We start from the raw sequence: 72089 nt of genomic DNA, 5'->3' as shown, positions 1-72089 counted from the left end.
CCACACAGACAAACCTGAAATCTCACAACCATTCCTTAATACATTGCATCCTATCCCCAAGTCTAGACTAAACAGAATCCAATTCTCTGGTATCCTACCTGACATTTTCAGTGACCCTGCAATAGTGTACTGTGTAAGGAAAATCAGACCACCCCAATCAAGCCCTAAAGTTCTACTCATTAGAACATTTAGAAACTTTAACCCACAACAGTTTCTGGCTGATCTTAACAACTGTCCTGGGTACAGAATCGACTTAATATCTGACCCTGATTCTGCACTCGATTATTTCCAATCAGAGTTCTAAAAACTCTGTGATACCCATGCTCCACTACTCAGAATAAGAGTACGGGGGGCCCACCTTCCGTGGGTTACAAACAAACTTATAGTGCTCTACCATTTCAGGGATGCCTTGTGGAAAAGCTACAAAGTAACTGGCACTACCAAGGATTTTAATAACTACAGATGTCTGCAGAATATGTGCACAAGGCAAACAAGACACAGAAAAGCCCAATATTACTCTGACAATCTTCACCAGCATACATAAAATCCAGCACATTTCTGGAAAGTTATCAACAATATATTCCAGCCTTCTAACCATCAACAACCAAGTAATATCACAAAGGAGGATATTACTCTGACAAATCCCACTGACATTGCAAATGCATTCAATGAATACTTTGTGGGGTGTGCTACTAACTTGCAAAATGCAACCCGAACTACAAACATGAAGCTCAATCTGGGGGTACCCCTGTAGCCCCATCCTCTCCCAACACTGCCCACAATTTTCAATTTGTCCCAGTATCTGAAGAGGAGATTACACAAGCACTCCTCAAATTAAAACTAAGCAGCCAATGTGGACCTGACCTACTGCAATCTAAGTTCCTACGCCTTGGTGCCCCAGCCATTGGCAAACCGCTTGCCTCCCTAATCAAGTCTATTCTGTCTGCAGGCCATATCCCTAAGACCTGGAAAACTGGCAGAGTTGTCCCAATCTTCAAAAGTGGGGACAAAAACACTGTCTCAAACCACTGGCCAATCTCTCTTCTCCCAATACTATCCAAAGTCATGGAGAAATGTGTTCACTCCCAATTAAGCGATTACTATACCAAGACAAATTTCCCTAGCCAATTCCAATCTGGCTTTCGCACTAAACATGCCACAGTAACTACCCTCCTAAAAGTTTGCAATGAGATCCAGGATGGAATGGAATTAGGACAACTCACTGGTGCAGTATTCCTAGATTTTGCAAAGGCTTTTGATACTGTTGATCATGTTATCTTGTTAAATAAGCTCCAGTGCTCTGGAATAGGGAAACATGCTTTATACTTGTTTCATTCCTACCTATCAGGTAGATCCCAACATGTGTCTATCTCGGGCACTAACTCCAACCCCTTGGATATCACCTGCAGTCTCTAGCAAGGATCTGTTCTGGGGCCCCTACTCAGTCTTCAACAATAATCTTCCTACAGCTTGTAAGGGAACTTCAATACACATGTATGTGGATGACACAATCTTATATGCACAAGCCCCAGCCTCTCTGACCTTGAACACGTACTTCAATCTGATTTTTTGAGACTTGAAAATTAGATTTCCCTAAACAAAATGTTTTTAAACACTGACAAGACTGTAACAATTGTATTTGGGACAACGTTAAATTTTTAAAGCTACCAATAACGGAGCTTCAGATCAGAACCAGCTCTAATACCATCCTAGCCCCTGTTACTAGTTTTAAGTATTTGGGCATATGGTTTGATTCCCATTTAATATTCGGGATGCACATTGATACCCTGACATCCAAAACCTATGCCAAACTAGCTGTACTTTATAGGAACAAATCCTCCCTAAGCCCGCTGGTCAGAAAGCGTGTCGCACAGCAGATGCTAATGCCAATTATAGACTATGAGGACATAGTATATGGCACAGCACCCCAAACTCACCTTAGCAAACTATACACTCTATAGCCAATGTAATAGACAGCACTCACACAAAGTGAGTTTTGTTTTCTTTGTTCCCCTTCCACCATTCACCTCACTTTCCCTTTGTTGCCCCATCCTACTTTTCCTTTATCCCTTATCCTCCTGTACATCCTATATATGGCCCTACTTATATGTTGTCTGTTTGCCTAGTGTGGCGTTGTCAGTTGTTTGACTTATTTGTGCACTGATTAAATTTTCAAATTGGTTATATACCAGTGACTTTGTATCTATTATTAGGGTGTGCTGGATTTTCTTCAAAACTATACACTCTGTACAATTCAAAATGCTCAAAGAACTAGATTGGTCATCACTTGAGTCTAGGCGCAAAGTTCATCTTTCCTGTCTTGCCTTCAAATACTTTTTGGGCAAGCTACCCGCCTATCTGAACAATCTCCTCACCCCTACCACATGCAGCACTTATCATCTGAGATGACTGACTCCAAAAGACTGTTCATGGTCCCAAGGTTCAACAAAGTATCCGTCCGCTCCTCCTTCTCTTACCGTGCACCCCAAAACTGGAACAATCTACCGGAGACTCTCACAGCCACCACCAGTCTAAGTTCTTTCAAAGCTAAAGCTGTCTCACATTTTTTTTAATCTGGTCTGTAACTGTTACATACGCCTATAACGTATATTATCTTTAACTGTGCATGCAATGTCTTGTATGTATTTTATTTATTTATAAAATGTTTTACAAAGAAGTAATTCATTGAGAGTTACCTCTCGTTTTCAAGTATGTCCTGGGAATAGAGTTAAGATGATAAATAATACATGGATACAAATACAGTTACACAAGTGAGCAGGGTGTACATTATATACAGGACTGGTCCTATAATTAGGGTGACCAGACATCCTGGTTTTGCCGGGACAGTCCCGGTTCTCCGTGGGCTGTCACGGGAATGTCCCGGTTTTTCCTCGTGTCGGCGGCGGTGCTCAGGGGCGGCGGGGAGGAGGAGGATGCAGCAGCCCGGCCGGTAAATATTTTTTATTAATGCCAGGGTGATTGGATGGAGAATGCCGGGGCGGGACTTTAGAATGCCTGGCTGCAGGGGATTGGTGAAGGCAGGAGGTTGCCGGGGGGCGGGGCTTTGGCTGTCCCAGGCTTTCCCTCCCCCTTCACTCTGGCTCCTGGCTCTCTCCCTCCCTCGGCACCCTGGCGCTCCCCGGTACCCCGGCTCCCTCGGCACTAGTCTCTGGCCCTCCCTCTGGCTCACCGGCTCTCTCCCTCCCCCGGCACTCTGGCCCTCCCTCTGGCTCTCTCCCTCCCTCGGCACCCTGACTCTCTCTCCCGGCACTCTGGCCTCCCTCTGACTCCTCGGCTATCTCCCTCCCCCGGCACCACGACTCTCTCTCTCCCTCCCCCGACACTCTGGCACTCCCTCTGGCTCCCCGGCACCGTGGCTCTCTCCCTCCCCCGACACCTCGACTCGCTCTCTCCCTCCCCCGGCACTCTGGCCCTCCCTCTAGCTCCCCGGCCCCCTCCCCCGGCTCGCACTCCCCCCACCCCCTGAGAGCCGGCTCACAGCCTGCTGCCTCCGCCGAACCCGCAGGTAGGCATATAGGGGGAGAGAGTTGGGAGATGGGAGGGGGGGAGAGATGGGAGGGTGGGAGAGATGGAAGATGGGGGGGGGAGATGGAAGATGCAGTGGGGGGTAGGATGGGAGATGCAGGGGAGAGAGATGAGAGATGCAGGGGGAGAGAGATGGGAGATGCAGGGGGGGTCTTTTAAAAATGTTTTGGGGTGGCGGGGGTCTTTTTAATATGTATTGGCAGAGGTAGGCATTTTGTTATGTATTTCGGGGTGGTTTTTTTGGTATGTATTTTGTGGGGGGATTGACGGAAGGTAGGGGCGAGTGAGAGGAAAGAGGGGAGTGAGGAGTAAGAGAAGGAAGAAAGTAGGGAGAGGAAGCGAGAGGGAGAGGTGAAAGAAGGGCGGAGGGAGGGAGGGAGAGAGAAGGAGGGAGGGGGAGAGGAGGAGGGGGAGAGATTGGGGGAGGGAGAAAGAAGGAGGGAGAGAGGGACAGGAGAAATAAGGGGAGAGAGGAGAGAGGGAGAGGAGAAAGAAGGGCGAAGAGAGGGAGAGGAGGGGGAAAAGGGAGGAGAGAGGGAGAGGAGAGAAGGGGGGAGAGAGGGAGAGGAGAAAGAAGGGGGGAGAGGAGAAAGGAGGAGGGAGAGAGGAGGGGGATGGAGAGAGAGGGTGACTGGAGAGGGAGAGGGAGAGAGAGAGGGGGGGAGGTGATGTGAGATGCAGGGGGGGGTGATGTGAGATGTAGGGGGGGGTGTTTAAACCCAAATCATTACAAAATATATACACAGTTTATTCAAAATTATGAATTAATTATTATTTATTACCCCTACTGCTTTACGCATCTATTTTGTGATTTACCCCTGTCGAACATGTCATCCAGATAGGGGTTCCCCAAAATTGTACGAAACACTTAAAGGGTTCCTCCAAACAAAAAAGTTTGGGAATCACTGCTCTACACACACAAACACACACTGCAGCCCCCACCTCTATACACACAAACACACACTGCAGCCCCCACCTCTGTATACAGAAACACACACTTCAGGACCCACCTTTATACACAAAAACACACATTTTTTTTTTAGATCTTTATATTATATATTTATTTATCTTGCCTTTGGCTGTATCCTCCCCTCCAAATTCCGTCAACATGGCTGCGTGACGTCACGTAATGCACATTGCCATAACAACGATCGCTCTGTGACGTCACGCGGCATCAAGTTGACATGACAACGGGATGCATTATGGTGACGAGGCATCATGTGCATTGTCATGGCAACATGTCACCGCCTGACAGTGTCTCGTTGTCGTGGAAACGGGGGGCGTGACGTTAAGTGTCCCGGTTTTTCATTTTGAAAATCTGGTAACCCTACCTACAATCAATAACTTTGGGAAAACCGCACCTTAGCTGCCAGTCTCAACCACTGAAATAGTACAAAGTATACTAATGGCAGTGACATGTTTCAGAGGTTATACCTGAGAAATTTGTACCCAAATAAATTTTGGGTAAATGTTTTTAAAATTAGTTTGTAGACAGTAAGCTAAAACTTATGAGGTTTTTGATTTTTCTCTCCTCCATTTTGTCTGATGTCACTGTGTCCAACACGATTTTGCACAGGCCTCGGATAAGGGCATGGTGGGACAAGAACAAAATAGCACAAAGAAAAGAACTCCATTGCATTCAATTACTTTTTTCTTTGATAAATTTGGGTTTATCTGTTTGCCTCAATGTTGCAGCCAGGAGCCTTTGATACATACATGTATGTATGTCTTTCTTTATATATATAGGCTGACCATACTTCCTTGAGACAAAAACGGGACGGGGTTATGTAATATTCCGTATTCATGAAAAAGTAAGACGATAACAAAAGTTTTATTACAGGAACATATTGAGCTAACAATTCTCCCTCCCTCCTTCTCTCTCCTCATCTCCCTGTCTCTGTCCCCCTCCCTCTCTCTCCCTGTCCCCCTCCCTCTCTCTCCGTCTCCCTCCCTCTCTCCCCATCTCCCTGTCTCTGTGTTCCTCCCTCTCTCCCTGTCTCTGTCCCCCTCCCTCTCTCCCTCCGTCTCCCTCCCTCTTTCTCTCTCTCCCCATCTCCCTGTCTCTGTGTTCCTCCCTCTCTCTCCCCATCTCCCTGTCTCTGTGTTCCTCCCTCTCTGTCCGTCTTCCTCACTCTCTCTCTCCCCATCTCTCTCTCCCCATCTCCCTGTGTCTGTGTTCCTCCCTCTCTCCCTCCGTCTCCCTCACTCTCTCTCCCCATCTCCCTGTCTCTGTGTTCCTCCCTCTCTCTCTCCCCCCCATCCTGTCTCTGTGTTCCTCCCTCTCTCCCCCCATCTCCCTGTCCGTGTTCCTCCCTCTCTCCGCATAGCCCTCCCTCTCTCCGCCTCCCTCCCTCTCCGTTTCTCTCTCTCCCTCCCTCTCCCCCTCCCTGTCCCCCTCCCTCTCTCTCTGTCTCCCTCCCTCTCTCTCTGTCTCCCTCCCTCCCTCCCTCTCTTTCTCTCTCTCCCCATCTCCCTGTCTATATTCCTCCCTCTCTCTCCCCATCTCTGTATCTGTGTTCCTCCCTGTCTCCCTCACCCTCTCTCCCCCATCTCCCTCTCTCAGTCTCCCTCCCTCTCTCTCCCCATCTCCCTGTCTCTGTGTTCCTCCCTCCCTCCCTCTCTCTCTCCCCGTCTCCCTCTCTCTCTCTCTCTCTCTCTCTCTCTCTCTCTCTCTCTCTCTCTCCGCCTCCCTCCCTCTCTCTCCGTCTCTCCCTCCCTCTCTCCCCCTCCCTGGCTCCCAGGGGCCGCAGATTCACACAGGGACCTGTCACCCTGAGCTGGTGCCTGGTGAAGGGGAGGACACAGAATGACAAGTTTCCCCCCGTGTCCTCCCAGGACACTGCACATTGCAGCCAGCGGATACACACAGTCCGGGTGACATGGCTTCACAATTGATATAAAAAACATACACCAATATATATAAAAGAAGCTGTGTGTGCTGTGTGTGCTGTGTGTGCTGTGTGTGCTGTGTGTGCTGTGTGTGCTGTGTGTGCTGTGCACGCGCATAGTAAGTGAAACTTCTTTGACTTTTGTCACAGAAATTGTATTTGTGATGGTGATGTTTTTAATTAAAAATCAAAACACAATTTCAGTTCCAAAACACAAAGAAGTTTGACCGCGTGTTTTAGCTATTTGCACGTCTATATTTATAGTAACTGAATTCCGTGTGTGTGTATGTCTCTCTCCGTGTGTGTGTGTGTGTCTCTCTCGCTGTGTGTGGTGTGTATGTCTCTCTCTGTGTCCTTCCCCCCTCTCCTGACTCTCTCCACCCCGGCGGAGCTGCGGACACGGGGGGCTCTGTCTGAGTCTCTGCCCCCCCCGGCAGAGCTGCAGCTGTGTGTTCTGCGGCAGCCAGCCCCCCTGCGGAGGTATGTGTGTCAGTCAGTGTATATGTGTGTCAGTCACTGTGTGTGTGTGTGTGTGTGTATATGTGTGTCAGTCAGTGTATATGTGTGCCAGCCAGTGTGTGTATGTGTGTGTGTCAGTCACTGTGTGTGTGTGTGTGTGTCAGTCAGTGTGGTATGTCTTTCTCTGTCTGTGTCCTCCCCCCACCCCCGGCGGAGCTGCGGACACGGGGGGCTCTGTTTGAGTCTCCTGAGCAGCTCTTTCTCCCCCCCCCCCCCGAGGTACATGACCGGAGCAGCCCCCACCCTCCTCCCCCTGGCGGAGATGCGCACACGGCTGCATGTCCTGCTGCCGCCAGCGCACACGGCAGAGGTACAGGGCCATGGGGGTATGGGGTCACTGACGCTTTATAAGGAGCCTGAGCTGGGTGTATGGGGTCATTGGTTCTTGTAAGGTCTCTTTGCTCTTCCCCTGTATGTAGGGGGTCTCCATTGTACCCCCTCCCTAGTCTCCCCCCTCCCCCCTCAGCAGGCCCCCACACTATGTTGTATTATCTGTGAGGACCCCTGTCCCAGGGTGTGTGGGTTTCACGGCCTACCCCTCCCAGGCTTCATAGCAACCACAGCATCCGCAGCCATCTTAAATTTTCCAGGCTCTTCCCTTCTCCCTTTCTGCCTCAGCAGCCCCTCTGCGGCTGCGCAGCTCTCCACCTCGCCAGGCCCACTATTTATAAACTTTACCTTGGAGACCGAAGAGACGCGTCTCCGCCTTGTGCTCTCAACAGATCTGCGGCGCGTGCGCAATCCACAGCAATCGCGCAGGGCAGCCATCTTTAATTTGGGCAAACCTTCGGGCGTGTGGGGGGAATGGTGTCGCTGCCAGCCGTTTCTGCGCATGTGTGGCGTCCGTCAGCGGCGCCATCACAACTGCACATGCGCGGCATGGCAGCGGGGCAGTGGGGAACGGCGGCCGTTAGGAGTGGCGGCGGCGATGATCGGCCGTGTGGGGGGAGCGGCGCCCGTTAGGAGCGGCGCCGCATATCACAGCAGGCGTGTGGGGGGGGGAGGGAAGGGGCGGCGCTGGAGAGATGGAGACGTCACTTCCGTTTCACATGTCGTCTCCATCTCTCCAGTTTTGCCCCATCAGAATAGGTGCCACTAAAGAAGTTTCACTTCAAAATACACCCACATACATATAAAAATACACTAACCCCATTACATATAAAAATACACTAACCCCATTACAGGCAGTCCTCGGTTATCCGACACAATGCGTTACTCAAAATGGCGTTGGATAGCGAAACGTTGTAAAGCGAAACACGTTTTCCCATAGGAAAACTGTTTAAATGAAAGGTTCCGTTCCTGAAGGCATTTTTAACACTAAAATACACCAAATATTTTATGCAGGCAATAAGATTTGCAGCACACACATAAATTATATAGTGTATATACTGTATTATATATATAATATAACATAATAAATAATATATTATATAGTATAATATAATATTATATAGTATAATATTATATATATACGCTCTTACGATGCTTTGCAACGTTGTTTATGTGAATGTGTATATATATACACACATACACAACGTTGCAAAGCGTTGTAAGAGCGTTGGATAAGCCATTTTGGCGTTGTAAAAATGAATATAGGTATGCATTGCATAGCGTTGGATAAGCCATTCGTTGTAAAGCGAAACGTTGTAAAACGAGGACTGCCTGTACACAAATACACTAACCCCATTACATATAAAAATACACTAACCCAACTTCTCGGCCACTCAAATGAACAACTTTTTGCACACACACTTCTTCAAATAGGTGAAGGCACTTTACCTACTGACTTAACATCAGGTGAAATTGCTTTTCCCACACATTTTTGTCACATGATGACATCACTTGAAGATCTCATACATCACGTCTATCCAAATCTCTTACACAATTACACAAACCACCAGTGGCTCTGTGAAAGAGCCATCCTTGCTGCCAAAAATACTTCTGTCAATGACATCAATCATCAAATTCAAGACATTATTCCAAACACAATTACTCAATACAACTCAATCGATACAGTTGTGGATTGCGATGAAGCCGTTAACTATCCACCTGAATTCCTACACTCCCTCGAACCATCAGGGATGCCACCACATCATCTTCGCCTCAAAGTTGGAGCACCCATCATGCTACTTCGCAACCTACACACACCTAACCTTTGTAATGGAACCAGACTGTGCATAAAAACATTGATGCCCAACCTAATTGAAGCTACTATCTTAACTGGCAACGCCAAAGGCCAAGATGTCTTCATCCCCCGCATTCCACTCATTCCTACAGACATGCCTTTTACTTTCAAACGGCTACAGTTCCCCATCAAACTAGCTTTTGCTATCACCATTAACAAAGCACAAGGACAATCTATAAAGTGCACTGGTATCAACTTAGAATCACCATGTTTCTCCCACGGCCAGTTATATGTTGCGTGCTCTAGAGTTGGATCCCCCCAACAATTGTACATCTTTGCTCCAACTGGAACTACCAAAAATGTCGTTTACAAACAAGCATTACAATGAACATTGACTTTCCTCAATTTCCATGAACTCTACATATTGCCATAAGAAATTACAAAAAAATGAAAGACACTCAATACACTACTGTCATCTTTTATTACTACATTATTTTACAACACACACTTTAACATTACATCAAATACACTCCTCTCAACAATGGACATTCACATCTTTCAAGAAGCATTTCCAACAATAACATTTTCAAAAATAACTACCATAACAACTAACATACACTTCAAACATTTGCCCTCATATACATGTGCTTTCTACTACTGTTGATTTACAAACACAATTCTAACTAATATTACATAACATTGGCATCACATTACAACTTTCACATACAACATTTACACATACTTATTCACACTTCACATCCCGGGCAACGCCGGGTTTCTCAGCTAGTTACATATAAAAATACACTAACCCCATTACATATAAAAATACACCCCTATATAAAAATACACCCCCATTACATATAAAAATACACTAACCCCATTACATATAAAAATACACCCCTATATAAAAATACACCCCCATTACATATAAAAATACACCCACATTTCTTTATAAACACAGGATTGAAGTGGGGGGGTCTCTGGAGCTGAACCCCGTTCATTTCAGCTCCAAAGATAGAGCCGCGTCAGGGGGCGCCGGTAGCAGCACGGCTAGCAGGGATTACGTCATGGCGGCGTTTCAAAGCCCCCGCCCAGCGAGCCAATAGAACGTCAGAACATCACCAGGTTCCGTTTCCTATTGGTCCACGTGACGTGGGGGCTTTAAACTTTGCAGAGATACCAGCGCCCCCTTCAGAGGTCTGAGCAGGGGGTCCCCAAAGCTGAAATTATTGGGGTTCAGCTCCTGAGACTCTGCTTCAAATCTGTTAAATAATAATAATCAGTTAAAAGCATGAATTGCTCCTTTAAGGATCCCATGTAATTCTAATTGCACCTGGTAATTATTGTTCTTCCCCTTTATCTATGTGGCTAAAGATAGCAGCACAATTAGGATAAATAAGAAAGCATGTTTTAAAAAAGTGTAGATAGACCATGTTCTTGCTTATAGAAGAGACTTCACACTCTTAGCACAACAGACTTTAGGGAAAGCGCTTAACCTCCCAGAGTATTTATTTTCAAACGTTAGCCAGTTTTAAAAAATCACAAAATGTTTAATCCAACATTTCCTTGAACATTTGCAGAGGAAAAGAACAATGCTGCCAGAAGCCCTCTCTTTCATATTTATGTTGCCAGATGCCCTCTCTTTCATATTTATGTTGCCAGACGCCCTCTCTTTCAATATTTAGCATGTTTACTCATTAGTGTAAATGCTACTTCATATAAAGCAGGTTATGGGACACAGTGTTAATGACCATCATGCTTCTTATCACGTCCCAGTATATGGATATCTCCTATTATCACACGCTGGTCACACCTGACAGCGCGCACAGGCTGAGCTCAGAATGTGACATACATTCATTCTAAATTAAAAAAACCACCATGTTTATTTTCAACCTGACGTCCGTGGTTACAGCCCAACCGCCTGCGTTCTATGGGAGTGATGTCACCACTCTGCCACTAACCAGCTGTCCGTGGACCTGAGAAGAGCATCTTCTGAGACGTGGAGGAGACTGCAGAGACTTCAACGCCCATTTGGACTATATTTATTTTTTGTTTCAATCTGTTTTTATTTTTGGATCATATTTATAGCCATTATTAGTATATTAGATTAGATTTATTAGTATATTAGATTAGATTTATTAGCTTTATAGATTACTATCTGATATACCTGGGATTGCAGGGGCGGGGGGGGGGGGGGGGGTGAAAGGCAGGGGGGGGGGGGTGAAAGGCGGGGGGTGATTAGATTTATTGGTGTAATAGATTCATTTATTAGCTTTATAGATTATATATTAGTTTAATAGATTTTATATATATATATCTATATATATTAGTATAATCGATTAGATTTATTAGTGTAATAGGTTAGATTTATTAGCTTTATAGATTATATATTAGTTTAATAGATTATATATATATATATATATATATTAGTATAATAGATTAGATTTATTAGTGTAATAGATTAGATTTAAGAGTATTTAGGTTCCCCCTCCCTGTATAACTTCTCTCCCCCCTCCCTGTATAACTTCTCTCCCCCCTCCCTGTATAACTTCTCTCCCCCTCCCTGTATAACTTCTCTCCCCCCTCCCTGTATAACTTCTCTCCCTTGCATACAGTTAACATCTTTTCGAAGTCTCTTATTTTTTAGATCCTTTGAGACCTCTGAACTGAGCGACTTCTAGAAGGGGTCAGCGGAGAAATCCCGATCGCGGCGCCTTCCAGCGCGCGGGCAAAGCACTTCCCAGGGAGATGGAGCCGCGCCGGGTAAGATCTGATTAAAGGACAACCTCAGAATGCATCAAAACACCGTGTGATGTGGCACGTAACAGAAGGATATAGGGGGGAGATCTGACTGCCCGGGGGGGTCCGTGTGTGAGAAGCTGGGACACTTCCAAATACCAGTGCACCATAGGAAATTAAACATCCAAATACAGGCAGTCCTCGGTTATCCGACACAATGCGTTACTCAAAATGGCGTTGGATAGCGAAACGTTGTAAAGCAAAACACGTTTTCCCATAGGAACACTGTTTAAATGAATGGTTCCGTTCCTGAAGGCATTTTTAACACTAAAATACACCAAATATTTTACACAGGCAATAAGATATGCAGTATTTTTTGAGTAACGCATTGTGTCGGATAGCCGAGGACTGCCTGTACAGACACACAGGACACACTGTCACCTCTCTCTGCTCCATGCTTTTGCTCCGCTCTTTGGCCCCACCCCAGGCTCCTGCCACCTCCGCTGCTGCTGTGTAATGCAGCCAATCGGGATGGAGGAAGCTGCCCAGCTCTCTAGCAGCAGCAGCCCTGCTCTCCCTTCTCAGGGAAAATACCCCGATTCCAGCCGCCTCACCGGCAGGTCACTATGTCCGGAGGTAACACCGGGCACGTACATGTACCCCCTGCCCACATACATGTACCCCCCGCACACGTACATGTCCCCCCCACAAACATACATGTACCCCCCGCACACGTCCCCCCCGCACACGTACATGTCCCCCCCGCAAACATACATGTACCCCCGCCCACATACATGTACCCCCCGCAAACATACATGTCTCCCCCGCACTCATACATGTCCCCCCGCAAACATGCATGTCTCCCCCGCACACATACATGCCCCCCGCAAACATACATGTCCCCCCCCGCAAACATACATGTCCCCCCGCACACATACATGTCCCCCCCGCACACATACATGTCCCCCCGCAAACATACATGTCCCCCCCGCACATGTACATGTCCCCCTCGCACACATACATGTCCTCCTCGCACACGTATATGTCCGGTATTATCTCTCATTTTTTACCGGACAGAGTAACCAAATACAGGGCTGTCCGGTGCAATACCGGACACCTGGCAACGCTGCTTACAGAACACCCTCCTCCTGTCTGAACGTTCTTCCCACTTAGAGTGTAAGCTCTTTGGGGAAGATTATTTTTCTAATGTTACTTGTATGTCTGAAGCGCATATTCCCATTATGGGGTATAGGATTATGTCACGTATATTACTGCTGTGACGCGCTATGTACATAGATGGGGCTATATAAATAAAAATATACATACGTATATAATATTTATGTCAGCGTTCATGTTCTTTTGAGTGTATCTTGTGTCTCTTTTCATGTCTCTGTATCTATCTCGCTGTATCTCTCATATCACCTCTCTCATTTATCTGTGTGTCTGCTCCGTCTCTCACTGCTGCAGTGCTAGAGTCCTAAGGAAAAAAAGGGGGGGGGGGGCCTGTCTGCCACCCTGTCTTTCACCATTATCACCTGCATACAGTGCTTATACTGCAGCAAGGGATTCTGGGAAATTACATGCAAATGGAAACACAATGTGTCGCCTTTTGCCTGAAATCCATTTTTTAGATGGAACTCTTATAAGCAAATGCTTCACTGTTCACCCAGCTTTTAAGCATAGCATGGGATTAGATGCAAAGCCAGTTTGTGCTTAAAAGCTGCTTGGACAGCGAACCATTTGCTTTTAAGGGTTCCATGTAAAAATGTATTTTAGGCAAAAGGTAGCCCATTGTGTGCCCATTTGCATGTCATTTCCCAGAATCCTTTGTTGCAGTGGAAGCACTGTATGCTAGGTGGTAATGGTGAAAGGCAGGGTTGCAGACCTGTCTAAGAGGTGAATGTGCTCACAAGTGATGAGATAATATATATATATATCTTATACTATATTAGTGAAAGCACTGTATGTTTGCCTGCCTGCCTGCCTGCCTGCCTGGATGTCCGGTGTCCCTAGGGGAAATCTCATTGGTCCCTTGGGCCGCCCCCGCACACCTCTCATTGGCCTGAGGCGGAGTGACGTGCCAAAGGGGACACACACACACACACACCTCTCTGTCCTCTCCCCCCCCCCATCACACACACCTCCCTCTCCACTCACCTCCCTCCACCTCCCGCTCCACTCACCTCCCTCCCGCTCAACTCCCTCCACCTCCCGCTCCATTCACCTCCCTCTCCATTCACCTCCCTCCCGCTCAACTCCCTCCCCGGCGCAGGGACAGGCAGTGGGCAGGGCAGCCTGCCGCTGCCTCCACTCACCTCCCGCTCCCTCCACCCACCTCCCGCTCCCTCCACTCACCTCCCCTCACCTCCCGCTCACCTCCCTGGCGCGGGGACAGGCATTGGCCAGGGCAGCCTACCGCTGCCACGCGGCACCTAACCTCCCTCCCGCTCAACTCCCTTCCTGGCGCGGGGACAGGCAGTGGGCAGGGCAGCCTGCCGCTGCCTCCACTCACCTCCCGCTGCCTCCACTCACCTCCCGCTCCCTCCACCCACCTCCCGCTCCCTCCACCCACCTCCCGCTCCCTCCACTCACCTCCCCTCACCTCCCGCTCACCTCCCCTCACCTTCCGCTCACCTCCCTCTCACCTCCCTGGCGCGGGGACAGGCATTGGCCAGGGCAGCCTACCGCTGCCACGCGGCACCTAAGATGGCGGCGGAAGGAAGGACCCCTTCCTCCCTCGCGGACTAACTAACATGGCGGCGGCCAGAAGGAGAGGTGAGTGTGTGTGAGTGTGTGAGTGAGTGAGTGTGTGTCTGTGTCTATGTGTGTGTGTGTCACAGCGTGACAGTGTGTGTGTGTGTCTGTGTACGTGTGTGTCTGTGTCTGTTACACTGTGTCTCAGACACTGTAGAGTGGGGACCGGAGCTACACATGGGGGGTGGGGGGGGGGGTCAGGAGCGGAGAAAGATACAGGGGGAGTGGAGAGGAGGGACCCGTCAATTTAAACCAAACCAACCCCCCTCCTGTCCACTGCCCCCCCCCTCCTGTCCACTGTCACCCCCCTCCTGTCCACTGTCACCCCCCTCCTGTCCACTGTCACCCCCTTCCTGTCCACTCTCCCCCCCCTCCTGTCCACTCTCCCCCCCTCCTGGCCACTGTCACCCCCCCCTCCTGTCCACTCTCCCCCTCCTGTCCACTCTCCCCCCCCCCCGTCCACTCTCCCCCCCCCTCCTGTCCACTCTCCCCCCTGTCCACTCTCCCCCCCCTCCTGTCCACTCTCCCTCCCTCCCATCCCCTCCAAATAGTCACCTATTGTTCCACCATTTATAAATAATACTACCTATTACGCATTTACATCCCGGGCAACGCCGGGTCTCTCAGCTAGTATATATATATATATATATATATATATATATATATATATTATCTCATGTGTGTGTGTGTGTGTGTGTATATATATATATATATATATATTATACTTTTTTGTTAAGTCACACTGTACAACTGAGCGTGCACTCCCTTTCCCCCTCCCCCTCTCATCCCCCTCCCACTCCTCTTCCTCACTTCTCCCTCCCTCTTGCCCTCACTTACCAGATTTCGGTCGAGAGGTGAGTGAGAGGGATATTGGAGAGGGTGAGTGAGACTCAGGAGATATGCAGGACGGGCTGTATGAGGTGAAGGTGCTAGAGGGGTGAGTGAGAGGGATATTGGAGTGAGAGGGTGAGTGAGACTCAGGAGATATGCAGGACGGGCTGTATGAGGTGAAGGTGCTAGAGGGGTGAGTGAGAGGGATATTGGAGTGAGAGGGTGAGTGAGACTCAGGAGAGATGCAGGATGGGCTGTATGAGGTGAAGGTGCTAGAGGGGTGAGTGAGAGGGATATTGGAGCGAGAGGGTGAGTGAGACTCAGGAGATATGCGGGAGGAAAGTATAATCTTGGACAAATAGACCCAAACAGATTATTATTTAATTTCTGCCTCACTCCCGCAGGGCTTGGGAAAGACACATGACAAGAAAGGAGGAGGAGAGCTGGCTGTGGACGAGGAAGGAGACACCGAATTGCAGGAGCTCTATAACAGTGGCTTATGGGCTAGCAATATGTTGGCCCTTACTGAGTTCCTGGAGGACTGTGTGACCGAGTCCAGCCTCGGTGATAGCGGCAGTGTGCTCGTACATTATACCGCTGACTGCATGTTGGAGGATGTGGAAAGCGAGGTCGATGTGAGTATCTGTTCCAGGCGCCGTGTCACTAATGAGTAGGAGCAGGTAGCTTAAACTCGTCCCCTTTAAATGCACACGGAGTCCTTCTAGTTCCTGTAACTTTATTGGGTGGGGATAACAGGAACATACAGGAACTTGCAGGTAATATTTGTGAGAGGAAGGTAAAACAGAAAGCATTTCCTAAGGGCGCCGTGGAAGATACGCGCACTCACTACTGGTGCTGGGAGTAAAAGAACGCACATTTTCCTGTGCAGACAGGAATAAGCAATGGGGCAAACTAGTAACAAAACATAGCAGGGGGAGAAGGCTTAACCAGCTCAAGTATTGAGCAGAGGGAGGTTGCCAAGGCAACTGGCAGAAGCTAAGGGAAACCACAGGGGGGGGGTAGCAACATTGTTGCAACTACACTGAGGAGCTGGTCATGGAGGACACTGTGGATGTTAACTTCCAGCAGACCAGGAGCTGAGCTTCACTCTCTCATATCACCATCTACAGCAGCTTCTAGTGTGTGTTACATGGAGAGACATTTCCCAAACAGACACGTTCATTATTCACTGCTCCCCAACATCAGGCGTTATCACCCAACACATATACCCTGCGCACGTCACAGGACGGTATTATCAGCATAAAATAACGCAAGTAATTTACACACAAAATGATTCTGCAAAGCAGCTTTTATAGCAATGTAAAGGGGAAATGAAAGGGATTTTTATCTCCGGAAATGGTTGTGGTTAAGTGACTCAAACAGTTTGATAATGTACCTGGTATTCAGTGATCGGTACCAAAAGAGACAAGCAGATATACAGGGCCCAGACTCCCATGGTGCTGGTGCTGTGTGATTGGGGGCAGCTTAAATCCAGTTCTAACAAGACGTCTATGTTCTCTTTTGGAATTTTTAGGCGTTGGACCAATATCTGGAAGGAGTCGCGCTACCAGTGCCGCGTATTCTGGAAAATCCCCCTGCGAATAACACACTGCAGGCCCAGAACACAGAGGGCGACAGTGCCGAAGATCAGACGTCACCCGGCTGTTTCTGCTGCATCTGGCGAGTGAGACCGAAGAGATCCCTGTTCAGTTCCATCAGGAGATGGATCAGCAAAAGGAGAAACAGAGTGGTCTCCTTTTAAAGCCGCTGCAGGATCGAGTCGCCACCAAGACCGTCAGAGACACCATGTTTTCGATAAAATCCCCTGCGCTAGAGGGGTCTGTAATGCATTGTAATGCAATATAACAACATGCAGAACATGTGTAACAAGCCCCTCTAGTAGCAAAACATGCGTGTCTCCAACAGACGGTAAGTTTTATAGGGGCGCGCGGGTCCCTTATCCCTTAAGCGCAGCCGCGCGCCTGCGCTTTTCCATAGAAGCAAAGATGCTGAGCGAGTAACATCAACACCTTGCTCATCACATTTATCTTAACGGTGTGAGATTATTACGCCAGTCAGCCCCTCACATATTACACGTGTGTGATTAAAAGGTCCCCAGCAGGAACCCACATCCTCTTGGGATTTTCTCCCTGTCCTACTAAAGCGGGTTTTCTGTTACTGTGCGTGGATAGGAGGGGGCTCACTTGTAGCAGGCACATCACCTGGAGTCCCTTAGGTGACAGGGTCCATGACTGACAGGTTTAGGCTCCGAGGTGCCACGGGGAGGTTATTTAAATCCTGTGCAGGGGTAGGAAGTCAGTCAGTGCGCTGCCACGAAAGTTCTCAGTCTGGAGCTGGCTGTTGGCGCCAGGCCTTGACCCGCTCCCACGTGGCGGCCAGCTACAGCAGCAGCTTTAGCAGCTCGTGGGGTTGGGCTGTCTGCGTGCGGAGGTTTGGGAGGTGCCGGAACAGCGCATGCGCCGTGCAATGCTGCCGGACTGAGGTCTGGCCTTGGGTGGCTCTAGTTGAACTTCGGGGATCCACCTGTACCCCTGGGAAGCGCTGGTGCTGTGCTACGAATGGCTGGGAGTTAGGGCCTTGGCCCCTGTGTTTTGTAATATTGATTAGTTTCCCATCCCAGTGGGGTATAGGTGGAGTTTCTCCCCCACTTGTGCTGCCACTGGGATGTGGGGGAGAGACCCCTACTTATACCCCAATCGGATGGGGGTGCGAAGACCCCACTTTTACCCCCTCTGGGATGGGGGATCAGAGATGGAATGGGAGGAAAAGAGACCCACTTGTACCCTCATTGGGATGGGGGTAAGGGGCAGAGGCCCCATTTGCATCCCCACATGGATGAGGGGAGGGGGGCAGAGGCTCCACTTTGCCTCAATTGGGTTGGAATGGGATTAGAGATTCTATGCATACCTCATCTGGGATGTGGGATTCAGAGACCCCTACTTTAGCCCAATAGAATGTGGGGGGGGGGGGAAGAGGGGGTATATGGGTATTAAAAGTAGGTGTGTTGTTGCCAGTTCCTGCGCCTGTGGTTGTAACGGAACATATATGTGGACCATGGGATGTGGGGCCGCCCCTTTCTGGGGTGCCCAGTGCTTTCCTGGGCTGCCTGGCTCCATGATGTGTCCGACTGACATGGGCATAGTGGCTGATGGATGTTGTTAGGATTGTTATAAGTATGTTACCAGCTGTTTGGGGTGGCATTTACCAGCCTAGGTGGAGAATAAGCTCAAATTAGGGGAGATTTTTAGGTATATCTGCTGACAGGCTTCAGGGAAGCGGTGGCTAGTTAGAAGGGCAGATAGGTTGACCTTGTAGGTCACTGGGCTGGGGGACAATGTTGCACTAAACATGTTGAGGTAAGCTGGGTTCCATCAGCCTGAAAAAAAATTAAATTGGGACCTGAAAGGGTCATGGGGGATAAAGGGGGCGCGCTGATGCAAGTAGCTACACCTTGGGGTGTAGCGGCCTCCAGCATGTAGCAGTGGGGGATGGGGCCCTGCCTTGCTGGCAAAGGTCAGTTATTGCCAGGGCAGTGCTAATCTTGCTTTGGGTGGAGAGACTGTGGTGGCACTGCCTGGCCTTTCCGTGGTCCCAGCTGACACGGGAAAAGTTTTTGATGGTAGTTTTAATTCGCTTATACGTGCATCACCAGCTGGTTGGTGTGACATTAACCAGCCGAGGTGGAGAAGATCCAAGGAGGAGAGATAGTGAGGTATCATTGCTCACAGGCTTCATATAGCTAGAAGGGCGGGTAGGTTGCACTTATGGCTCACAGGGCTAGTTGGCAGTGTTGCACCAGACAAGTGAAGGTAAAAGAGGAGGAAGAAATTGGGCAGCTATAAAAATTTGGACAGGCATATGGTTGTGGCTAGTACACACGCCTGTGGTTGTAGTGGCGTCCTGCAAGGCAGCATTGGGAGAAGGAGTCCTGCATTTGCTGGCTGTGGTCAGTTCGTGCCTGGGTGAGACTAAGTAGCAAGTGAAGGGGCGGAACCTGCTCCGGGGGAGAGGTTGCGCTAGCGCTTTCTGGCCCTGGGTGGGCCTGGCTGACATGGCTAATGTCTCTCATGGTGTGGTCAGTAATTATGTAGTGGTGGCATTTATTGGCGAGTGGGCAGGGCTCATTGTGCTTTAGGTTCCTGGTGTTACAGTCGCGTACGTCGCTGTGTACTGTCCAGGGGACAGACCCGCTAGGCAGAGTAGAGACCGACCCGTACCTGGGATCCGAATCCCGAAGAGTAGAGTAGTGAGGTCCAGCTCTGATGTCAGGGCCTGAGAAGGCAGGATAATAGTGGTCGCTGTTGCGGGGTCAGGGCTGGAGAAGGCAAAATAGTAGGGGCCACAGTTGCGAGGTCGTCAGCAATAGGCAAAGTACAATGCAGGCAGGACACGGCTTCGATCAAAGAACAAGGTATACAGAATCTTGCACAGGCAAGGAGTGGGGAAACGAGGCCTTATAAATTGAGCAGGCAGGTGTAGGCAATACTTTCAGACTGAGGCTGACTTCCTGCCTCAGCGGCCATGTTGGTGGGATCAGATGTCCTGTCTCAGCAGCCATGTTGAGAGGTCCTATATGGATCCGGAATGAGGCAGACTTCCTGCCTCTGTGGTCATGTTGGTAGAGGCAGATGTCCTGCCTTGGCAGCCATGTTGAGAGATCCTTATAGAATCCCCCCCATTTTAGGGGCACACTCCGAAGGCTCAGGAATGGGTTTAGTAGGAAAACCCTTGTGGAAGTCTTTTACCAAGGCGTGAGAGTGGACATCAGAAGCCTTGACCCAACTTTTCTCGTCCGGATTGTACCCCTTCAAGTCAATCAGGTTCTGAAGGCATCCCCTTGAGACTCGAGAGTCCAAAATCTTCCGGACGAGATACTCCTATTCACTCTCCCACTCCTTTTTCTAGGGATGGTCTAGAGTTCTGAAAAACCGGCTGCGGATTGCCGGTTTCAGTAAGGATACGTGAAATGTGGAGGGGATCTTGAGTGATGCAGGGAGCTCCAGCTGGAAGGCTACTTTGTTCACTCTCCGGGAAATCTTGTAGGGACTGATTAAACGCGGTCCCAATTTCACGGAGGGCTGACGTAATCGAAAATTCAGTGTTGAGAGCCAGACCTCACCACGACTTGATATTCGGGTGACGGCCTCCTACGTTTCTCCGCGTTTCTTTTCTGTGCTTCTGATGCCATACGAAGGGTCACTTGAATGCCTTTCCAGTGATCCTGTAGGTCATCAGCCCTGGTATCCGCTGCAGGAACCCCTACAGTGGAGGACTCGTGAGGAAAGGTAGTCGGGTTATACCCTAAAGCCGCTAAGAAGAGAGAGCACTTCAACTCCTGGGACAGAGAGCTCATAGTGAATTCTGCCAGCGGCAGCAGGTCCACCCAATCGTCCCGTTGCTCGGAGACATACAGTAGCACTGGAGGAACTGTTCCAATGTTTGATTGGTTCTCTCCGTCTGACCATTGGACTGCGGGTGGAGGCGGAGGAAAAATGGAGATCAATGTCCAAACGGCAACAAAAGTCCTTCCCGAATCTTGCAATAAATTGGGAACCCTGTCAGAGATAATTTGTGTTGATAAGCCATGAAGGCGGAATACCCCCCTGATGAAAATATCCGCCAGCTCTGGAGAAGAGGGAAGTTTCTTAGAGGAACGAAATGTTCCTGCTTGGAGAAACGGTCGACCACGACTAGGTCCCATCGGAAGTAGCTCCGCACGTGCGCGGGGCAAGTGCAGGAGTGCACGTGGAGCGGCGCCGTTCTGGATTCCTAACACAGGTTTACTGTCATGCCCCGGGAAGCTCTACAATGAAATCCATGGACAGTGTGACCAGGGATGGGATGGGAATGAAGTAATTCGCATGGTAGGGAGCATGGCACCTTGGTTCATGCGCATACCGTGCAGGCTAATATGAAGTCCTTGACATCATTCCTGATCTCCGGCCACCAGAAGGTCCACTCGAGAAACTCAGCCGTTTCCTTAATCGCAGGGTGCCCCACAATTCTGGATTGATGACCCCGTTGGAGGACTTATAGACGAAGAGGGGAGGGAAGGAAGAGCCAATAAGGAGGTACAGAAAAACCAGTGGGGAGCTCAGAATGGGCTTTACGAATGAGACCCATGACCGTGGGAGTGATAGCGGTGACAATTCTGGAAGGAGGAATAATGGTCACCTCGTTGGTCTCCAGTGCATCCGCAGAAGAAAAGTGACGGTACACGGCATCGGCTTTAACATTCTTGGATCCCGGTCTAAAGGAAATAATATAGTTGAACCGAGTGAAAAAGAGAGCCCATCTCACTTGGCGGGTATTTAGCCTACTTGCCTCCCCCAGTTACTCCAAGTTACAGTGGTCCGTTAGCATGGTCACAGGCATTGTAGTTGACTCAAGGAGATGTCTCCATTCCTCCAGTGCCATCTTTACCACCAAGAGCTCCCGATTCCCGACATTATAGTTACGCTCTGCTATAGAGAACTTGTTAGAGAAGAAGCAACAAGGATGCAGACGTGACTGGAAATACGTTCTCTGTGAAAGTACTGCACCAACATCAACCTCGAGGATGAACAGACCGGGTGAACAAGAATCGGAGCCCTGGAAGAGAGTTTCTTTAATTTGAGAAAGGCAGCTTGTTCCTCTGGAGACCAAGAAACATGTTCTGCCCGGTTTTGGCAATGACCGTTATAGGTGCGACTATTTTTGACAAATCTCAGATGAAACGACGGTAATAGTTTACGAATCTAAGGAACATTTGAATGGCCACTGCCCAAGGGGCTTAAACCCAATCTAGGATGGCAGAGACCTTGGCAGATCCATCTGTAAGCTTTGAGCAGATATGATATATCCAAGGAAAGCAAGACTAGATTTCTCGAATTCACAGTTTTCGAACTTGGCAAACAGTTGATTCCCAGGAAGGCGTTGAAGCACCATATTTACCTGCTCACGATGTTGCTCCAAGGATTTAGAAAAAATAAGGATGTCATCGAGGTAGACGACAATACAAGACCCCAGTAAGTCTCTAAATATCTCGTTGGCAAAAAAATGGAAAACTGTGGGGGCATTACATAGCCCAAAGGGCATGACGAGGTACTCGTAGTAACCATCTCTGGTGTTAAACACAGTCAGCCACTCATCCCCCTGCCTGATTCGGACCAAGTTATAGGCTCCTCTTCGATAGAGTTTGGAGAAGATGGTTGTGCCACGAAGGCGATTGAGAAGTTCCGGAATCAGAGGGAGCGGGTAAGACCCCTGTAGACTATACAGTCTCTTGGGGACCCATCTTTTTTCTGGACAAAAAAGAAGCCTGCACCTGCGGGAGAGCTAGACTTTCGAATAAATCCATGAGCAGATTCTCTTCTATTTAGGCCTTCATGGCTACAGTCTCTGGTTCTGAGAAAGGGTAAGCACGCCCCCGGGGAGGTACCGTCCCAGGGAGCAGATCGATGGGACAGTCAAAAGGACTGTCAGTTCTTCAGCCTGCCTTTTGCTGAAGACGTCCTGAAAAGTCTGGTAGGCCGGAGCAAGATTCGCAAATACCTCTGGTTTGGAGCAATGAATATTCCACAAGGATTGTGGGAAAACCAGACACTTGGCCCTACAGCAAGGAGTCCATGCCGTCACCTAACCCAATGACCAGTCAATCTGTGGATTATGGACTCGTAGCCATGGGAGTCCCAGAACAATGTCCATGTCTGGAGAATGAATCACATCCAGATGTATGGGTTCGTGATGAAGCTCTCCAACGATAGCTGTGAGGCAAATAGTCTCCTGAAGGATAGTCCCGGGACTCAGCGGTCTGCCAGCCATAGTCACGATGGTCACAGGAGAAGATTTCTTCCTGAGAGGAAAGCCATGTTGGCAGATCCTTATACAGTACCTGGGGCCAATTCTCGCTGAAGATTAAGAGGAAGATGGGTACGAAGGCTACACGTCATCTGCCTGTTGGTATTTCTGCATCTGTGCAGTAACACCCAAAAGGTCCCTGTTTAGGAAATGGATCAAGAAGAGGAGAGGCAATGACGTCTCCTTTTAAACCAGCTGCAGGATCCAGTCAACACCAAGACATTACATTTTCTATGGAATCCCCTGTGCCAGAGGGGTCTGTAATGCATTGTAATGCAATATAATAACATGCAGAACATGTGTAACAAGCCCCTCTGGTAGCAAAGCATCTGTGTCCCCAACACAGAGGGTACGTAACATAGGGGCGCGCGGGTCCCTTATCCCATAAGCGCAGCCGCGCGTCTGCGCGCTTTCATAGAAGCAAAGATGCTGAGTGATTAACAACAACACTTTGCTCATCACATTTATCCTAACAGTGTAAGATTATTACGCCAGTCATCCCCTCACATATTACACGTTAAAAGGTCCCCAGCAGGAACCCACATCCTCTTGGAATTACATTTCTCTTTTCCACTAAAGGGGGTTTCTGTTACTGTCCGGGATAGGAGGGGGCTCACTTGTAGGAGGCAACATCACCTGGGGATAGAATTGGAGAAAGAAAGTTAGAGGAAGATAGGAAATTAGAACGGGAAGTAGAAAACAAAATGGCCTAGAAGCAAGAGAAAAAGGGAAGAAGATAACAATACAGAAGAGAATAAAACAAATAAGAAAGTCAAAGGGAGAAGAGCCAAAGCAAGGAGACGAGCAGGAGAGAAGAGAAGAGAAAATATAGAAGACAAGAAAAAGAGGAAGAGATGGAAGAGAGAAGGAAGGAGCATTGAAAGGAGGCAAGAAGGAAAAGCCAAAGATAGGAGATCAGAGCATAAGAGAGAGAACAGGATAGAAGAGAATGGGGATATTAGAGAGAAGATCTAGGAGAGGAAGACAGGGATGGAGTAACTGAGGAAGAGAAGCGTTAGAGAGAAGATAAGAAGGGGAGAAGGAACAGAAGAATGCAGAAGAAAGAAGCAGACTCGACAGGTCTTTTCCAGTATCTTTTTCTCTTTTCCTTCCCCTTTCCCCATCATGTCTCTCTTCTCTCCCTCATGTCTTTCTCTTTTCTCCCACTCATGTCTGTATTTCTTTTCTCCCCATGATATCTGTCTCTGTTTTCTACCCCTCATGTCTCTCTGTCTTTTGTCCCACTCATGTCTATCTCTATCTTCTCCCCCTCATGTTTGTCTCTCTCTCCTCCCCCTCATGTTTGTCTCTTTTCTCTCCCTCATGTTTGTATCTCCCTTCTCCCCCTCATGTCTGTCTCTTTCCCCTTTGTCTGTCTCTCTTCTCCCCCTCCTGTCTCTCTTCTCCCCCCTATCTCTCTTCTCCCCCTCCTGTCTCTCTTCTCCCCCTCCTGTCTCTCTTCTCCCCCTCCTCTCTCTTCTTCCCCTCCTGTCTCTCTTCTTCCCCTCCTGTCTCTATTTTCCACTCGTGTCTCTCTCTCTCTCTTTTCTCCTCTGTCTATCCTTCTCATATCTCCCTCTTGTCTCTCTCTTCTCCCCCTCATGTCTGTCTCTTCATGATATTCCTGCCAGTGTCTCTCTTGACAGTTTGAGTTCTCCCTTTCTGTTCCTTGTCTGTCCACCGGGTGTGCTGCTGTTTCTGCCTGCTCTGGGTTTCCTCTGTTTGTCTCCTCTTGGGTGCTCCTGTCTTCTGTCTCTGCCTGCCTTATAGTTTCCTGTTTCCTGCACCTCTTTGCCTTTGCTTTGTTTGTGCCCAGACTCCTTCTGCCCCTGATCTGTTTCTGTTTTGTTCCTGTAAAGGCCATTGCTATTGAACTAGCTTGCCCCCGTTGGTTTCCTGGTCCCAGTGCTCCCCTGCCCTGTTCCAGCCTTCCTGCTGCCGACCCCTGCCTGGACCCTACGATCCTGCTTGCCGCCTGCCACCAAACCCTGTCTGTGACCCAGATGATCCTTGCCTGCTGCCAACCTCAGCCATGACCCGGAGTCCCGTGACAGAGACATGAGAGGGAGGAGATAGAGACATGAAGGGGGAGGAGAGAGAGAGAGAGACACGAGGAGGGGAGAAGAGGGAGAGAGACATGGAGGGGAGAAGAGAGAGACATGAGGGGGAGAAGAGAGACAAATGGGAGAAGAGAGACGTGAAGGGGAGAAAAGAAGGATAGAGACATGAGGGGGAAAACACAAGAGGGGGGGGGGCGAGACACGGGGTAAAGAGAAAGACATGAATGGGAGAAGAGAGACATCAGGAGGAGATGTCTCTCTCTCTCTCTTCCATTGTCTGTGTCTCTTTTCCCCTTGTGTCTCTCTTTCCACCCCCCCTCATGTCTCTTGTTCCCCCCTCATGCCTCTATCCTTTTCTTTTCTCCCCCTCACATCTCTATCCCTCTCTTTTCTCCCTCTCGTGTCCCTCTCTCGCTCTGCTCCCCCCATGCCTTTCTTTTCTCCCCCATCATGTATTTCTTTTCCGTCTTATGTATTTCTCTCTTGTACTTCATTTTCTCTGTGTTTCTCTTCATTTGTCTTCTTCACTGTCATGTCTTTTTTTTACCCCAATGATTTAACCCTTCCCCTCCCTCTCACCCTGCAAGCTGTCTCTCAGACTGCAACCCCAGCCCCGCCCACTGACAGAGGCCCCGCCCCTCCCTCTCAACTTTCCCAGGCTAGGTCTCAGGCTGCAGCCCCGCCTACTGACCGAGGCCCCGCCCCTCCCTCTCACCTTTCTCAGGCTAGGTCTCAGGCTGCAGCCCCGCCTACTGACCGAGGCCCCGCCCCTCCCTCTCACCTTTCTCAGGCTCAGCTCCAGCTCCACGCTGCTCTATTTGAAACCCCGACCCCTGACCTAGACCCCGCCCACTTACAGACGCTCTGCAGACAAAGGGATTTCCCCTCTGTCCTTCCTGCTGTATCTCAGGGCCCGCAATGTGCGGGCTGCAGGGGGCCGGGCCACCTAAACACACAATAACCCCCCATCTCCCAATACACGTACTAACCCCCCAATACCATATTAACCCCCCAATACGCATAACAACCCCCTCCCCAATACACAATCTACCTCACCCAATAACTAACACACCAGTCACTTATTGTACAAACCTGTTGCTTGACACACATGCCTAAACTTTTCTGTTCCCTGCTGCCTCCTTCTATTACCACATCCATTACTATAATAAAGGGGAGCTTATTATTTTGCCAATAGCTTAATCTTCATAAACTCCATTTCTAATTGGGAGGTGTACTGTTAATAACTGTAAAAGCTGTGTATTAAAATAAAAATGACCACCTTTGCCACATAGTCCTGTTTCTACCTATAGCTTTTTTTATATATTCTTAGACATTACTGAAGGCTTTTTGCAGAGGGCGAGCAGAAAAAGAGGGGGGGGTGGACAGGGAGTCCCCAGAGAAAATGCACAAACACCCCCACCCCCCCAAGAACGATATGTGGGGGGGAGATAGGACTGCTCTGGTCTGTTTGGAGATGCTCTGTAGAGCTCAGCCATGTGGGGAGGAGAAACAGGCAGGGGAGGGAATGGCTATGTGCAGTGGCGGCCCCGCCTCCTCACAAGCAGGGAGAGAACCTGCAACGGGAAATAGAGGTACCGAGTACCTGCCAGTAACGTCACACAAAAAAAGCCCTGCAAATAACAGCAAAAAACAGCTGTTCAATATTTTGTATGGGAAAATTCTCCTTATTAACTCAATTCCTCAGAGTGAAAAGATGCAGAATGTGCCAGAGTTTCTGGCGTAGCGTCTGAAAGTCACAACAGGTCTTAGTGTGTCTCACATTATATGTCTTGGGAACGTGTTTCAGTGCTTTGTGCTCTGTACGTCAAAAGTGGGCAAATCCTGTCCTCCAACGTCAGGTTTTAAGGTTATCCCTGCTTCAGCACAGGTGGCTCAATCAGTGGCTCAGTCTTTGACTGAGCCACCTGTGCTGAAGCAGGGATATCCTTAAAACGTGACTTGTTAGTGGCCCTTGAGGAGTTTCCCACCCCTGCTCTATATAATAACACAGCTACAGCCGGGCCCCACTAATACGGCGGGTTCCGTTCCAGGCCCCCGCCGAAAAGCGGAAATCACCGAAAAGCGAGCTGGGTAAAGGGGCACAGGGAGGACACAGTAACCCAGACACAGAGCTGGGTAAAGGGGCACAGGGAGGACACAGTAACCCAGGCACAGAGCTGGGTAAAGGGCACAGGAAGGACACAGTATCCCAAGCACAGAGCTGGGTAAGGGGCACAGGGAGGGCACAGTAACCCAGGCACACAGCTGGGTAATGGGGCACAGGGAGGACATTAATCCAGGCACACAGCTGGGTAAAGGGGCACTGGGCGGACACAGTAACCCAGACACACAGCTGGGTAAAGGGGCACTGGGAGGACACAGTAATCCAGGCACAGAGCTGGGTAAAGGGCACAGGGAGGACACAGTAACCCAGGCACAGAGCTGGGAAAGTACTGTAGGTACAAGGAGGACACAGTAACCCAGGCACAGAGCTGGGTAAGGGGCACAGGGAGGACACAGTAATCCAGGCACAGAGCTGGGTAAAGGGCACAGGGAGGACACAGTAACCCAGATACAGAGCTGCGTAAGTACTGTAGGTACAGGGGTACAGTAACCCAGACATAGAATATGGGGGACACAGAGGAGGTTATCGCTCCTACATACAGCAACTTCGATATAGAGCTGCAGAACTCAAGCACAGAACCAGCATCCCTGCCAACACGCATGTCAAGAAAAAGGCTCACAGTTACAGCATTGTACAGGTACCATGGAGGCATATTTTATTGTGTACAGTAGCATGGCAACCACAGAACACTGTACACTGAACACTGTGCTGTACAGTACTGTACACTGAACACTGTGCTGCACTGAACACTGCTGTACAGTACTGTGCTTAGGCAGGAATAATCCTACACCCCAATGTGTCACACATGGTCCCTGCATTAACCAAAAACTCTGCAAAACTCTAAAGAGTGAAAATGCAAAAAATACAAAACTTGCACATAGGCTGTCACACATTACTGTAACAAGGAACAGTACAATAAAGAATAACACATGCAGCACAGTACTGTAATTACAGTACTGTATATTTATTGTCCAAACGATGACATTGATGGCACTTCATCATCATAGGACTCAACACATCTTATCCGTTTTGATGATAGAGAATTGGATGAATCTCTTGCAGGACTTTGTGTTGATGTTACTGTTGGATGTGAAGATTCTTCACGGGTAGCTGTCGCAGTTGAAGGTTGTGATGGTACTTTCTTAAAGTACAAAAGCAATGTAATTTGCCTTGAGGATTGCCGTCTCCTTTCCCTTAGACTTTACCGCATGCAATCCCGTTTAGAAGGCTTGCATTCACTGTAGAACCTCTTTCGAAATTTGGATCAATCCTCTCAGAAGCAGTCATCCCCTTTTCGATACAGTTGATGGCTTCTTCCAAACCCTTGGTTGTCATTTGGGACAGCAGGACTATCATCAGGATGTGACTCCTCGTTGCAAAACATCCTTCTTTGCTCATCAACCAGAACAAGATCTTCGTCTGTTAGGGGCTCGTCGTGGGATACAAGCAATTCTTTTACATCCTCAGGCGCGACTTCCAATTCTAATTCCCTCGCTATTTCCAAAACATTCGTAGTGGCTTCCTCCACGTGATTCTCCAAATCTTCATAATCATCCATAAGTGTGGGAATTAGCTTCCCCCAAACACCTTTTAAGGTTGCTTCTTTCCCTTCCTCCCATGCATCTCTAATAGTTTTTATACCACCCAATATTGGGAAGACTTTCCAAAACGCTTTTAATTTATTTTCTCTGGGCCCAGCTGCTGTGTCACTGTCTAAGACATCAATAGCCTTAGCCAGAGTTCTCCTTAGCTAATAGGATTTCAACACCGCAATTACACCTTGGTCCATAGGCTGCAGCAATGAAGTTGTATTTGCAGGTAGAAACATACATGTTATCTCCCTGTACAAACTAATTAGTTAAACAGAAAAAAGTGCGCAACCCAAAAGACACTTAATTGTAATAAAGACAATGTCTAAATCATACACCATATAATCAGGGGAAAGACACCTCCTGTGGCGCTGAGGAATGGTTTAATTGTGATTGTAGACAAAGTTCTTTTCTTGATGGATTCCTCAAGAGAAAAAGAGAAAACAAGCATACACACTGCAATAGTGCATTACCCAGGGACAACTAGGATGTATAAAGAGAGCAATTTTAATACAATAATAAAATACAGTATAACATATAAAATATAAACAATTGATTACACTAAAAATACAAAAAATTTTACTAAAAGAATTATACTAAAAAGAACTATCTGTGCCTTGGCATAGGAACCAGATGTCTTGAAACTTGCTCCGTTTGGTGTAAAATTGGAAACCTACTGACCAAAAGTGACGAGGACATAAGCGTTATTGAAATGGTCTTATCAGCATATGGGACCGCTTGCTGCGAGGTGAAATTGCGTCAATCCACGGAAGAGGATCTCCTTTTCTGCTCGGGTGTCTGCTTGCTGCACACTGCTCCTGTGATTTGTCCAAAAATTTACAATGTTAAACTAAAAGACCATTTTATTTATTAGTTATTTATACATGTATATTTAGGCACTGTACCGTATATAAGTTTTTCTGGATGTGCACTGAGCTTTGCCTGTGTTTTATGTTATGTCTCTGGTTTTAAATATATATATTGCCATGCTCAGTAGCACTCCTTTGTGAAACTTATATGCTTATATATATGTTGTGGGTATTTTGGGGGTTCAATATGAGCTTGTAAGGGTTCTGTATGTTTTACCACTCTGTTAATGGGCTGGAGCATTACCATTGAGCTATAAGACTTTCTGATGCTTTGTAGTGAATAAAGGCAGAGAAGCCTATTAACATTACAGTGTTCATAGTAGCTCGGCTATTCGCACTCAGTAGGAAATGAAATGGAAAGAAAAAAAAAAAACACTCCCCTATTGACATTCTATACCCCCTGCATCTGTAATCAGCGCGGCTTTAGGCTGAGTCCCCAGTCAGCACTGTGGCACGCGTCCGGCGGGGGGGCGGCGCATGCACAGCCCTAGACCGCGATCTGCGGTCTGAGGGGAGAGAGAACTTTTGCGACGGGAGGGGGCGTGGCGGTAGGTTTGCGGGGGCGTGGCCATGACATCCCGCGGCTGGTTCGCCCTCATTGGCTGAACCGCCGGCGGGGGCGTGGCCACGCCTCCGTCGCAAATGCCAATCTCAAACTCCCCTGTCTGCCTGAAAACCTGTCGCGCACCGCTGGGGAAAGGTGCGCGACAAGGTAGGGACTGGGACCGGAGGAACTGGGTGGGCGGGGCTTGATCGTACAGACGTGCGCTGTAGTAGTTAGTGGGACCGCAGCCTTAGGAGCCGCTTCCGCATGCGTGCGGAGGCGTGTGGAAATGCAGGCGACAGGCAAGTTTAAATATACGCGCTGAGGGGAGCGGAGGAGCGGTCACGTGACAGCAAACATCCAATGGGGATGAGGGACTAGCCCCGCCTCCCACGCCACCTCCGCCACACCTACGCCCCGCCCCCAAAGCACGCTCACTGCCTCCCCTGTCAGGCCACAAAAAAGCACCAGCTTCTGCAGACGAGGCAGAGCGGGGACCTAAGGGGCATCCCCGCTCCCATCTCCTGCCCCGCGGCCTTACACAGGGGGAAGCAGGGACCTGAGGGGCATCCCCGCTCCCATCTTCTGCCCCGCGGCCTTACACAGGGGGAAGCGGGGAACTGAGGGGCATCCCCGCTCCCATCTCCTGCCCCGCGGCCTTAGACAGGGGGAAGCAGGGACCTGAGGGGCATCCCCGCTCCCATCTCCCGCCACGCGGGCTGTCACGGGGGGAGCGCCGGGGACAGGAGAACACCCCGCTACCACCTCCATAACGGGGACAGGGGGGAAGCCACAAATAATACTTACTGTGTCCGTGTCCTCCATGGAAAAAGAATGGCCGCTCGTTGGGGGCGGGCTCATATAGAGCCTGTACGCACGCCCACAAAGCCTGGGAGGGCGCGCCAATCAGCTGGCAGGTAGGGGGAGTTTTTTTTTTTTCCCGTCCAGCGCGAGCAGGGAAATTAAAAAAAAAAAACACGTGTGCTGCTTGGGCCAATAGTTGCTCGCCCAGAAGGTAAATCCACTCGTCCTGGCCGTGTAAATGTATAAATTGTTAATCCAAAAAGGTTGTATTACATGTGTTTATGTGACCTTTTGTGGTGTGTATAAATATATATATCTGTGTCTCTCTCACTAGGAATGTGTAATAATATAAAAAATATCTGCAATAAAATACATATAAAAAAAATAACCCAAACACCCCCAAAAATCAGACTTACCAGCAGGGGGGGGGGGGGGCGGCGCGAGGGTGCTTGCGGGTGGTGGCGGCGGTACTGGGGGTGGGGGAACAATGCTGCGGGGGAGAGGGGTGGCGGTACGGGGGTTTCCCGCGGCTGCGTGGGCTGTCTAGCGGCTGCGGTGGGTGGCGGGACAGCCCTGTCATGCGGGGGGGGAGGGGTGGCGGTGCAGCGGGGGGCCCGGCGGCTGGTCACAGCAGTTGCCGCCAGCCCCGCTGCAGGCATCACGCCACTTCTCACACGCGCACCAGTGTGCTGCGGGGGTGGGGCTGAACCTGGCCCGATGGGGGGAGGTCAGAGCAGTTGACACCTGTCTCGCGATGCAGCTCCCACGCGAACTGGGGCTTAACCCAGACTACTTCCTGCGCTACCACAGGGAGACACCGCGAATTTTCCCGCTTGCCGGCGCGCAGGGCCGGTCACGTGAGCGGTTCGCCGAATGAGGGCGAACCAGCTCCGTGACGTCACTGGCCCGCCCGCCGAAACGCCCCCGACGCGTCCCCAGACGGCGCGCCAGCAGGAACCCTTGCCGAGGCCTTATGTGTCTGGCCAGGGTGAGCATCGGGGCTTGAGACGCTTGCAGAGCAAGCAAAATTGAATTTTCCGCCTCCAAGCGTGTCACGTAAGCGGTTCACCTAATGAGGGCGAACCAGCTCAGTGCCGTTGTGGCCGCGCCCCCAGATGAGCGTGCACCTAGCCACAAATTGCAGGGCCGAGCAGGGCGCAGCGCTCGTGTGCCAGCACGCCACGCTCCCTCTCAGGCCGCAGCCTGAGGCTTACTCCATAGAGACTGAAGCCGTGCGGAGGCGCACTGAGGCTGAGGGAAAGCGGTGCTTTCCCTGGCCTTAGAGCGCGCGCCATCCGTGGGCATGTCTGTGGGCGGGCCAGTGACGTCACGGAGCTGGTTCTCCCTCATTCGGCGAACCGCTCACGTGACCCGCTCTCATTGCGGCTGCAGGGGCTCAGTGCTGAGTATTAGCGCGCCTCAGCATGGGTCAGCGCCTAAGCGATGACCATGCCCGAGGCCTAAGGACTCGGGCATGGTGCCTCGGGCCGCGCTCCTGCTCTGCCTCGCCTGCAGAAGCTGGTGCTTTTTTGTGGCCTGACAGGTGAGGCAGTGAGCGCACTTTGGGTGCGGGGCGAAGGTGTGGAGGAGGTGGGGCGGGAGGCGGGGCTAGTCCCTCATCCCTATTGGATGTTTGCTGTCACGTGACTGCTCCTCCGCTTCCCTCAGCGCGTATATTTAAACTTGCCTGTCGCCTGCATTTCCACACGCCTCCGCACGCATGCGAAAGCGGCTCCTAAGGCTTCGGTCCCACTAACTACTACAGCGCACGTCTGTGCGATCGATCAAGCCCCGCCCACCCAGTTCCTCCGGTCCCAGTCCCTACCTTGTCGCGCACTTTTCCCCAGCGGTGCGCGACAGGTTTTCAGGCAGGCAGTGGAGTTTGAGATTGGCATTTGCGACGGAGGCATGGCCACGCCCCCACCGGCGGTTCAGCCAATGAGGGCGAACCAGCCGCGGGATGTCATGGCCACGCCCCCGCAAACCTACCGCCATCGCAAACGTTCTCTCTCCCCTCAGATCGCGGTCTAGCGCTGTGCATGTGCCGCCCCCGCCGGGCGCGTGCCACAGTGCTGACTGGGGACTCAGCCTAAAGCCGCGCTGATTACAGATGCAGGGGGTATAGAATGTCAATAGGGGAGTGTTCTGTCTCTTTTTTACTTTTCCATTTTTTTCCTACTGAGTGCGAATAGCCGTGCGGCTATGAACACTGTAATGTCAATAGGCTTCTATGCCTTTATTCACTACAAAAGCATCAGAAAGTCTTATAGCTCAGTGGTAATGCTCCAGCCCATTAATAGAGTGGACCAGAGTTCGATTCCTGGCTGGGATGTTTATTTTTTTTCCATTTTATTTCCTACTGAGTGCAAATAGCCGTGCGGCTATTTGCACTCAACTGTGAATATCCACTGCCGGGACAGATGTGAGGGGCTGTGTGTCCTGTCTGTGTCTCCCTGCAGTGGGAGGGACAGATGTGAGGGGCTGTGTGTCATGTCTGTGTGTGCAATCACCCCACATGTCTGTCTGTGATGTCTCTCCCACTTACTCAGCCTCTGTCTCTCTCCACAACTGCACTGATTGAGATTGTCCGTCTCTAGTCATGTGGTCTCTCTTGTCTGCAGGGTCTTCTGGGAGTTGTAGTCCTGCGTCTCTTCCTTTACAATTTTATTTACAGACGTGTGAACTACAAGTCCCAGACTCCCGTTTAAAAATGACATCTTAATGATTCAACCAATCAATGCAGAACTGTGGTAACCACAACCCTCCCCCCCCTCCACACAAGACTGCAGCAAGTTATTGTGTTTTCTGGTCTGCTTAAAGCCGAAAACGGGGCAAAATAGGCTTTTAGATAGAAAAGACGGGACGGTCTATATATAGTGAAAAAACGGGACTGTCCCGTTCAAAACAGGACTTATGGTCAGCCTATTTATATAGCACCATTAATGTACATAGCGCTTCACAGCAGTAATACACGTGACAATCATCTAAATAACAAATCATACAAACAACACATAAAGGGAAAAAGTGCTTCAGCGATAAAAGTAACATTTAGGAAAATGAGTCCCTGCTCCGAAGAGCTTACAATCTAATTACATGACTCCTATAGACTCCGGCCTGACACTCATATATTATTTATAAAATATTTTACCAGGAAGTAATACATTGAGAGTTACCTCTCGTTTTCAAGTATGTCCTGGGCACAGAGTAAAACAAATAATACATGGTTACAAGTACAGTTACATAAATGAACAAGGTATACATTATATACAGAGACATTGCGTGCACAGTTAAAGAAAATATATATTATGAGCGTATGAAACAGTTACAGACCAGATTAAAGTGTGAGACAGCCTTAGATTTGAAAGAACTTAAGCTGGTGGTGGATATGAGAGTCTCTGGTAGGTTGTTCCAGTTTTGGGGTGCACGGAAGGAGAAGGAGGAACGTCCGGATACTTTGTTGAGCCTTGGGACCATGAATAGTCTTGGAGTCTGATCTCAGGTGATAGGTGCTGTATGTGGTAGGGGTGAGGAGCTTGTTCAGGTAGCTGGGTAGCTTGCCCAGAAAGTATTTGAGGGCGAGACAGGAAAGGTGAACTTTGCGCCTAGACTCTAGTGATGACCAATCTAGTTCTTTGAGCATTTTGCAGTGATGTGTGTTATAGTTGCATTGGAGAACAAAACGACAAATTGAATTGTAGAGGGTGTCAAGTTTGCTAAAGTGGGTTTGAGGAGCCGAGCCATATACTATGTCTCCATAGTCAATAATTGGCATTAGCATCTGCTGTGCAATACGCTTTCTGACCAGGAGACTTAGGGAGGATTTGTTCCTGTAAAGTACCCTTAGTTTGGCAAAGGTCTTCGTTGTCAGGGTATCAATGTGCATCCCGAATGTTAAGTGGGAGTCAAACCATAAGCCCAGGTATTTAAAACTAGTGACAGGTGTTAGGGTGGTGTTAGCGTTGGTTCTAATCAGGAGCTCAGTCACTGGAATCTTTACAAATGTAGTCTTGGTCCCAAATACCATTGTTACAGTCTTGTCAGTGTTTAAAAACAGTTTGTTTTGGGAAATCCAGTTTTCGAGTCTCAAAAAGTCAGACTGAAGTATGTGTTGAAGGTCAGAGAGGCTATGGCTGTGTGCATATAGGATTGTGTCATCTGCATACATGTGTATTGAGGCTTCCTTACAAGCTGTGGGAAGTTCATTAATGAACACTGAGAAGAGTAGGGGCCCCAGAACAGAGCCTTGCGGGACACCACAGTTGATATCCAGGGGGTTGGAGTTAGAGCCTGAGATGGACACATGTTGGGATCTTCCTGATAGGTAGGACTGAAACCAGTTTAAAGCATGTTTCCCTATTCCAGAGCTCTGGGGTTTGTTAAGCAGGATAACATGATCAACTGTATCAAAAGCCTTTGCAAAATGTAGGAATACTGCACCAGTGAGTTGTCCCCGTTCCATTCCACACTGGATTTCATTGCAAACTTTTAGCAGGGTAGTTACGGTGGAGTGTTTGGGACGAAACCCAGACTGGAATTGGCTAGGGAAATTTGTCTTGGTGTAGAAATCGCTTAATTGGGTGTGGACACATTTTTCCATTACTTTGGATAGAATTGGGAGAAGTGAGATTGGCATGTAGTTTGAGACAGTGTTTTTGTCCCCACTTTTGAAGATTGGGACAACTCTGGCAGTTTTCCAGGTCTTAGGGATATGGCCTGCAGACAGGATAGAGTTGACTATGGACGCAATTGGTTTGGCAATGGCTGGGGCACCAAGTCGTAGGAACCTAGATTGTAGTAAGTCGGGTCCACATTGGCTGCTTAGTTTTAGTTTGAGGAGCGCTTGTGTAATCTCCTCTTCAGATACTGGGCTAAATTGAAAATTGTGGGCAGTGTTGGGAGGGGGTGGGACTGTAGGGATACTCCCAGGATGAGATTCATGTTTGGGGTTTGTGCTGCGTTTCGCTAATAAGTTAGTGGCACACCCCACAAAGTAATCATTTAATGCATTTGCAATGTCAGTGGGGTTTGTCAGAGTAATATCCCCCTTAGTGATATTACTTGGTTGTTGATGGTTAGGAGGCTGGAATATATTGTTGATAACCTTCCAGATGTTAGCTGGGTTTGATGTATTTTGGTGGAGATTGTCAGCGTAATATTGTGCTTTTGCATGCCTTGTTTGCCTTGTGCACATGTTCCGCATGCATCTGTAGTGATTGAGATCCTTGGTAGTGCCAGTTACTTTGTAGCTTTTCCACAAGGCATCCCTGAACTGGTAGAGTGCTATAAGGTCAGGTGTAACCCATGGAAGGTGGGCTTCCCGTACCCTTATTTTGCGTAGTGGAGCATGGGTATCGCAGAGTTTTAAGAACTCGGATTGGAAATAGTCGAGCGCAGAATCAGGGTCGGGAATTAAATCGATTCTGTGCCATGGGCAGTTGTCAAGGTCATCTAGAAACTGTTGTGGGTTAAAAATTTTAAATGTTCTAGTGAGGAGAACTTTAGGGTTTGAATGGGGCGGTTTAATTTTCCTTACACACTACACTATTGCATGGTCACTGAAAATATCAGGAATGATGCCAGAGGATTGGATTCTGCTGGGGTTTGAGGAGAGAATCCAGTCTAGCAAGGAATGGTTGTGCGATTTCAGATTTATCCGTGTGGGTTGGGAAATGAGTTGCGATAGGTTAAGTGACTTGAGTTGTATCTGGATTTTGTGGTTTTTAGGGTCAAGCCAATTGAAGTTGAAATCCCAAGAACTAGCAGCTCACTCTTCTCATTCAGAGAGGAAATGGAGCCAAGAAATTGGGTGATATCAGTCAAGGATTGTAGAGGGGCTTTAGGGGGGCGGTAGATGCCAGCATGCAAGATGGGCTTAGAAAAGGGGAGGCAGATTTTGCCAACTAGAGTTTCAAAAGAGGGTGGACTTGGTGGGCAATTTAACAGTGTAAATTGTAAGGTGTCTGCGATATAAAATAACACCCCTCCTCCTCTCTTTGACCTATCTCTCCTAAAAATGGAGTATCCCTGAATGGCGATATTTGCATCAGGGGTTTTAGGGGATAGCCATGTTTCTGTAAGAATGATGGCTTTGGGTTTATGCATAAGGCACCATGCCCTTAGTTCGTCCAGTTTGGGCAGCAGGCTCCCAATGTTTATATGGGCGACAGATAGCCCTTTTTGGAATTTAAAGGTGGAATTCTCAGGGGCATGGGACAGAGCTGAAATGGGAGGACCTGGGTTAGGTTCAATATCACCTGCTAAAGAGAGTAATAGTATGAGTAGAAATGTGGGTAGTTGTTTGCAAGTTGTACATTTGTGGTGTTTTCCATTAGAGTGAGCAGTGGTTGGTGTGCTAGTTTTTAGAGTTCTCCGCCAACATTCAGTAGATAGTGCAAGGCTTTTGAGTAGTCCAGGGTGTATGGTGATGTTGGGTGTGGGCCAGGATGGAGGAGTTTGTAGTGGATAGAGGGAGTAACATCTCCATGAGGCCAGGAGAAAGAAATAAGTTAAAATACATAGCAGGTTCATGATGGCAGAGGTAGGCAGTGCTGCAAGGAGCTCGTGTGAGCAGAGTGAGTGTGTGCAGACTAAACAGCAGGGGTGTGCCTGTTCCTTGTCAAATGTTTAGCTGTATTGCAATGCTAGAGTCAGTTCAGGGTTTCAGTGTATTGTGCAATCAGGTTAGCAAGCATGGGATCATAGTGTGATATGAAGAGCTTACCGTTTGTTGTCTTGAGTAAAAGAGTCTGCAGAAAGAAGCAGTCCCCAGTCACTCTAGTCAAACTGTATTTATCACTTAAAAACCTCACTTTAAATGCCTCACTATCTAATGCCAATTGGAGTTCCTGCAGATTGCAGGAAAGGTGTTGGTATTATACAGAAAAGCAGTCACATGACCCTCCCCCTCCCCAATCAATCAGCTTGTTCCATTTGGTCAATTAACAGCACAGAGTTAAAAGGGAGAAAAAAAAAATTATTTTTACATTCAAACATACTAACTTATATAAATTCTACAAGCCCAGATTCAGTCTTTTACACCGGGTTTCAGCATCAGGAACATACCTGTGAATATATTAACATTGTCCTGGAACAGGATTATACATTTTCTCTGTTCTCACACTGCCAGCTCTCCCCAGGGAAAGTTACATGTTTTTCCCTGCTCTGATACAGCCAGAAGTGTCAACTGCTACATTATGGTTACATATCTCATCTTTACACAGCCTTTAGTTGGTTGCCCTGGCAACCTCCCAACCCTTATAGCCATAAGGTTGGTTTAGCCCGGGTCCCCTGCCCCTTTCCGGTAGTTAGATTGGTCCTCAGACTGTTCCTGTCTGACAGGAAAAGTGTACTTCCTTTCCTTACTAGCAGCCTTCTTCCATTCACGCCCTCTGCAAAGGCAATCCTTTTTGACCTTCCCCCCATACCACGGCACTTTCATCTAGAGAAGCCCTCTCTCACTACATACCACCATAAGCAAGTACCTTTTATATTTCTGTTGACTCCCCCAATAAAGTTGAGGAAAATAGAAGGACTTTGTGTGCTTTCCAGATGCACTAAGCACCGTTGGGCTATTTAACATAACATTAACCTAAATTATAGGCTAAAGCTGGTCAATTCCGGGCATTATTGAAATCCCTGCTTTCTGATTGGTTAAAATTCTGGGCATTATCCAATCAATAATGGCCCAGCATTTTTGGCAGCTTGCCAAGTTTTTCAGCCAATCAGCTTTCAGTTCTCATTCACAGAGTGAAATTTGCTCTTAGACAGGGGAGGTGATTGGACAGAAGGCACCAGCAAGGCACTGACTCCTCCCCCTCCCTGCCTACAGAGAGCTCTGCACAGGAGAGTGAGGGGAAAGGTTTGTGTGTCTGTGTGTGTGTTTTGTGGGTGTAAGGGAGGTCAGCAGAGTGTTTTTATTAGTGTGTGTGTTTTGTGGGAGTAGAGGGGGCAGCAGAGTCTTGCTGGTGTGTGTCTAGGGTTGCCAGGTGGCCTGTCCAAAAATACTGGACACTTTACTGGACACTCACGCCCCCCAAATACATTTAAAACACCCCCAAATACATTTTTTTTAAAATACCCCATGCCCCCCAAATACATTTAAAACATACCCCCAAATACATTTTTTTTAAAATACCCCGATGCCCCCCAAATACATATAAAAAATATACCCCCACCTCCCCAATACATATAAAAAATATACCCCCACCTCCCCAATACATATAAAAAATATACCCCCATCCTCATCTCACCCTGACCCCTATCATCATGATCTCATCTCCCCAGGCTGGCCCCCATCACCATCTTATTCCCCCTCCCCCCAATCATCATCTCACCATGGCTCCCTATCATCATATCCCCCCCCCCCCCCCCCCCCCCCGCCATCTCACCCTGGCTCCCCATCATCATATCCCCCCCATCATCTCACCGTGGCTCCCCATCATCATATCCCCCCCATCCCATCATCTCACCCTGACTCCCCATCATCATATTCCCTCCCCCCCATCCCAATCCCATCTCACCATGCCTCCCCATCATCATAACCCCCCCCCATCCCATCTCACCATGCCTCCCCATCATCATATCCCCCCCATCATCTCACCCCCCTCCCCATTATCTCACCCTGCCTCCCCATCATCATATCCCCCCCCCATCATCTCACCCCCCCCATCATCTCACCCCCCCCATCATCTCACCCCCCCCCATCATCTCACCCCCCCCATCATCATCTCACCCCCCTCCCCATTATCTCACCCTGCCTCCCCATTATCTCACCCTGCCTCCCCATCATCATACCCCCCATCATCATCTCTCCCTGGCTCCCCATATCCCCCCCCCTCCCCCCCACATACAGTACCTTACCTTACTGAATTTCCTGCAGGACGCAGACATCACAGGACCTGTCTCTGGGCTGCTCGGGCTCCGCCCCCGCTGTCCTCCGATTGGCTGTCCTCTCCTTCAGTCAGGACAGACTCACGAGTCCTCCAGGCCACTGTCCTCTCCAGCCGCAGCACAGGCTGCCTTCCAGCCGCGCTTCCGCCCACGCGCTGCCAGCCCACCGCCGCCACACTTTATAATGGTAATACCGGACACTCCAATTTTATACCGGACAGGCATCGGAATTACCGGCCTGTCCGGGTGAAAACCGGACACCTGGTAACTGTGTGTGTGTGTTTTCTTTTTTTTTTTTTTTTGGTGTAGAGGGGGAGCTGCAGTGTGTGTCTTCAGTGTGTGTTTTGTGGGTGGAGGAGGGGTGCGGAGTGTTTTGTTGGTGTGTGTGTCTACAGTGGGGGTGGGGGCTGCTGGTGTGTTTTTGTGGGTGGAGGAGGGGTGCAGAGTGTTGTGTGTGTCTGCAGTGTGTATTTTGTGGATATAGAGCTTGTGTGTGTCTGCAATGTGTGTTTTGTGGGTGTAGAATGGGGGCTGCAGTGTGTGTGTGTCTTCAGTGTGTGTTTTGTGGGTGGAGGAGGGGTGCAGTGTGTGTGTCTGCAGGACACGGGGGCTGCAGTGGGTGTAGAAGGGGGCTGCTGGTGTGTGTTTTATGGATGTAGAGTGGGCAGCAGTTTGTTTTGTTGGTGTGTGTGTCTGCAGTGTGTTTTGTTGGTGTAGAGGGGGCTGCATTGTGTGTGTGTGTGTGTGTGTGTGTGTTTTTGTTTTTTTTTGGTGTAGAGGGGGAGCTGCAGTGTGTGTCTTCAGTGTGTGTTTTGTGGGTGGAGGAGGGGTGCGGAGTGTTTTGTTGGTGTGTGTGTCTACAGTGGGGGGGGGGCTGCTGGTGTGTTTTTGTGGGTGGAGGAGGGGTGCAGAGTGTTGTGTGTGTCTGCAGTGTGTATTTTGTGGATATAGAGCTTGTGTGTGTCTGCAATGTGTGTTTTGTGGGTGTAGAATGGGGGCTGCAGTGTGTGTGTGTCTTCAGTGTGTGTTTTGTGGGTGGAGGAGGGGTGCAGTGTGTGTGTCTGCAGGACATGGGGGCTGCAGTGGGTGTAGAAGGGGGCTGCTGGTGTGTGTTTTATGGATGTAGAGTGGGCAGCAGTTTGTTTTGTTGGTGTGTGTGTCTGCAGTGTGTTTTGTTGGTGTAGAGGGGGCTGCATTGTGTGTGTGTGTGTGTGTGTGTGTGTGTTTTTTTTTTTTTTTGGTGTAGAGGGGGAGCTGCAGTGTGTGTCTTCAGTGTGTGTTTTGTGGGTGGAGGAGGGGTGCGGAGTGTTTTGTTGGTGTGTGTGTCTACAGTGGGGGGGGGGCTGCTGGTGTGTTTTTGTGGGTGGAGGAGGGGTGCAGAGTGTTGTGTGTGTCTGCAGTGTGTATTTTGTGGATATAGAGCTTGTGTGTGTCTGCAATGTGTGTTTTGTGGGTGTAGAATGGGGGCTGCAGTGTGTGTGTGTCTTCAGTGTGTGTTTTGTGGGTGGAGGAGGGGTGCAGTGTGTGTCTGCAGGACATGGGGGCTGCAGTGGGTGTAGAAGGGGGCTGCTGGTGTGTGTTTTATGGATGTAGAGTGGGCAGCAGTTTGTTTTGTTGGTGTGTGTGTCTGCAGTGTGTTTTGTTGGTGTAGAGGGGGCTGCAGTGTGTGTGTGTGTGTGTGTGTGTGTGTGTGTGTGTGTGTGTGTGTGTGTGTGTGTCAGTGGGTGTACAGTAGATGGTGGAGGAGGGCTGCATAGTGTGTTTTGGTGTGGGTGGAGAGGGGGGCTGCTGTGTGTGTTTTGTGAGTGTAGAGGGTGGAGGAGGGCTGTGTTTTGTGTGTGTAGAGGAGGGGGGGCTGCACAGTGTGTAGGGGGGACTGCAGAGTGTTTGTGTATATAGAGGGGGGGTGGCAGAGTGTGTGTGTGTGTGTGTGTGTGTGTGTGTGTGTGTGTGTGTGTGTGTGTGTATATAGAGGTGGCTGTATGTAGGTACAATTTCCTTTTAATAAACTTGCAGTAAAAGCATAAGAATGTAGACAATCATGCTGATAAAAATCAATATGACTACAAAAATGTACAGTACTGTATCTTATGAAAAATTAAAAAATAAAAATAAGCCTACAATTAGCCTATAATAGTTATAATCCCCTCAGAACAGGGCATTATTGGCTAGTAATGCCTTGTTCTTCTGGGGTTAATACTTAAATAACATTAGGTTAATCATAACTTATCCACAAACCAGGGGAGTGCAATCTTTTTTCCCTGCACCCTCCTGCTGGCTGTCCCCCTCTCTGCGCGCCCCCCCCCCCCCCCAATTACCTCAGCTTGAGCGTCGTGGCATCACGTTGCCATGGCAACGTGACGTCACATGACCCAGCGGCGTAATTTGATGCCAACGCGTCTCCAGAAGTTCTCTGAGCCAAGGTAAGTGCAGTTTACAGAGGACTTCGCCGCTTCACCGTCATTAAATTTAAGTGCCTTCTGGAAGCGCCCGGGGCCTCTAAACCCCGTGCCCCCCGCAGACAAACAGGGGTGCGCCCCTCTGTTTGCGCACCCTTACACTAAACAAATAAACTAATGTTAATCCAGTGCTATTCCTTAAATAACGTATTTTTTTTGTTTCTGGCTGTGTAAATGATATGCAAAAGAAGCGTTCCCCTAACGACGCATTTAGTATGCACTAAAGGACGTTCAGGTTAGCACAGGGATTTAACCTGATGTATTTACTCCAGAGCCTGAACTATGGAGAGTGTGAGAGACCCATATTTCGGGCCCTGGATGGAACTAAATCCACATTTCGGTAAGACATGAATTAAAACAACCAACTTTATTTCATATAGCGCTTTTCTCCCAAGGGGACTCAAAGCGCTTCACAATTACAGTATACTGTGGTACTCGGTACGCAGCACATAGGATTATCACAGTTATTGCGGTGTCCAGATGATCTTACAATCTGTTTTTGGTGCCTGTTTTTCATGTCAGGTTATTTGAAGCTAACGCAAAGTACTGATAAATTAACCTAATGTTAACCCTATGCTAATTAGTTAAATGACAAACGTTGTTTTTGTATATAATTATCGTACTGGATTTGAGGTAAACTCGGGGGGGGAAAATACTGTCTGTTACTTAGTTAGATAACCTGACGTTATTTACCCTGATCTAACAGAGCTTAGTACATCTGGTCCTTTAATCCATAACTTTGGGAAAATCACACCTTAGCTGCCTGTCTCAACCACTGAAATAGTACAAAGTATACTAATGGCAATGACATGTTTCAGAGGTTATACCAGAGAAATTTGTACCCAAATCGGACACTTGTAAATATTTTTAAGTTAGTTTGTAAACTTAGTAAGCTAAAACTTGTGAGGTGTTTGATTTTTCTCTGCTCCATTTTGTCTGATTTTGACTGTGTCCAACACGATTTTGCACAGGCCTCAGATGAGGGCATGGTGGGACAAGAACAAAATAGCACAAAGAAAAGAACTCCATAGCATTAAATTACTTTTTTCTTTGATAAATCTGGTTTTATCTGTTTGCCCCAGTTTTGCAGCCAGGAGCCTTTGGTACATACATGTATGTATGTCTTTATTTATATAGCGCCATTAATGTACATTGCGCTTCACAGCAGTAATACACGTGACTATCATATAAATAACAAATAATACAAATAACACATAATGGGAAGAAGTGCTTCAGCGATAAAAGTAACATTTAGGAAAAGGAGTCCCTGCTCCGAAGAGCTTACAATCTAATTACATGACTCCCATAGACTCCGGCCTGACACTCGTATATTAACATATTATATACGGTATATCTCAACTTTTATTGTGAGAGTGTCACCATTATTTTCATTGCATCCATCCTCTTGGACACACAAATATTATCACCCTACTGGAAAAGTCACGAGCCATCTCTCCCATCAATCTGTACCTTCCACCAGCTTTAATTGGAGCACCCTCGTAATAATCAGATATTTCACTCGTGAGTCCATCAATCAGTTTACAACTATACATTTGCTGCCAGAAGATGAGTCATTTTTCCATTCGCAATCATGAATAATAAATCCACATAGAAGCATCTGGTGAAGTCATTACTGGGCAGTCATAAAAAAAAAGGAATAACCGTATTCAAATGCATGGGCTTTTCTGGCCCTAACCCTTGCCCAGACAATTTGTATCAGTGACAATTTGAAATGTTTAGAGAAAAAACCCTCTCTCTCTGTCAACAACTGCTGTTTAATTAGCATTCTGCAGGAGTAGGAACGATGCTCCAAACCATCTGCAATCAAAGCCACCGTCAAGCTATGAATCCTCAGTCTATTCTATCATAATTGGCACACAACAAAATCCCACCTTAACTGTAAAATAATACCCAATTTTCAGCATGTTCTGCAAGCTTGAACAAGTCAACTCTTTATACTGTAGGTATGAGGTAGAGAGAGAGAATCTCCCTCAATCATTACAATATACAGGCAGTCCTCGGTTATCCGACACAATGCGTTACTCAAAATGGCGTTGGATAGCGAAACGTTGTAAAGCGAAACACGTTTTCCCACAGGAACACTGTTTAAATGAAAGGTTCCGTTCCTGAAGGCATTTTTAACACTAAAGTACACCAAATATTTTATGCAGGCAATAAGATGCGCAGCACACACATAAATTATATAGTGTAAATACTGTATTATATATATATAATATAACATAAAATATAATAATATTGTATAATATTGTATAATATAATATTATATAATATATATATTATAAACAACTTTGCAAAACGTTGTAAGAGCGTTGGATAAACCGTTTTGGCGTTGTAAAAATGAACATAGGTATGCATTGCATAGCGTTGGATAAGCCATTTGTTGTAAAGCGAAGCGTTGTGAAACGAGGACTGCCTGTATCACACTAACACTAGTTAAACTAGTCAACTTGTACCAGGTGGCTAAAACCATACTTTAGATCAGTTGCATATATTTGGACAATTAAACTCTATGAGCGTGGGGGAGGCAGAGAGAGAGGTACAGAGAGAAAGAGAGCGATAATTATTTACAGTATAAACTCTAATCAAAATCATTATTTTTCTTTTGTTGTATACTGTACTGTAGCTGTCAATGTGACATAGGGGAAATGCGGCTCATATTAATAAAGGTTAAGCCTAGCCATTGCCCCTACCCCTCTGATGGATGTACAGGATCCCCCTGTGTATCCATCTGCCTGTGGCTCATGCAGCCAGAATAGGATGGATTAACTCAAGCTATATATGTATGTATATCTTTATCTATATATAGCTCCAAAAGTGTACTCCGTGCTTCACAAACAATACTGTACAGGGAATTATAATAGTACAATAAGCGCAGCAAAATCAGACAATAGGAAAGGAAATCCCTGCCCCAGAGAGCTTGCAATCTAAGTGGTATGTTGGGAGACATACAGAGACAACAGGTGAAGGAATAAGTGTGGTAGATGGCAGTGCTTGGCCACAATGGTTGGTACAACTGACTGTGGGTGTGGGACAATAGCCATGAGTGCAGGCTGTGGCGATGCTTGATTTGTGAGGCGAGTTTTAAGGTTAGTCTGTATTAAATCAGAAGGTTAACACCATTAGCAGGGGAAGAGGTGGTGGGGAGGCGTGGGCGAGAGCAGGTGTGTGTTGGCTTGGTCCAGAATTAGGAGAGATATCCCCAGCATCAAGGAGTGGGGGTGCTGTTTATTGAGGGGTAAAGAAGTTGTTGGGAGAGAGGTGTATAAATAATGGTGCAGTGTATAGGCACAGGTGGAGGGGAGGAGAGATGAAGAAATGTGGAGGGGAGTGGGGAAGTTGGGGAGAATTGAAAAGTTTACAAAAGGAGTGAGGAAACAGCAAACAAAAAAAAGCAATAGGGAGGGCATAGTGAGATGCAGGAGGAGAGACTTCCCAGGTACTGGAGGTTAGAAAGAGTACAGATTATCAGAGCATTTAGACAACGTCAAGTTCTCACGGTTGCAGAGTTGTTATTATAGTGCAGATCTTCTTGTAGTCTTCACTCCAATTATAACTCCAGTATTAACTCCACAGACACTTTATATGTGACACTTAAGATGTACTGTAACACAGGGAAACCTTTATTGTATGTAGATTGTGTGATGTATACAGTTGATTTCAGGGATCTACTGTAGGATGCAAGCTTAGGGCAAGGACCTCCAAGGTAGTATTTTCTGAAATACTACCAGTGCCATGTGCTGACAGGAAGCACAGGGAGACAGTCAGATTAGCGAGGTTAATGCATGGCTCAGAAAGTGGTGTAGGAAGGTGGTTTGGGGTTTTAGAGCACTGGGAGTCCTTTTCTGAGAGGTGCCATCTTTATGGGAGGGATGGATTGCACCTCATTGAAGAGCGATGTTATGTGCTAGGGGGAAGAATGTTAAAAAGGTTGGATGAAATTTTAAATTAGAACAGGGAGGGGGGACAAGATAATGAACTAAATAGAATAGATAGGGATAGGGAAATAGGGGGCAAGTGTGAGTTTGGCAAGCAGGGAGGCACCCATGTTAAATACGGATAATACTAGAAAACCTCTACAGACTAGAAAGGCAGGCGCGGATAAGATAATAGCAGAGATTGTAAAAAACCTTAAATTCATACTTGCAAGAAGCCTGAGAGATAAAATGGGGGAGCTTGACTTAATAGCTACAATGGAGCAGTATGATACCATAGGCATTACTGAAAAATGGTGGGATGAAACTCATGACTGGGCAGTTAATTTAGATGGGTATTCCCTTTTTCTTAAGGATTGTGCAAATAGAAAAGGAGGTGGTGGAGTATGTTTATATGTTAAACCGGATCTAAAACCTAATAAAAAGGAAGATGTTTATGTAGTGTTTTTCAACCAGGGTTCCTAGCAACCCTCAGGTTCCCTGGGCACCCCTAAAGGGTTCCCTGCAATTTTCTGGTCATTTGAAAATTGTATCAAATACAGAAAAATGTACAGTGCATCTGATCTCAGACGCGCTATTAGAGAGGGCTGGGGGTTCCTCAGAATTTCACTTAGGGTTAAAAAAAAACACCACTGCTCTGGTTGGTTGTTCCATTCATGAAATGTTCCATTCCATTCATGAGTACTGAAGCACTCATTTATTCTGTACCTTGCATTATCGCAACTGGACTAACAGCTATTTTTATTTCATTCATAAATTAGGAATGCAACCCAGCTGAAAATTGTGGCCAGGACACTGTGAGGTCATCAGTGACATCAGAATGGGAGGATGTGGCTAAGTTGCAGCTGCTGCCATTTGCCTGGTGTAGTCATCACTCATTGATCAAAATGCTGTCTGACTTTAGACACAATATTGTGAGGTCACGTGAGATCACCAAGACATCATAATACACTGAATGTTGGGGAGCTATAAATACTGAAGCCAGGAGGAGTTATCATTAATTCATCAGCCTGGAGCAGAGGAGGAGGAGAGCGCTTCCCTGTAACAGCATCAATAACATCCTGATGAGCAATGAGGCACAGCGAGATGAGAGTGCAGTTTATTCTAACAAGGGCCAATTAGGACAAGTGATGGAATACCAGTCCACATGTTGCATTTGAGATAGTTTTTGAATTGGCTGAATATTCTCCTTAAAAGCAGCAATTTCCCTTTGAGAGAGTCAAGAGATAACTCTCTCTGTTCAAGCACAGGAGACAACACCCTAGTGTCAGGTCTTCTAAGCTATTTTAAGTAATCTGATTGCAAGGGGTTTAAAAGGCAGTCAACAGCCAGCCAGAACTGAGTCTTTCCCCAACTTGCAAGGATGTGGGTTGGAACGGTTCCCCAGGCCTGACCGGACACACACCCAGTGACAGACGTTGAACAGGCCTGCAAGGACATAGGGTTTGTCTGCTAAGGAAGCACGGCTGACCTGTCTGCAAGGTGGAACAGTTCACAGAGGGATTACTTGGAAACTCCTGAGACGGATTCCCAGCACCTCCGATAAGAACTTATGTTGAGTACAGATGTACTGCACAATGCTGTGACCTGTTTGAACTGGTAATTAGCTTAGCTAACCAGTTGGTTGTTCAGGGCCTGTTCTGTTTAGTCAGTCTCCCTAACGTGGATTAGGATTTTCTGTTTATGGTTTTGTTTTGCCTTAAAGGGACAGTGTACCTAACTTTCTGTCTACTTGTGTGGAAAATAAACCACCAACATGATTGTTTCAGCACAAGTGCAGTTGTGTGGACTCTTTACTGACCTCGCCCAGAAAGCCGCTCGGTCACATTCCCCCACAAACAAATGGGTTTGTTTTTGGAATCCAGCCATCTTCCTCCACACACTGTCCCCCTCACACCTGCATCCTCCCTGAAGATGCCCCTGACTGGGGCCTGCGAGAGTGCCCGTTCGAAAACACGGGGCCTGTGAGAGTGTGCCCGGCCGAAAACAACCTGTATGTCAGAAAAGCTCCCGGACGATGTCACAGACCCTTATAAAGTGTATATGTAGATAAAACCGGACATTTGGTAACTCTACTCATGTGCAGCAAGCACTCGAGAAAGCAGGTGTGGAAAGAGAAGCTACCAGAACAGCCAGAATCTATAGAGAAGGAACTCGCTCAGCAAGGTGCTGCAGGGATGAGATGTTATATTATTACAAATAAAATGCTAAACCTTACAAATGTGTGAAAAGCTTCCTATTAGAAAGTGGGAGAGAGATTGGGCCCATTCCTAGGTCATGTGCTGACAGACAAGCCCTATTAAGGACCCCCACCCAAGGTAGGAAGCAGGGGTCTTCAGAGCTGAACCACATTAATTTTGATGTCCCATCACATGGGCCAATAGGAAGCCGTGACATAGGCGGCTTCCTATTGGCCCAGGTGACCGTGGGCTTTAAAGCAGCAGTCCAAACTTAACAGGGCAGGGGGAGTCCTTTCCTTTGACTTGGACCCCAAGATTTCGGCTGGCGGCCTTGTGCATATTTATGGTGTGTGTGTCATATATATATATGTGTGTGTGTGTGTGTGTGTATCTGTCTGTGTGTATGGTGTGTGTGTGTATGTATGTATATATATATATATATATAGTATGTGTGGTGCTGCATGTATGATGTGTGTAATAGGAACATACATAGTATGTATGTTCATTCATGCGGTATGCATCTGGTCTGCATGTATGGGTGTCTGATATGGGTACTGTTGCAGGGTACATGCAACTACACACGCGGGTTCTCTTGATAAGGCTTCTTTATTGAGCCTTGAAAACATACAGCACACAAAACAAAATAACTTCTCTTCAGCATACAAAAACAAAATAGCTTCTCTTCAGCATACAAAAACAAAATAGCTTCTCTTCAGCAGACAAAAACAAAATAGCTTCTCTTCAGCATAGAAAACAAGGCAGCTTCTCTTCAGCATGCAGGACACAGACAGTTCATGACACATGTACTTTGAAAAACAGACCTTATAGCAGTAATCTCTTCAGTATTTCAGTCCTGTCTCCTGACCAGCTAGCCTGCATGTGTGTACAGCCTGGGGTTTTTAAAACACCTTGATTATGCAGCTGGGGTCAGACTAATTAAGCAGCCCTTCTCAACTGAAACTTAACCTCGTCACTGCTGCACTGCAAGCCTAAACATAGGTTTGCCAGGTATATGGCTAGTGACGTTCATTCACCCTGTCACAGGTACATATGTATGTGATGTTTCTATCTGATACAGTAAGTAAGGCAGGGATTTTCAACCAGGCTTCCGTGAAACCTGCGGCCTCCAGGGGGGGAGCCGGGACAACTCTCCCAGCTGTCCCTGGCCCAGCGGCACCCCCACACAGCATATTTTTATATTAATTTCTATGTTTATATTTAATTATGTGTGTGTTTACATTATAGTATGTGTTAGATTATATAATTCTTTATTAGTTTAAAGATTTAGGTTTATCTGTCTTATACACACTGTTTAGCCCGATGTGGAAAAACATAGCCTTAAGTGAGATGATTTACAGTAACAATGCGAGTTTGGAAGCATGTCTGGTTCCTATAGCAACAATATAACATTCACTGTTGTAATTACCGGGGATTCAGCTTGGGCTATGTACAGCCCCTGATTACGTCATGAACGTCATTGCGTGATGACATGTCGGACGACAGCAAGCGTCGTGACGTCATTGATGACATGACGCAACTTTGAAATGGACGGCGGAGGCATTATTTAAAGGAGGGAGATATCATATCACTGTAGATTAGCCCATGAGGAAGACAGACAGTCGAAGGGCGGAGTTTGTGCTGCACAAGGACTTTGGGGGGATTCATACACTGCTGATGGACTTGATTATTCAGCTGAAGTGACTGCCTTAACGGCCGTGCGGCAAGATCTGAAGCTGTCTTGTGACTGACGCCTGCCTGCCTGCCTTTTTGTTGTGACCCTGGGGGTTCTGAATGCCTATTACCAAGTTACTTGTGTAAGTGCACTACTTTGTGTTTTATATTGATTAAAGCAATTTTATACTATATTTTGCTTTCTTCTTCTACATGTGGGGTCTCCCTCCCTATATTCTATGGACCATCTGAGTTGTTATCTATGACGGTGTGAAGTACCTACCTGGATGACTTAAGAGCTGGTTTCTATATAACCATACTGCCTGTTTGCCACATGGAATACATGAGTTTAATATTTAAAGACTCAACCACGTTGTTTAATTTTCTATTCAGAGTTGCACTATTTTTGTGTTTGTATTTCTTTGCATGTCCTGGATGAAATTTGCGTCCCTGTTTTTCTCTTCATTTGCAAATGACTGGCAGCAATGTGGCCTGTTCATTTGCTAATTTGTATATGGCAGATTTTAAAAAACAATTAATTATTGATACTCCGTTCTACTCTAAAATGCCTTTTTATTGTAGATTTATTGATGACGAGTTGTTTTTATGGGAAGGTAGTAGTGAAGAGCTTATTCATTTCTTCTCTTATCTGGATGGCTTAGAAACCCCAGTTAGATTGACCAAATCCTGGAGCACGCAACAGATTGCATTTTTGAATGTATTATTACGTCCGCATCATGGTATAATACATAGTGATTTGTATAGGAAACCCACAGACAGAAACGCTACATTGCATGCTACCCGTTTTCATCCTGATACATTAAAAGAGATGTTATCCTTTTCCCGAAAGGTGAGAGCCACACGCATGACAGACTGGAAAAACGTAGGGATATACTATATGATATGAAGACCCGATTCATGGCAAGCTAAAGCTTTTGTTAAAGCAGTATTGGTTAAGCTTTTGATAGCTCCAAGTGAACAGAATAGGATTACATTTGTTACCAAATTCACAACAGCAAGCAATTATGGCAAACAAACCATCCGGATACACTGGTGAGTGCTCCAAAATTATGATGTATTAGGGGACATACCGATGCAGCTGCTGGTTTTAGACCACTTGCCTTGGAAAATCTGTGGCTATCTCGCAGTAACTCGTGAGATGGTCCAGAGCAGGCTCAAATGGCCCATCGGAATAACAGAGCGGGGGTTCCTGTGTTTGAATGGGACTCGCAGCCCAGTAGGATTCACACAGCGTGAGTCCCATTCAAATTCAGGGACCCCCCGCTGTGTTAATCCGATAGGCCAGCGTTTCCCAAATGGTGGGTCGCGACCCGGCACCGGGCCACGGCACCAAAATTGCCAGGGTCGCAGCGAGGCTGGCCGCGCGGTGTCTCCCGTCCCCCGGCACCAAAATTGCCGAGTCGCAGTTGACCCCTCCCCCCCCGCTCAAGTTAAAAAAATGGCGGTGATTCCCCCCGCGGTCCCGTGCGCATGCGCAGGGCCCGCTCCCTTCCTCCCCCCGCTCCCAACGTGGGACGGAGGAGGAAGTACCAGCTCCTCTGCGGTCCGCACGTTATGTGGGACGGAGGGGGAAGTACAAGCTCCTACTGCGGCCTGCTTCCCCCCCCCACCCAGTCCCTGGCCCCCTCCTCCCACCCACCCAGTCCCCACCCACCCACCCAGTCCCTGGCCCCCTCCTGCCACCCACCCAGTCCCTGGCCCCCTCCTCCCACCCACCCAGTCCCTGGCCCCCTCCCACCCAGTCCCTTGCCCCCTCCTCCCAAAACCCAGTCCCTGGCCCCCTCCTCCCACCCACCCAGTCCCTGGCCCCCTCCTAACGTCCCTGGCCCCCTCCTCCCACCCAGTCCCTGGCCCCCTCCTCCCACCCAGTCCCTGGCCCCCTCCTCCCAGTCCCTGGCCCCCTCCTCCCACCCACCCAGTCCCTGGCCCCCTCCTCCAATAGTCCCTGGCCCCCCTCCTCCCTAACCCAGTCCCTGGCCCCCTCCTAAGTCCCTGGCCCCCTCCTCCCTCCCAGCCACCCACCCAGTCCCTGGCCCCCTCCTCCCTCCCAGCCACCCACCCAGTCCCTGGCCCCCTCCTCCCTTCTTTCAGTGTGTGTGTATCAGTATCAGTGTGTGTGTATCAGTATCAGTGTGTGTGTATCAGTATCTGTGTGTGTGTATCAGTATTAGTGTGTGTGTGTGTGTGTCAGTGGCTGTGTGTGTGTATCAGTGGCTGAGTGTGTGTGTGTATCAGTGGCTGTGTGTGTGTGTGTATCAGTGTCTATGTCTGTGTGTGTGTATCAGTGTCTGTGTGTGTGCATCAGTGTCTGTGTGTGTGTTTGTGTGTGTGTGTGTGTAGCAGTGTCTGTGTGTGTGTCTGTGTGTAGCAGTGTCTGTATCAGTGTGTGTGTGTGTGTGTGTGTAGCAGTGTCTGTGTGTGTGTCTGTGTGTAGCAGTGTCTGTATCGGTGTGTGTGTGTGTGTGTAGCAGTGTCTCTGTGTGGCTGCGTGTGTGTCAGTGGCTGCGTGTGTGTATCAGTGCGTGTCTGTCAGTGGCTGCGTGTCTGTCAGTGGCTGCGTGTCTGTCAGTGGCTGCGTGTCTGTCAGTGGCTGCGTGTGTGTGTATCAGTGGCTGTGTGTGTGTGTGTATCAGTGGCTGTGTGTGTGTCTGTGCAGGCCATATAGGCCAGTATAGGCGATAACATTTTTAGTGGGTCACGAAGGAGAAGTTCAAAAATAACCGGGTCACGGAAAAAAAGTTTGGGAAACCCTGCGATAGGCCATTAGTCTGGCTGCAGAAATCTCACAGCGTTACTACGAGATAGTCACAGATTTCCCATGGCAAATGGTCTAAAACCGGCGGCTGCAGCTGTATGTGAGATCTCGCCCCGATTTGCATATACCTGTAACGGGATCAAATCTTGGAGACAGGCTTATACAGTACATGCTGACAAGAAGGACAATTATGTCACCCCACATTTTCTTATGTAACAGTGTTTCCCTGAGCCCTTCTGATCCTGACCCCTTATGTGAGAAACTATCCCAATTACATGTATGTAGTGTGGTGCACCTGCTGGCAACAGGACTCCTGAGTCTCCAGCTTGATGTTGTGGGGATATCACCATGACAGGCGTCTGAGGTAGTGTGCTGAGTCCTACTCACATTTGGTACAGCGCCTCCACCCCATCAGGATCCCCACGATGGCAGGGAGGAGTTTCTGATGGGGAACTCCTAGGTGCACCTTCTCCCTGAGTAACTCCACTCACAGGCAAGAAGGGTCTTTCCATAGGCAACTTTATTGACATGTCTTTTGGCAGACGGCCCATCACAGCGGCCGACACTTAGCCGCACATCTTGCAGAGGCCCTCCAGGCAGAAGGTTCCTCCTGTCCTCTAATTAAGGTGTCCTTCCACCTCTCCCCTAAGGGAGACCACCAGCTGTGTCAGAGCCCTGGACACAGTGCGTACTCAGCTTGTCACTTGCCACTCTGACATACAGACTTGAACTGCTGCAGACACCACTCAGGATGAATATAACACTCTAATACTTCTGACACACTAACTTTAGGAAGTGTTGTGCAATATATAGGCTCCAGAAAGACCCACCTCTGTGTCACTAACAGTGCTACATATGACACATCACAGGGTTTGAGGGCAAACCTCCATGATTACTACTGGCAACCCTGCCTTCTTACCAGGATTACTGCCAGCAAGAGAAGGATCTGTACACCAATTGTACACATGGCTACACTTAATACATTTTAAAGAACAAAAAAAAATAATTCAAATTCCACGTGGTGTGTGTGTCTGCGCAGCAGGGGAGAGCAGAGGAGAGAAATGCAGCAGAGAGTTGCACTATTTTTGTGTTTGTATTTCTTTGCATGTCCTGGATGAAATTTGCGTCCCTGTTTTTCTCTTCATTTGCAAATGACTGGCAGCAATGTGGCCTGTTCATTTGCTAATTTGTATATGGCAGATTTTAAAAAACAATTAATTATTGATACTCCGTTCTACTCTAAAATGCCTTTTTATTGTAGATTTATTGATGACGAGTTGTTTTTATGGGAAGGTAGTAGTGAAGAGCTTATTCATTTCTTCTCTTATCTGGATGGCTTAGAAACCCCAGTTAGATTAACCAAATCCTGGAGCACTCAACAGATTGCATTTTTGAATGTATTATTACGTCCGCATCATGGTATAATACATAGTGATTTGTATAGGAAACCCACAGACAGAAACGCTACATTGCATGTTACCCGTTTTCATCCTGATACATTAAAAGAGATGTTATCCTTTTCCCGAAAGGTGAGAGCCACACGCATGACAGACTGGAAAAACGTAGGGATATACTATATGATATGAAGACCCGATTCATGGCAAGCTAAAGCTTTTGTTAAAGCAGTATTGGTTAAGCTTTTGATAGCTCCAAGTGAACAGAATAGGATTACATTTGTTACCAAATTCACAACAGCAAGCAATTATGGCAAACAAACCATCCGGATACACTGGTGAGTGCTCCAAAATTATGATGTATTAGGGGACATACCGATGCAGCTGCTGGTTTTAGACCACTTGCCTTGGAAAATCTGTGGCTATCTCGCAGTAACTCGTGAGATGGTCCAGAGCAGGCTCAAATGGCCCATCGGAATAACAGAGCGGGGGTTCCTGTGTTTGAATGGGACTCGCAGCCCAGTAGGATTCACACAGCGTGAGTCCCATTCAAATTCAGGGACCCCCCGCTGTGTTAATCCGATAGGCCAGCGTTTCCCAAATGGTGGGTCGCGACCCGGCACCGGGCCACGGCACCAAAATTGCCAGGGTCGCAGCGAGGCTGGCCGCGCGGTGTCTCCCGTCCCCCGGCACCAAAATTGCCGAGTCGCAGTTGCCCCCCTCCCCCCCCGCTCAAGTTAAAAAAATGGCGGTGATTCCCCCCGCGGTCCCGTGCGCATGCGCAGGGCCCGCTCCCTTCCTCCCCCCGCTCCCAACGTGGGACGGAGGAGGAAGTACCAGCTCCTCTGCGGTCCGCACGTTATGTGGGACGGAGGGGGAAGTACAAGCTCCTACTGCGGCCTGCTTCCCCCCCCCACCCAGTCCCTGGCCCCCTCCTTCCACCCACCCAGTCCCCACCCACCCACCCAGTCCCTGGCCCCCTCCTGCCACCCACCCACCCAGTCCCTGGCCCCCTCCTCCCACCCACCCAGTCCCTGGCCCCCTCCCACCCAGTCCCTTGCCCCCTCCTCCCAAAACCCAGTCCCTGGCCCCCTCCTCCCACCCACCCAGTCCCTGGCCCCCTCCTAACGTCCCTGGCCCCCTCCTCCCACCCAGTCCCTGGCCCCCTCCTCCCACCCAGTCCCTGGCCCCCTCCTCCCAGTCCCTGGCCCCCTCCTCCCACCCACCCAGTCCCTGGCCCCCTCCTCCAATAGTCCCTGGCCCCCCTCCTCCCTAACCCAGTCCCTGGCCCCCTCCTAAGTCCCTGGCCCCCTCCTCCCTCCCAGCCACCCACCCAGTCCCTGGCCCCCTCCTCCCTCCCAGCCACCCACCCAGTCCCTGGCCCCCTCCTCCCTTCTTTCAGTGTGTGTGTATCAGTATCAGTGTGTGTGTATCAGTATCAGTGTGTGTGTATCAGTATCTGTGTGTGTGTATCAGTATTAGTGTGTGTGTGTGTGTGTGTCAGTGGCTGTGTGTGTGTATCAGTGGCTGAGTGTGTGTGTGTATCAGTGGCTGTGTGTGTGTGTGTATCAGTGTCTATGTCTGTGTGTGTGTATCAGTGTCTGTGTGTGTGCATCAGTGTCTGTGTGTGTGTTTGTGTGTGTGTGTGTGTAGCAGTGTCTGTGTGTGTGTCTGTGTGTAGCAGTGTCTGTATCAGTGTGTGTGTGTGTGTGTGTGTAGCAGTGTCTGTGTGTGTGTCTGTGTGTAGCAGTGTCTGTATCGGTGTGTGTGTGTGTGTGTAGCAGTGTCTCTGTGTGGCTGCGTGTGTGTCAGTGGCTGCGTGTGTGTATCAGTGCGTGTCTGTCAGTGGCTGCGTGTCTGTCAGTGGCTGCGTGTCTGTCAGTGGCTGCGTGTCTGTCAGTGGCTGCGTGTCTGTCAGTGGCTGCGTGTGTGTGTATCAGTGGCTGTGTGTGTGTGTGTATCAGTGGCTGTGTGTGTGTCTGTGCAGGCCATATAGGCCAGTATAGGCAATAACATTTTTAGTGGGTCACGAAGGAGAAGTTCAAAAATAACCGGGTCACGGAAAAAAAGTTTGGGAAACCCTGCGATAGGCCATTAGTCTGGCTGCAGAAATCTCACAGCGTTACTACGAGATAGTCACAGATTTCCCATGGCAAATGGTCTAAAACCGGCGGCTGCAGCTGTATGTGAGATCTCGCCCCGATTTGCATATACCTGTAACGGGATCAAATCTTGGAGACAGGCTTATACAGTACATGCTGACAAGAAGGACAATTATGTCACCCCACATTTTCTTATGTAACAGTGTTTCCCTGAGCCCTTCTGATCCTGACCCCTTATGTGAGAAACTATCCCAATTACATGTATGTAGTGTGGTGCACCTGCTGGCAACAGGACTCCTGAGTCTCCAGCTTGATGTTGTGGGGATATCACCATGACAGGCGTCTGAGGTAGTGTGCTGAGTCCTACTCACATTTGGTACAGCGCCTCCACCCCATCAGGATCCCCACGATGGCAGGGAGGAGTTTCTGACGGGGAACTCCTAGGTGCACCTTCTCCCTGAGTAACTCCACTCACAGGCAAGAAGGGTCTTTCCATAGGCAACTTTATTGACATGTCTTTTGGCAGACGGCCCATCACAGCGGCCGACACTTAGCCGCACATCTTGCAGAGGCCCTCCAGGCAGAAGGTTCCTCCTGTCCTCTAATTAAGGTGTCCTTCCACCTCTCCCCTAAGGGAGACCACCAGCTGTGTCAGAGCCCTGGACACAGTGCGTACTCAGCTTGTCACTTGCCACTCTGACATACAGACTTGAACTGCTGCAGACACCACTCAGGATGAATATAACACTCTAATACTTCTGACACACTAACTTTAGGAAGTGTTGTGCAATATATAGGCTCCAGAAAGACCCACCTCTGTGTCACTAACAGTGCTACATATGACACATCACAGGGTTTGAGGGCAAACCTCCATGATTACTACTGGCAACCCTGCCTTCTTACCAGGATTACTGCCAGCAAGAGAAGGATCTGTACACCAATTGTACACATGGCTACACTTAATACATTTTAAAGAACAAAAAAAAATAATTCAAATTCCACGTGGTGTGTGTGTCTGCGCAGCAGGGGAGAGCAGAGGAGAGAAATGCAGCAGAGAGGAGAGAAATTCAGATGCCGGTAAGAAAGGAGGTGTTTTTAAATCGGAGCCAAGTTTAGACCGCGTTGCGATCTGCGTTGTAGTGGGTCGCGCTATAACGTGGTTGAGCTGTATAGTGGACCCTTATGGTCCATACACATGGAACTCCTTGACAAAGGCTGCTGTGACAGCTGAAACGTTGGACACTTCATTTGGCTTTAATAAACATTTGCATCTATGAAATCCGAGGAGCCTCTACTCCTCCTTTTTTGTGTATCCTGTACTTGGATTGCAGCGGGCCTTCCCTCATCGAGTTAGAGTGCACCGTATTAGTATCTTTCTTATTATTGGTGTGCAACGTTTTCCCGTATTACATTGGAGTATATAGCACCATCTTAATACACATCCCACAATATGTATTATGTATTCTGTGATTTGTTATAGTGTTGTTTTCTCACTGTCTATTTAGCCTAAATTGGCAAAGCTATTAAACATGCCTTAAATTTTAATCAATTGAATATCTTATAGAAGATGTTAAAGTGTTCATGAGTGATTTCACTTTATTGCAACTTCAACATATGTTGTTTATGAAATTGCACCATTATGATTACCTGTGGTGCATTGCTCATTTATTTTAAAGCATGTTTCTTATCACCCTTTCCCATTAGAAGTGCATATTTTCAAAGGCTGTATTGTAGCCTCCATGAAACTGTATGTTAAACCCACTAGAGCCAGATGGTCTTGTGATGTGTGCAACACACTGCATTGCTTTGTAGCTGTAAATGGTTAATCAAGCAAGAGGTTCAAGCATAAAATGGGATTTATGAGAGTCCACTGGAGCGCAAGTGAACAGTTATTTTTTTATGTTGAGTGAACAAAACAGGGGCGATTTAATCAGTTAGTTCTATGCAGCGCTCCGGTGTAATAGAGGAGGAGGAAACAATAAAATACTGTAAGTATTGCAATGTAGATATATATATATGTATTACACCAAAGGATTAGTAGCGCCAAAATGACAAGTGATAACTTTGAAATAAAACAAATGATATCAAAAATAAAATAGGTAAAGCAGTGAATCATAAAAAATAAAAAGATGATACTAATCCACTCATCAGAATGTCCAGTCAGTTGTTGTCGCTTGAATGGGTGTGGGGCAGCTTTCAGCAGAAGAACCAGTTCCACAAAAATCTATTAGACAGAAGGAGAAAGCGCACAACCCATAGCGTAAAAACGTATAAAAAGTTTAATAAAAACATATAGAGAGGGAAACAAGCTCACTCACAAACATAAAATGTAATTAGGCATGTATGATAATAATATCACCACCACGGGAACAGCGCGGCAAGATCTCCTGCAGCGTCAGATGTAGCAAACGCCGCCCGCTCGTGTCCCACGGTCTCAGACCTCATGGATGGTGTTGAAACCTGTAATCTTAGGAGTCCTGAGTTGTCAGTCTCTCCACACCAGACCGGCTATCAACCGCACCAATTCTGGGGCTGTGTGCAGCAGGGCTGGAAGCTTGCCACTGCTTCCGACCCTTGTTGATGACATAGTGTCGGCGCTGCTTCCTAACGCGTTTCGTCAGACACACTGACCTTTTCAAAATGCGACTTCCTCGGGATAGAGCTATACTGACAGAAATGCCAAATATATATATGCCATTAAAAATAAAGCACATTAGAAACACCTGAATATTGATTGATTGTTAAAACCATTAAATCTTGAAGGGCTGGGGAAGGGGAGGGAGTTGAAACATAAGGAAAACAAAGGGTAAATACATATACATAAAACATGGCGAAAGCTATAAACATAAATATATGTATACATAGGTATGTAACATCTGTATATATGCAGTAAGAATGATATTTATGATTATGTTACTAAACACAAATATAAAAACAAAACACAGTTCAAATGTTATTATACATTATACCCCTGAGGAAGTCGCATATCGTGGCGAAACGCGTAGGGAAGGAGCTAGCATTGGACTTTTTAATACACTACTCATAATTTGAGAATATCTTGAGCTTATTAGCATCTCGATCGCTTTTGGAGCCGGTCCATTTTCATTACAGTTGATGCCGGAAGTCTGACTGCCGCGTCAGCATCCTGTGACATTGGGGGGGACACACTCTCGCGGGATTTACAACCAGGGGGAGACCGGGTGCGCGCGCACCCTCCTGGCATCCACGGCAGGAGTGTGTTGGACACCACACACGTCACCCATCCACGGAGGCTCCATCGGGTGACTGTAAAAGATTTAACATCTATGTCTTATTTTAACTTGCACATTGTAAGTGTCCGTGATTCATCTGCACGTATATTTTAATTATTAAATGACAGTATTATGCTATGAGAGCCGCGCTGTTTTCTTTTCGTTCTGCAGATTGAGAGGAAGGTGGTTTTTTCCTGAGGACTGGCAGCGACACCCAGTAGCTGTTTAAAGACACTTTTATTTTTCATTTTATTGATTCACCTATTCTTTTGGGGCTTTTTTCTCCCCTTTCCTTCCCCCTCCCATTCCCTTTCCACTTCCATCCACCCCTTCCCTTCCACTTGTTTGTGTTGTATGTTTATTTATGTTTTGTCTTTAGCAACAACTCTGTATATTCAGGTACTAGTGTATTCCTCTGTGTGTATATTTATCACTGTGCAACTACTGTATCACCCTTGTTGTTTGATATTCCAGCTAGTGCAGCAGTGTTTTTTTCCATATATATATATATATATATATATATATATATATATATATATATATATATATATATATAGTTACTAAGAAATTATGAAGCCGCGCCATAGTTAAATATATCTATTCTTAGTCCAGTCACATAATTGCATCTAATTATAGTGCCTGTAAATAATTATTTCTGTTGGACAGCTGTGCAGACACATTGATATGTTAAGTCCCTTCCGTAGTTATTGCATAAAAACACTTTATAACTACATTTCACTGAAGCAGACCGTGTTGATCGATTGAGCAGATCACATATGCTCCATATGCCTATCCTCCCAAACAACATGTGTCTACATTAGGGACATTTCGGTCTGGATCCGTCTCTTGTTACTGGAGACAACAGTTTGCTACCCCTTAGTGGTCACTAACAAAGTCACTGTGAAATCAGAATTACACTTTTAGCAAATTCAAAACCTCCCTCATAGTGTAAGAATGCCCATGTATTTTTTTAACGTTGGTCGGTATCACAAACTAGTTTCGTGCATCAACCTCAACATTTTATCGCCTTGTAGTCTGGCCATCTGTATTTACAGTAATGCTGTAAACAAACTATGCATGCGTTTTATTCTAAACTGGATATTGTGGGATATACTGTATTCATTTATCTTTATTTGTATAACGCTAATTTGATAGCAAATGCATAATTAAGAAGGTGTGTTTTAAGACAAGCCTTAATGGTGGAGAGAGAGGGTGCTTGCCAGATATAGAAGGGCATTCTAGAGGTTTGGGGCAGTATGTGAGTGGTTTTAGAAGGGAGAGGTCGTTAGATTCGGAAGGGGTAGACCGAACACATTCTTGAGCAGAATACAATAGGCAGGCAGGTGTACAGTGGAGCGAGAAATTAGGGCTGAGATGTAAGGAGGGGCAGAGGATGAGGAGTGTATAGCCTTAAAAGAGGAGGGATTTTGTAAGTAATACAGGATTTAGTAGGAAGTAAGGAGAGGGATTTCAGCAGGAGACACATTGAGACAAATGTATAAGAGAGTGAAGTGATTCTTGCAGCAGCGTCTAGGATAGATTGTAGGGGAATACATGTGAGGTAGGAAGGCTGGACAATATAAGGTTACAATAGTCGAGATGGGAGAGAATGAGGCCTGCGTTAGAGTTTTAGCAGTAGAGCGACAGAGGAAAGGGCGTATCTTTGCAATGTTACCGGGGCAAAAATAAACAGTTTTTAGCAACATTGTGAATATGACAGAGGAGTCAAATTTGACACATTGACAGCATGCTTGTGATAATCAGTGTATGATAGGCTGCCAACAGTAATGGTGAAGGGGACAGTAGCGTCAGGCTTCGGAGCTCCATCTTTGAAATGGAATGTTTTAGTCGGTGGTAGGACTTCTAGGGTGAGATAGCGGAGAGACATTCAGCAACTTTGGTCTGTACAGAAATTGTAAGGTCAAGGGTTGAAAGGTGTTGTTGTATACATTTTCTGAGTACTATGTGTTGTACGTACCCATTGCAGTTGCTTTTATACAAACTGAGGGAGAGATTTACTTGCTTTTTTACAGAACCTGGTCTGGGGTTTTCTACCAGTGGCGTAACTACTGTCCGGATACCTGGGCATGTCCCGGGGGCCCCAGCTTGGGGGGTGGGGGGTGGCGAAGGGAGTCAGAACCATCCCACCACACTCTTAATGACCCCCCCCCCGAGCGGTTAGACACAGCATTACTCTTCCCCAGCAATGAAACGGATTGCCGGGGAAAGAGAGCGGGGCCTCTTTAGCAGAGCTGCCCTCCTCCATGATGTCACAGCCATCACAGCGACATCATGGCAATGTGACATCACATGGAGACGTGGACATGTGATGCAGTGACAAAGTGACGTCACCTGGGGGCCCCTTAAGGCGTGGTTACACCACTGGATCCTACTGACATGAATCACGCTATTTCTTTTTTACATTTTCGAGAAGCCGCCCAGTTCCTGATATAATGACATTTTTATGTTGCAGTATGTCCTGATAATATCATGAGATATTATGTATTTCAATCAATCTGGTGCTTCAAGGGTTAATGTAGCTACAGTTTAATTTTAAAAATATAATATATTGGGTTTATGACAGGTCAAGACTTTGCCTGGGTCTGTGCAGACCTACAAAGAGGACTTAATTGGATGGGCCAATCACGGATGGCCCACTAAAAGTGAAATGTGTAGTTTAGAAGGCAATAAACAATAGCCAGGTACTACTCTGTCAGCCTCAAAGAAAACCAAACATTCATGAATGATTACTTGTGCATCCCAGAGAGAGGTGATCCCCAGTTCATCACTTAGTTGGGTGTCTTTATTAAAAATGTGAATATCACGTGACCTCATCTATTGTACATACTAAGGCTGCGCTTATAGTGCCGGTGACAGCAACGTCGCGTCAAAACAAATGCATTGCCGCCATTGCGTGCGCTTATAGTAAGCACGACGCGACGGCTTGGTCGCGATCGCTGGCAGTCATCTCAATTTGATTTTCCAGTGACTGTAGCCTGACGTCGCCATCGCTGGCACTATAAGCGTAGCCTAAGAGTTACATATTTGTAATTGTTGCAAAGAGTTGCATGGAATGAGACCACAGACGACATGAGTAATAGGTGTCAAGGACAGATATACATTTGTCACTCAAACTTAAGAGCAAGACAGTCATAATTAGTCTTGTTACATCCAACATAATCACCTAACTCTATTGATATAACTCACGTGTGCCTAAGTATTAGAGAAAATAAGTTATGAGTGCATTTATATATTGAGGCAAAAACGTAAACATCATTTTTAGGATTTTTTTTTATTCTGTAAAACAGTCAACCAAGCAACTGATTTACAACAGGGGTGGTCTTATGGTGGTTTCAATTGGAAAATGTATATACAGTAGGGCTTGCCCTATAGTTATGAAATCAGAATTTAACACAGGTGTGCTTTGGACCACACACTTGAATTTTCATATTTCTACGCCAGTGACCTATCTGGGGGAAATCCTGACATGATAATGTACTGTTTAGGGATTTATGTTTTTAAAAATCAAGAGCGCCCGGAACTTTTATGAACTTTATTTAACAGATAAACTTGAAGAACCAAAGGACTAGCTTTCAGCATCTTGGGAAACCTGCACCCAGTACCTTACACTATGAGATTTGTAGCAGCTCATCTTCCTCTGGAAGCCTTTTGTCCTGCCTGGGACAGAGCTGGACCCTAGCAACCAGCAGTTTCCAGCAGCCCCACCCATGTTTTCTTCTAAGACCTGCGGTTGGGAACCACTCTCTGCTGTGGTATAATTTCCTTTGAAATGCTTGTCTCTAAGGGCCCCTAAACTGGGATACTTACACTAAAAAAACAATTGAGTTGTTCCCCTTACAGGCTACCCCCTCCTATGGTTCCTTCTGGGATCTGAGGAAAAATGGCTGAACCCTGTCTTTGTATAACCTTTACCCCCCTTCTCCATTACATCATTAAATTGATCAGATTTAAAGGATGGGCTTACTTTAGACAGAGCCATCCCCTACATCACGAGTGCGCAAACTGCTGGGGCGTGGGATTTTGTAGGGGGGGCACGGCGGTTACAGAGGCCCCGCGCCCTTCCCCAAGGCATTTAAATTAAATGCCGGGTGAGGCGTCTGTAACTTCTCGTTCCTGCTTTCAGCCGGTTCGTCGGCGACGGGTCGCAATGAAAACGTAGCATCAAATGGCCACGCGACATCACATGACGTCGTGATGTCATATGACACCACCGAAGCCAGAGAGCAGGTAAGTAGGGGGGCGGTAGCAGGGGGGAGAGCAGACACGGGGGCGCAAACAGAAAAGTTTGCGCACTCCTGCCATACATGGTGACTCTTCTAGCAACTTCTAGAAGCAAGGTGTAGCCAGACATCTAACCATTCAAATTATACATTAAATATGTTACATGAGAACATGCAACATACTAGGGTAACAGAAATGTAACCCCTTAAATTTCCTAGGGACCAGGACTCACTAGGGCCAAATAATACCCCAAAGGGTGCTACATATTGTATATTTACATAGTTACATAGTTACATAGTAGATGAGGTTGAAAAAATACGTAGGTTGCTGGTGAAATTTCCTTTCCTCCAACCTTAAGGGATGGCCTCGAGTCCTTTGTACTGCCCGTGGGATGAATAGTTATTTTGAAAGCTCATTGTATTGTCCCTGCATATATATGTATATAGTTATCATATCCCCTCTTAGATGCCTCTTTTCTAATGTAAATAAAACTAATTTAGCTAGCCTCTCCTCATAAGTTAGAATGTCCATCCCCTTTATTAATTTGGTGGCTCTTCTCTGCACTCTCTCTAGTTCCATAATGTCTTTTCTTAGGATTGGTGCCCAAAATTGTACTCCATATTCAAGGTGTTGTCTTACTAATGCTTTGTAAAGGGGCATAATTATGTTTACTTCCCTTCCATTCATTGCCCGTTTGATGCAAGATAAGATCTTGTTTGCCTTTGCAGCTACTGCATGACATTGGGCACTATTGCTAAGCCTGCTGTCTACAAGCACTCCTAAATCCTTCTCCATCAAGGATTCCCCCAATATATCTCCATTTAATTTGTAAGTCGCCTTTTTATTCTTGCATCCCAAATGCATAACCTTACATTTATCTGTATTAAACCTCATCTACCATTTACCTAGGAAACAACAAGGGGAGGGTAGATAGTGATCACAGAACCATACTAATTGAATTGGTGAAATAAATAAATCAGGTAATCGAATAGTGGGTGCAAACTGTGAACTGGGGAAGTGAATCATAAAAAACAAGTCCTTCTGAAGAGAAATTACTTCCTGCTCTGATTCTATTACCTTACACAATTTAGTATCATCAGCAAAGATGGAGACTTTGCTCTCGATCTATTTAACTAGTTAATTGCTACATTTCTAGTTTTACTGATCTTTTTCACCACAGTGACCAGTAGCCTAAACTGAGTTTACAATAGCAATTAATCCTAGCCCCGAATTTTTTTTTTCTTTCTTATCTGAGCAGGCAGATAACATTCCCCGGATTTCCTGGAAACACCAGGGGAAAGCTTTGTAAATATATCCTAAACTGAGATGCTCCCTGAGGTAATACTGTACATGACTGGTGTAGTTTGGAAGACTACCTTTTTTTTTAAATTGAAAAAACAAATAGTCTACGAGGGATTATAAATACAGTACTCTTGTGGTAAATGTAAAAATACTGGTTTATTTATTTATTAACTTGCTGAACTGCAAAACTGCGGCGGAATCTTAGCATCAAATTTATCAAAGGAAAAACTACCCATTGAAAGCAATACCATTTTTTCTTTTGAATCTGATTGGATTTTTGCAGGTCATTTGATAAACATACAGTACTCCACTGCGCTTGATAAAGGTTCTGCACATATTAAACACAAAGATTGTAAAATCTAATTCTGGACACTGGGATGCAAAGAACTAAAGGGTTATACACAAGGACACAATGAGCCTGCAATGGGACTTAAAGCTGCAGTTCAAGCAATATCCTACATGTGTGTTTTTTTTAAATAGTTCTGTACTGTGAGAAAATACCTGTAGCATTTTTGTTTTTAAAACCCCACATTTTTAAAGAAATGTTTAAAGTATTCTAATGTAACAACCATTTTTGTTTCTATAGCAACCATTTACATAGTCACATCCACTTCCTCTTCTGAGACAGGCTCTGGCTCTTGAGCCCTGCCCTCTCTCTAGCAGTGCACCAATTGTATTTATTTATTCATCCAAAAGAACATGTAGAGAGCACACTCTGACGCGTTTCGTCTCCGTGGAGGAGACTTTATCAAAGAGTGAAACAGCTGTCTTTATTATCATTAGAGTGCTCTATAGGAGGCATTTTGCGCTCATTATGTAGTAGGTGTGTTTTTCTCCCACCCACCTTCACATGACAGCTAATGGGATTGGAGCTCCTCCTATTTAAAGATTACCGGTGCTAGGGTGTTTCACTCTTTGATAAAGTCTCCTCCACGGAGACGAAACACGTCAGAGTGTGCTCTCTACATGTTCTTTTGGATGAATAAATAAATAATTACTTTATTTTTACTGCGTTTGGTTGTATCCTGATTTGACAAGCAGTGACCGCCATTCCGACAACTTTTTCTGCATTACTACACCGGCTGGAGCACGCAGCTGTCGGCGTCTACGGGTAAACTTTGGCACTAATCAGCAACAAGAGGTGGACACGGTTAGAACACTGTGAGTACCGGCCAGCTGATCGTGAAGTGTGGGACACAGGGTTCGGTGAGGGAAGCAATTGAAGATTCCGTGAGTACCTCTGTGACGCTTGCTATAGCGTTTTCACAGATACCAGAGACTGTATACTGCTTAATAGCCCCCCATCCTGGCTGAGTCATATTTAAACACACTCGGGACATTGAAGCCATCTACCATTATTTACCCCTACATGCTGATCTAATTGAAGGACCCAGGAGTTTGTGGAATATATGTTTGATCTATTGCATCATTGCTAGCTTTTGAGCACCAACTTCAGAGGTTTATTCATCACTTTTTTCTCACGAATTGTATCTAGTGCCTGCCTGGTCACATGATCTTCCACACAGAACTTTGCATCTTCGGTTCTCTTCTGCAGCCCCAACAGTGATTTAAAGAACCCCCGAGCCGAATCGTCAGCAATCGATTACAGGAGAACGGATCGATCGGCAGCTTAGCTAATCACTTGTCTGTGTGCAGATTGTATTGATGCACATATTGATTGGGAAAAAAATTAAAGCAGAAACTTGAACTGCAGCTTTAAGTCATAGTTTTCCACTCCAAAGCTTGGCAGGTATCCTTACACGTTCTCCTTATTTAAGTCCCAAAGCAGAACTATACCTATATTTACCTTGTGTCTTTAAATCCTACCATGTACACTGTACTCTTTGTAGTGTATAGGAATGAGTTATTTGATATTGGGAAGCAGTAACATGACACACACTAAAAAGACCGATTCCAAGGGGATTTCTGCCAAGAGTTTTGTTGGGTGTAATCTCTGACTTAAGATGTATAGTAATTTTATAGAATTAGAATGTGGTTAACGGTTACATTTTCTTTAAGTAAAGACTTCTAGTAAATTAAATGAAAGGGGAGAGCCAGTAAAACGCTCCAAAGTGATTCAGTTCTTTACATTTCATTTTAAAGGGACAGTCCCTATATTGGGCCAAAGTGAACTAATGTCACTAGCATGTTCTATAAATTAAAGGTACTGTAGGTGACCAACAGCATTATTAGAATTTTTCCATTGCATAGTAACCAAAAGCTTTGGAATATTTACACCTTTTTCACACTATATCTTTTTTATTTTTTATAACACTATTTGTAAACTATTCTATATGCAGGGAGAGTGTTCATACAGAATATTTCTCTTTGATGTTGTCAACTGAGGATGTCAGCAACATTAGTTTAGAAAGATTAAGGGACAACAATTACCTTATAACATAGGAATAAAGAGAACCCGCAGAGAACTGGAACTGACGTATTACACAAGAAGCAAAAAAAAAAAGTTTTTTTTTAGTGGGTGGGGTTTTTAGAGGCAATTGAATCTTTATATGGAAGCCAATAGTATTCATACATGTATATATGTATATCTTCATTTATATAGCGCCATCCATGTACATAGCGCACAGCAGTTTTACACGTGACATAATAATATAACACATACAGTAATGGGAAAAAGTGCTTGAGACATAAAAGTAACATTTAGGGAAATGAGTCCGTGCCCCGAAGATCAATCTAAGTGGTAAGTAAATAGAGTTTACAGTACAGAGACAGTAGGAGGGTGTTCTGAAAGTGTGTTTGCAACAGGTCAAGGTTGATGCATGATATATATGCATATATACGATGCATATATATACAGTATATACACACACACACACACACACACACACACACACACACACACACACACACACACACACACACACACACACACACACACACACACACACACACACACAGTCTGTCTATGGGATTGGACCATCAGTGGGACATTGTAAAAATCAATGAAATGTAGAGTGAGAATTCACGTATAAGGCAAATGGAAAGTCCAATACTGAAGCCCTCTTTAATTCCTTCATTAATATAAAACTGCAAATCACTACAGGATTAATTAATTTATTGTAGGCAGTATCTTTGGGAATACTGAAATTCCTGGAAACCTATGTTATTTTAATACACATGCATTTTCAGACCCACTCTTTTCTAAAGGGCATTATCTTATGATGCTAAATCCAGAACTCTGTATCCTCCCAGATACACCACACTGAACTTTGCATTACAAGATTGTTAGTTCAAGTCCCACTCAAGCCACTGATATTTTCTATTACAAGTCACTTTGTTTTTAATGCACCTCAAGTAAGCCAACATTAAACTAAGCAGTAATAATAATATTGTTCCTTTCTTCCCAAATGATTTAAAACCACAAATGTGCAGCCTTTTCACCTCATTAGAGGCTGTGTGCATGCTCCTGAGGTAGAACTGTAAACCAAACTGGAAATCTATTTAGAAGGTGCAATATAAATGCAAATTGTGGCAGCCAAATTATATTCTATTGCCTTCTCCGGGGAATAGACGGAACATCACAACCCATCTTCATATTGCAACATCTTATTGAACTTTTAATATATTCAAGCACCTTGATATCCTTTCATTTGGTTTAGTGTCTCCCATTTAGTGCTAAATGAAGGAAAACCGCTACAGAGCCAAACGATCTAATTAGCTTTTTCAGTTATTACAGCTGGCTCCCAAGCCTGGCTCACAGCTGCAGTCACACAATGAAACCAAGATGTGCTGCTTTATGTGGAGGCGGAACTTCAACCCAATCAGATTTTATTTCCCCTTACTATGTAGTCTTCAAAATTCAAGTTCCTATTGTTGACTGCATCACACCATTGCTAGAGGCATCTGCAATGCATTAAAGCCTTAGCTCCACCCAAGTCAGCTTTTTAAAAAAAATATAATGTCTTTATGCTGCCTTTTGCATCCTGATCGTACATTTTTGTGAACCCTCCAGTGGTTTTATCTTTTTAGATAAATATTGATGTGAAAACATTTGTGCTTATTGTTCTAAGAATGACTTTACATGCTCGCTACAGTATAGCTTCAGATTTGCTCGTGCATTCCTGCAGTCCTGGTCTCTAATAGAAGCTGCTGGCATTGTAGATTTCATATGGTTCATTGTGCCTTTTCCAGTTATGAGATAGTAGATGTAATTGATTGTTTTGAAACTTGAGATCCAATTATGAAACAGCCATTAAAAAGGGTTAGTATTGTGTTACATTGAAGAGTGCTATGCCCATTAGTTCAGGTATATTTCATGCATGCAAGTACTGTATATTGCCTACAGTACTAAATGTCAACTAAATCCAGATCAACACTGCACTTTAACCCATTCAATCTTAAAAGGGTTAAACACTCAGGATACAGTACCATCACTTATAACAGTAAAAAAATAATGCATTCCGAACCATATTAAAAACCACTCAAGAATGTAAAAAGACATTCTCCATTCATATAGTAATGTGTTTCATAAAGTGCAATAAATAGCAAATGTCAGAAAAGTAGCAAGATTTCCAGCTTTACTCAATATATGACATTTTTTTAATATTGCAAAGACTGTAACCAAACAGGAATTATATTTTTAAAACATGTTAAGGACAAAACAGACGACAAACCGACTACAGTTATACAGCTGCAGCAGCCGTTATTCAAACAAATCACAGCGTCAATTTTGTGTGCTCTGCTGTACTACACGCGGCATGAACGCGGCCAATCGCCCCAGGCACCCGCGCTTATCGCGGTTGCTTTGTTGAATTTCATGGATTCTGTTTCTTTGGCTGCAATGAAATGGATGAATTGCAATGTGTACAGTGCTGTGCTACTGTGTCAATTTAAGGTGTTTAAAAAACAGAACTCTAAAATGCCATTTTCTGCACTCGCCGCACTTGCTTCTTCAGGCGGGAAAGTTGGAAGACATCCCGCGTCATGACATCGGTATTCCGATGTACACAATGCGTGAAGTGTTTGAATAACGTCCGCTGCAGCTGTATCTTAAAGATGCAGTTTATTAACAAGGAGTTGCAGCCCCTATTTATAAAAACTAAGGGAAAATGTAAAGAGGGCGAATAATTTTTTTTTTTTTGCTCATGCATGCATCTAATAATAGAATGAGTTTCCTACATGTGATGCAAATTGTTAGCCAGCATGCCACTTCAGATGATTCATACACCTCTCTATAATCTGTACCTCATATAACTCCTCTCTAACTCCCTCCCTAAATCTCAAGATAACTCAAAACTTGGAGTCAAGACTTTGTTATATTAATGAAAAATTACGCAATTTGTGTCAATCTTGCTCCAGATTTCCCTTGATATAGCACCCCTTTAGTACCTAGATACATTGTATATTTAGTTACAATATAATTAACCACAATGCATAGAGGTGCACCTTTATGCCTATGAGTAACCAGCCTTTTAGTCCTACATACATACTGTACAACGTTGTGAATAAATTGAATCTGACAAGAATTACCCCAAAGAAAGCAACCATCATTAAACTCAGTTAAATACATGTCCATCTAGTACTTGTAAGCCTTTCACAGCCAGAAGAGACATTGCTGCTGACCATTCTGCAGTGAAAGACTCAAATATACTTGTAGCTATTCGATTTTTATTTGAAAAAAAAAAAAAAGCATCAGTAACCAAAGATTTTACTTAATATAGCTCAAGCCCGTTATAACGCGATCCGTTACAACGCGGATCCGCTTACACTGGCGACACAGTTTATTGCACTGCGGCCAGATCCGCAAGCCGGGAGATTTCCCGGCTTGCTAGTGGCCGCCCCTTGGCGTGCCGCGCGTCACCGACGCGCGGTCACGCGTCATCGGGAGCGTGCCCCCCCTGCACGCGCGTCCAGGGCTCCCCGAGGGAGCCCTGGTGTCCCGCGATGTGGGGGACGGCGGCAGGGGGTTCCGGGGGACCCGGCGGACCCGGCAGCGGGAGGGAGAGCGCCCCGATCGGAGGGCGCTCTTCCGCTGCTTCGGCGTGCGCCCGTCACCCTCCGGCGCGCGCCAGGCTACTGCTGCGGCCGAGAACGGGCAAATGCTCGAATAAACTCGGCCGCAGCAGTATAAGGTGATGCAAGCGTGGCTCCCAATTTTCGTATTTATGAATACTTTACAACACGATTATTGGTATCTGAAATACTTTATTGTACAATGCATGCAATTTCACATTATTTCTAATGCGATCCGCTTATAGCGCGATGTGATTCTTTGGATACAGAAGGGGGTTTAGCTGTACCACGTAACTGCCATTAGATGATGTGTGGCCCTCGCAGGGAATGCCATTACTAATGTAACAATGTCCATTTGTTTTCAGGAAAGTCAATACATCTCTAACTGCTTATACATGCTTGAGAAGGTGAATTTCATTCTCTAGCCTTCGGATAAAATTGACAATCTTGTACATACTTTAAACCCAGTGTTACTGTAAGATTCATCAAGTATAACCCCGCCACCATGGTAGCATGTCCATATTATACTTATCTTGGTGCGCCTGTCTCCTTCCAATTCTCATTTTCAAGTGTGTGGATTGGATCGTTTCACCTGAGACGTGCAGCAAGAGCAAACTCAGCTACTTCTGGCAGCACACTTCTGA

The sequence above is a fragment of the Ascaphus truei genome, chromosome 18 (genome assembly GCF_040206685.1).
Source record: "Ascaphus truei isolate aAscTru1 chromosome 18, aAscTru1.hap1, whole genome shotgun sequence".
Lineage (NCBI taxonomy): Eukaryota > Metazoa > Chordata > Amphibia > Anura > Ascaphidae > Ascaphus > Ascaphus truei.
Note: the sequence above shows the minus strand (reverse complement) of the source record.